Below are 65,830 nucleotides of genomic sequence, written 5' to 3' on the forward strand. Positions count from 1 at the left end.
AGCTTTTCAATGACTTTGTACTCAACTTCTGTGAACCTCAGTTTTTTATAATATGAAAATGGACAAAATATGGACAGCATTAATTGCTCTCTTTAGCTCTCATGATTGTTGCAAGAATTGTATGAAGTAATGTATGCAAGACCTTGGTAAACTGCCTCATACTGTAAAGTAGAAGGATTCTGATCCCTAAAATATAGCCACTGACTCAGGAGTAGATGAGAAGGAGGTAAGACAAAGCTTTCAAGATATTTAACCTTATGAAACTTTGTTGTTGTGGTTAGTATTTCTTTAATGTATCATTTAAAACCATTCCCCAGCCCATTAGCATCGCGCTAATTATACACAAAGGTTACCCCTACATTCAGAACTCACCGGCAGGGCTGGACTTCGAGAATATAGGGATACATGGGGCCTGCTCTCAGAAAGTTTATGGTCTTGTAAGGGAGCAACTAGTAAAGAGTGTAGCTTCACAGAAGTCAGCCCAAGGTGCAGTGGGAGCACAGCTAAAGAGGAGGGACAGAGGGCTCCTGATTTTCCAGAAGTAACGCAGTCGCCTGTTTACAAAAGCACTTGAGGCAATAATAGGAAAAGCCGTCTAATGGTGAAAAACACACACTCTAGTCATAGACTTCTTGACTTTGAGTTCTGGCTTTTCTGTTTGCTTCCTGTGTGACCTTGGAGATCTCCTTAGCCTCTCTGGGCCTTGGTTTCTTCATCTACAAAATGAGCATAACAGTAGAACCTGTTTCATAGTTGTGAGAGCTGTACACTGGAAATAGGTTATGTTTTGATTTGACTTTTTATATTCTCCATTGTAGAGTCTAAACTAGCGTTTATAATTAAAATTCTTGGATATCTAGAGGTGGAATCCGGACACAGCATTGTTTTGTACTTGTAATTAAAACACTCGGTGTTTATGTTGTATGATAACCTGTTTACAGAAAATTACTTAGGTTATATACGTTGTTAAATATACTTATTTGTCATTTTACCTTTTAACGATAGAGCTAGGATTGCAGAAATAAACATTAGATAACCACCAAACCAGAACTGATTAATACTACAGTACTTGTGAAGTTAACAGGAAGTAGTTGAAGACAGTGCGTCATGCTCTGCAGTTTTTATATACTTTCGTACAAGTACTCTCTTAGTCCTTTGATGATTCTGTGGATAAGGCAAACAGTTGACAGGTATTAAAAAAAACTCCTCTAAGCTTCCATTTTCTCTTCAGTGAAATTGACATCTGTCACTGGAGTAGGGTCACAGGACTAATGTTTAAGACAGCTGGTACCAGGACTCCCTTTCCCTGATTGCTAATCCCATGCTCTTCTGTAGATCGTAACCCAGCTCTCATTATGGTCAAAGCTGTCATCCCCAGTCACCAGAGAAAACACCATTGTGGAGAATAATTTTCCAAATAAACCTTTTTTTTTTTTGAGATGGAGTTTCACTCTTGTCATCCAGGCTGGAGTACAGTGGCATGATCTCGGCTCACTGCAACCTCCGCCTCTGGGCTTCAAGCGATTCTCCTGCCTCAGCCTCCCAAGTAGCTGGAACTACAGGCGCCTGCCACCACGCTTGGCTAATTTTTCGTATTTTTATTTTTAGTAGAGATGGGGTTTCGCCATTTTGGACAAGCTGGTCTCAAATTCCTGACCTCAGGTGATCCTCCCACCTCAGCCTCCCAGAGTGCTGGGATTACAGGCGTGAGCCACTGTGCCCGGCCCCAAATAAACCTTTTTATTTAATTTGCTTTTTAAAATTGTAAATGATTGTACAGTAATGTGTTTCTGTATCTCTTTAACGCAGATGGCATTCTTGGGGGCTGCCTAATTTTTTTCCTTGCCCTTAGTGTGGGCAATGGGAATCTCTTCATTCCCAAACCCAGAGCACTCACTGACTGTGACTGCATCATGGTACCCTGTTCCCTCAGGGGGGTTGAGGTTCAGGTACCCGTTGGGTTACCTTTACAGTCTGTTAGCTACACAGACAGAGTAGAGGCTCCTGTATCCTCAGCAGCTGCTACATTGAATGAAGCTTTTCACTCCTTCCCTGCTGACTCCCCGAGTCTCCGAACAATTCTGTCACAATTGCAAGTTCTTTTCTCAAGTATCAGGTATGCTTTTCTTTTGCCACTTCTGATTTTTGTTTTATATTGGTACATTGTTATTTATTAAGCAATTCCATTACTAGTGAACATTTTGATGAATTCCACTTTTGTATTCATATAGATCATCTTTCAATAGAGCAATTCAGCAGTAAAGAAAAATGGGAAAATGCCAGAAATTATCATATCAGAAGGGACAGATCACCCACATGAAAGTTTAGCTCAGTTTGCTGTTCACATTACTCCCTCAATTCTGTGTCAATTCTGTTCTTTGCTGCCTGCCTCCTAAAGAGACTAATTTGGCCACTCCATTTTGTGTCTGTAATTCTTTCTTTTCTTAGTCACTTCCCTTTCCATTTTGTTTTTAGCTTTTCACTGTCTGATCCTGTTTTTGTTCTCTGTGATTTTTCTTCTTCTCCTCTGACCCATATATTGTTTTAGCAAACATTTGTTGAGTACCTGTTATGTGCTAGGTCTCAGTGATGCAAAGGTGAATGAGAAAACCAGATAAGAAAATGAATGTAGCATGCTGCAGAAAATCATAGGCAGGCACAGGTACTGTGGAAGCCAAGTAGGGGAAAGGACAGACTCTGCCTGAGAAACTTAGGGAAGTCTGCACAGAGAAGGTACCGTCTGGGCATGTTCACTCCTGGAAAATTGGTAGGGAATTCTCAGACCAAGGAGCAGTGTGAACCCATTGACATGTTTGGGAGAAATGAAAAGTGGTATAAAAAGAAAATTGTGACCTAGAAATTCAGGGGAGGCAGGTGTGAAGTATGACTGAAGAGATGGCCTGTGGCCAGTGATAGAGGATCTGGGATGGCCCACACTGAGGAGGTAGGACTTTATTCTGGAGGTAATGAAGAATCACTGAAGGGTTTCAGCAGAACCATATCTGATCTGTGTGAGCTGCTGACTGGCTGCCAGGTGGAGTTAGCATTGAAGGGAGGAAAGATGGGAAGAATGGTACTCAATCAAGAAGCTTTTGCAATAACCTGGAGAGAGATGGGAAGGACTAAACTAGGGTGGAGTATAGGAAAAAGGGGGAAAAGTTAATGTTTTAAAGAAAGAATTGGTAGGCCTTGGTAAGAAGAGAGAGGGGATTGTCAAGATTGGCCCTGGGCTTCTAGTGCAGCAACTATGTCACGGGTAAAGCCAGTAACTAAAGTCAGGACTCCAGGAAAGGTGCAGAGTCAGTGGGCAAGATACTGGTTTCGTTTTGCAGGTGATTTCGGTATCTATGGGATATCCAGGTAGAGGAGGCTGTTGGAAATATGACAATAGCCAGAGCTGAAGATGTGATGACTTTAGGATTTTGATGATGGTTTTAATTTTAGTTAGGAATCTATAGGAAACAAAACATGTATAGGAAACAAAGTAGGTATAGGGAATAAATACAAGAAAGAATGATGAGGACATATTGGAGAATGCTAGCATTGAAGGACGGCTGACATTTTACTGTAGTGAATAGAGCACTGAACCAGCAAACACTTAAGGATCAGGTAGAGGAAGAAGGGCTACCAGAGAGACTTAGATGAAAAAATTTAGCCATTCAAGAGAGAAGAGCACCAATGAATCAGATTTAGGTGGCACGGAGAGACGGGGAAGCTGCAGGGTTGGCTGCTGTCCGTAGAGTGTGGTGAAGTGGCCTCTGGAGTTCAAAGTTCAGAGTTCACTAAGGTCAGTGAAAAATTATGTATGTGGAATCTCCTCTGCTTTCTGAAAGTCCTGTTGCTTCTCGATTTTTACATGAAAGAACTGGTGTTTGTAGATACTAATCAAAACATACTCTATTTCCTGATTGGAAAACTGACTGAACTGAGTATGATTTGTTTATCTTTCATTAGTCTTGGCTGTTTTTGTTTGCAACTCAAAAGGCTTTCTTTTTCTCACCTTAAAAGAGCAGATCTTGTTCTGGTTCTAGCCAGCTTAGAACATATTAGAAAGTTCCTAACCAGAAGTTCTACTCTACGTGGATTTGGTTAGACTAAGTCCTTTAAATCCAAACATCTGTTAATATATACAGTTCACATATTGCGTACACTTAACCAACATGACTTCAACTGTAAATGTACTCTTCATGGTAACACTGACTCCCCAAAAAGATTATGAATCTGATATTTAAAGAAGCGTGTGTGTGTGTGTGTGTGTGTATGTACACATATATATGGAATAAACCCTAACATAAGCAAGCCACTTGACATAATACTCAAAGAACTAGCGATCCGTTGTAATGCTGGACAAGGTAAGCTGTTGTAGACCTGTTGTTTAGAACCATAGTCAAGATGGCTTCTTAAGGCTTTACAAGGGCTTTTAAGGATGGAGATATATATACATATATATATATATATATATAATTTTTTTTTGAGACACAGTCCTGCTGTGTCACCGAGGCTGGAGTACAGTGGTGTGATATTGGCTTACTGCAACCTCCGCCTCCTGGGTTCAAGCAATTCTCCTGCCTCAGGCTCCCAAGTAGCTGGGACTACAGGCGCCCCGCCAGCACATCCAGCTAATTTTTTTTGTACTTTTAGTAGAGACAGGTTTCACTATGTTGGCCAGGCTGGTCCTGAACTCCTGACCTCATGATCCTCCCGCCTCGGCCTCCCAAAGTGTTGGGATTACAAGCATGAGCCACCACGCCCAGCCAAGGATTTTTTTTTACTATAAACTCTTCCCGCCTCACAGGTAGGCTTTAGATCATAGTACCCTAGAAGATGCAACTCCTTAAGTAGATCTGCATAAATGAAATCAACCTTCCTCCCTTGTCATTTTTTGGAGGGAATATTAAGACCACATTTGGTAAAAAGGACCACAAGGCCAGCTCAGAGCGAAGAAAACAGTGGACAGTTGGAAACCTTTTGGTAACCTGCGTTCTGGAAGAGAGTTTACCTCCTGCAGAGTAAAAGTAAAAGTAGGAAGGTGTAGATGAAGTAAGGGGTGCTGAGGGTCATTGAGGGGATGGGCTGTCAGGGAACTGTAATGCACTGAGAAGAGGTGGGGTCGAGCATCCAGAGCCTTCACTTCTCACCTCAAGCTTCCAGTTGTAATGAGTGGAAAGTATATAAATAATTTCTTTTGACCTTGTTTTCCTCATCTGAGATGAGATGACTATGGAGTAATTTGCTTTAGAGGAACAGAGGAAAAACATGGGTGAATGGAAAGATCCAAGGAAGGGGAAGTTTTTCTGATCTAGTTGAGGTTGCACTTTGCGTAACTATTGTGAGTGTCATGTTGGTAAGTCTTCATGTAGGAAAATGGCATTATTTAGACGTTTGTGCAGGATTTCTGAGGCTGAACTAAGAAGGTAGCTGGGGCACTGGTATCCATGTAGTTCACCCAGGATGGTTCTTGGACTAAAGTGGTGCCCGTTGTGTGACTTGGCTCCCTTTCGACTCTATATACTGCTCTGTTTTATATATTCTTGACAGCTACTGATTTTCCCTCCATCTCTGTCAGTCCAAGTACTGTATCACCTGTAAGAACCAAGACTGAGCTCTTGAAAAATACTTTCTTGACTATTCTAGCCCTTAGTAATGATTCCCTTAGATATTCCTGTGGCATTTTCAGTTTATACCACACAGAAGAATACTTTTCTCAGAAATATTTGCTGATCGTTGTGTGTAGTTGTTCAGTTCTAGACATAGAATTATAGATAACATTTATTTTGGTCTCTTTGTTTTATATGTGTATTACCTATGGCCCCAGCTAGCATGGACGTTCCTTGATAAATACTGTTCTTTTTGTTTTCTGTCATTTTCTTTTCTGTAGAGCTTTCATTGTTGAGGTTCCTCAGTGCTGAACTAACAAGAGGGTACTTCCTTGAACATAATGAGGCCAAGTATACAGAAAGAAGAGAAAGAGTATACACTTGTTTGCGAATACCAAGAGAATTGGAAAAGGTACTATTTTTTTTTCATTACCAGACATCGTGTTGAAAGTTATGTCAAAGTATTAATTATGAAAAAAAAATGGTGAACAGCTAGAGTTGGGTTTTTTAAATAATTGAAATAATGTTATTGGGGGAGTAGAAATTTCCTTATAGGAAGAAGCTTTAAAGTTACATTTTTCAGTGTAAGACCCAATGATGTTAATAGATCTGTCAAAATCTGAACTTTTCTGCCTATCATTGTCATTGTGTGCTACATCAAAATAACTTTTGTAAGGAATTAATCTCTACTTCTGTACCCTTTTAGTTCCCTTCAGTTCTGTTTTACTAGAAACAGGTTTTTTTCCCCCATTCAGCTTAACAAATTATTTAATTTCAGCCTTTTTAAAGGTTTCAGTTTCTCAGAAAGCCCACATGTTTATAAACATACAGGACAGTCTCTTCAAAGAAAAAGATGGTTTGTTTTATCTTTGTCACGGGAAGCATCACATTACAGGGTGAGTGTAGTAACAGCAGCACTACATCTTCATGTGTCTTATTCCTTGTCTGTGCCTTATCCTATCAAGACCAGTAAAATAGGATGGGAAAGCAGCCCCTTCTCCCCTAGCTGATGCTAGAGTTGGTGAGTCTAAGCAATTCCAAAATTGCTTACTAAAAGAAAAGAAGAAATAATTAAGCTTCAGCTGTATTGAAACATGTTTTCATACTTCTTTTTTTTTTTTTTTTTTTTTTGAGACGGAGTCTTGCTCTGTCGCCCAGGCTGGAGTGCTGTGGCCGGATCTCAGCTCACTGCAAGCTCTGCCTCCCGGGTTCATGCCATTCTCCTGCCTCAGCCTCCCGGGTAGCTGGGACTACAGGCGCCGCCACCTCGCCCGGCTAGTTTTTTGTAGTTTTTAGTAGAGACGGGGTTTCACCATGTTAGCCAGGATGGTCTCGATCTCCTGACCTCGTGATCCGCCCGTCTCGGCCTCCCAAAGTGCTGGGATTACAGGCTTGAGCCACCGCGCCCGGCCACATGTTTTCATACTTCTATGGTAACATAAATCTTGTAATGGTCCAGTCATCATCTTGGAATCATACTTTCTGTTGGAGTGGCTATCAGAAGAGTTTGGTTGGCTCAATTTATTGGTACATTGTAATAACAAGAGGTACTACAGGCAATGAGGAGTAAGGACCCAGCTGATTTGGCTGATGTTCTATTTCTGACAGTCTATCATTTAATAGAAGAAAAAGAGCCAAATGTAGAGTGACAGTTTCAGAAATGTTGCTTTATGTAGGTTCTTGGTGAAGCATCACTTGCTGAAGTTTTAGGGAGTTCTGTATTAGGGTGGGTTTTAGAGAGCTGGTGAGCAAGCATAGATTAGAGAACAAATATGGCAATGGTTTGATTGGCTTTAGCGAGGATCATTAAATATGCTTAACTATAACTGTAATTCCTACATTTCTAGAGGACTAGGATTCCGTGGAGGAGCCTGAGGGACTGACAGATAAGGAGGGAGGAGGAGTGGGCAGGGCTGTCCGCAGCACTCCTCTCCAGCGCAGCAACAGCTCTATCTTATATATTGGGATTTAACGAAGATTCTGTTTGGAGAAAGGAGTGGGGTAGGCGTATGTTTCTTTTACTTGGAAAAAAATACAAGATTAAACCAGTTCTTGTGTCTTAAAAGACTGTAAGCTTGCTTTTCGGATTTCTTCCAGCAATAAGCCATGAGATGGAAGTGTGAGGACACAGTGCAGGGGAAGTGGGACAGCCTGCCAAGGCCTGTATTTGGACAGGATGGTGCCAGCCACTGTCAGCTTTTGCCCACCTGGCCTCAGCCCTCTACGGGGGAATTTGTTTCCTGTCTGTCTGAGTAATTATGAACTCCCATTTTTCTCTGGGGAGTTATCTGAACTCCCATAAATCTCTGCAGAGGGATTTAAATCTGCAACTCCCACCAAACTTTATGAGCACAACCAGGGGACTGCTTCAAAGTAGGTTGGTGTCTGTCTGACCTCTTTTATTACCCCTCCTGTGGCAAAACTAATGAGTAGTGGCAGCATCCACTCCTGATTCTGTTACCTCAGCAGAGACAGGCTCGTTTCACGCTTCCTTCTTTCTTTCTCTTAAGGCAACTGAAATAACAAGCAATGTTTTGGGGTAGATTTCTCACAGAAACTTATAAGCATTTCATGTTTGTAATTATGAGTATAAATTGTCTTCTGGAGAAAATAGCCTTATACTTATGTCTTCATGAGACTAAAGTATAAACCAGTGATTTTAAATTCTGGTCCACTGTAGAACCACTAATGAATCAAGTAATCAGTATAAATTGCCATCAGAATTTTTTTTTTTTTTAAGAAAATAGAAGAATTATCAGAGAACATTGCCTATGCTAAGAGTAAGTATCATTTCATGAAACTTTGGTTCCATTTGTATGAATGTAAATGTATAATGTCAGAAAAGTTGCATTAACACTGCTAATACACAGTTGTAATAATTTCCTAATGATTTTTGTTTTCCCTGAAAGAAGCTTTAGGCCTGTTTGGGAAAATTTGATGTAGTCTCTTAGAACAATACTTAAGAAGCTTTGTAGCCTAAATGTACAAAAGAATGTCATGGTTTTCTGTTTGGAGCATTTTTTCTTAACTTCTAAAACCAAGCGGGATGTAAAGGAAGCAAATTTAGGTTTCAGTTTAATTCCAGGCTTAAATATCTCTCATAACCACATGAATTCACTCTGATACCTTTAAGGCCTTTATTTTTTATAAGTAGGATTTCACCTGAAGTTTTTATTATGAGTTGAGAGCCTATCTAGACATGCAAGATAACCTAAATTACTTTTTATTGGCTTTTTTTGTTTACATTGTCTATTCTAATATATAATACCTTACTCATTTTTTTTCTTGTTTTCGATAAATGCTATGATATTTTTCACCTAACCTTTTCAGGAAGAGAAACTTGAAAATTAAAGAGCACTTTGCTTCTACAAAGGTTGTAAACACCATAACACATGTAATTAATTTTTATATTTTAAGATAAAGAGAAAAGTCAACTTAATATCTCTTGTCAAACCTGTTTACTAATGTAAAAAAAAATCCTCCAATTTTTGTATTATATTGTCATTGGATAAACACCTTATACTTGACATTTAGTAAAAATGAATTGCTTATATATTTTAAATAGTATCTCCAATTGTTAGCACATGATTTTCACTCTTAAACTTCTTATTTTAATGTAGGGGTACGTAATTTTGGAGTGTTTTATTGGCTTTGGGAGACATCTCTTCCACCATAAATGTCCTCCCCTGACCCCACAACCCCTTGGGTTCTATATACCGGATCTTCTGCTATTTATGTAGTCCACTTTGGGAACTTTATTATTCTTTTTTATGTAACTAAGGAGATTAAACTATACTCTCTGTGCATTCTAAGTTGAGAGGCAAGATAGTGAAGTGTTTAAGGGGATCATCTCTAAAGCTGGACTGCCTAACTCTGAATCTTGGCTTCACAATTGATTAGCTGTGAGTCCTTGAGCAATTCACTTTATCATTCTGTGCCTAAGTTGTCTCATCTATATATTAATTATATGGTAAGCATGTAAAATTTTTCACAGCCTTCACATCAGCCACTCAGGGGAATGCACTACTCTGCTAGAGTGAGAGGAATTTAAAGGTTTCTTGTTCCCGATTACATTCTGGTGGGTGTAATATTTTTCTTTGCAGTAGGGATAGCTTTCATCTTTGGGATGTGCTCAGAAGGAGATGATTGGGAGAGGTGTGGTTTTTAGGATTTCCCTGGGTCCCAGTTTTATCTCACATTATACTTTTAATCTCCCTGCTTTGCTTGCCACTAAACTTGACTTTGCTAACCCTGCAAGGGGCATGATTTTCTGACTCTTGGCCCTCTTGGGTTGCTGACCATAGGCAGAAAAAAATATCTAGGGAAAGCTTCTTTTTTCCTCTTTCCTTTTACCCAGGCTGTCTGGGAATAAAGCTGATCTCTTTCATGAAGGACATAACCAATGGCCATGAGAGATGATAACACACCCTACCATTTTCTGCCAAGCCCTGTAGAGTCTGGCCTCGGTGGGCACATGCATGAAACCTACAACTATAACAGAAATAGGGTGCTTTAACCAGAGGCTTGGTGAAATCGGGGGCAGGGAGCATCAGTTTCCTAAAGAGGAAATTCATGGTGAGTGATTTCTCACGGTCCCACACCCCACCTTGACTTAGACACTTACATCCCACCACTTGTATCTGTTTCTGTGTGAATAATAAATAATGTTTGCTATGTAAGAATTAGGTGCTAGGTACTGTCCTAGGCACTTTACGTGTGTTTGCGTTCAGTCCCTTCAACAGCCTTACAAGATATATATATACTATTAAAGCTCCAATTCCTGTGCCCACCCCACTGTGGCAGTTCTACATTGACTTCCAGACAGATCTGTCCTTCCACCATTGTTTGGTAGAGGTATGTGCTAGTAGTGTATGCTCTCCATTTAGGTCCCCTTAGGAACAGTGTACCAAGCATCAGGTCAAACTTGTCTCTTGTCTAAGGACTAATTTTGTCATCTTTGTGAATCTAAAGCTACAGTAAATAGTAAAGAAATACACATTATAGGATCTTCTAAAATTCCCAGGTATGTTTAAATTCTAATTTAGAAAGGTAAAGATGACTTACACACTTAATTATTAATTTGCTGCATCTATGTTTTGAGTACTTTCTATGTTCCAAGAAGGTACTTTTGCGATGCAGAATACAGAGATAAACAAGACTCACACCTAGCTTAGGAGATATCAGATCCATAAGTTATTATGGTACAGGATACAAAGTGACAAGTGCTTTTAAATAGTATAAATGAAATGTGAAGAATTTAGAGAAGGGTAAGCATGCTTAAACAACAGGCCTGGGATGAGGATCCAGGAAGGAAAAAGAGGGAGATTTTGTTGTATAGGCTTTGTAGGATGGGATGGGTATGCTAGGAAGATCCAGAGGTGGAAAATTGTTAAGTGTGGACGGGAAACCACTGACACATGCTGGCCAACCTAGGCAATGTGGCAAAACGCTGTCTCTACAAAAAATAGCCAGGAGTGGTAGCACGCACCTGTAGTCCTAGCTACTTGAGAGACTGAGGCAGAAGGATCGCTTGAGCCCCAGAGGCAGAGGTTGCTCTGAGCTAAGATCATGCAACTGTACTCCAGCCTGGGCAACAGAGCGAGACCCTGTCTCGAAAAAAGAGATAGACTAGATCCAGTTATGTTGAATGGTCAGGCTTTAGAGTCGAGTCTGTGGAAGGAGACTGTTAAATATGTGTTTCATAGGAATGCTTTTAGCTGTATAGAACAGAAAAACTGGTTAACAGTGATTTAAACAAGTAGGAAACTATTTTTTTCAACAAGTCTAGAAAAAAAGAGGTCTCAGTTGTTGCAGGAGATTAATGACGCTGTCATGGACCCAAGTCCTTTTCATCTTTCTACTTTGCCATCCTTGGCAAATTGGCTTTGGGTCCTCTTGCTTGTTGTCTTCTAGTAGAAGGATGACAGCTGCAACCTCAGCATTACATCTGCATTATAAACAGAAAGAAATGGGGTGGGCATTGCCACCTTTTTGACTATGCCTTTTATAAAGAATTGAAAGATTTCCCACACGTGGCCTGGAATACTTCCACTTCTGTCTTATTGTGCAAACTGAGCTACATAGCCATCCCCAGCTGCAGAGGAGGCTAGGACAGTGATGATTATGCTTTTCCAACAAACAGAAAAGAACTGATAATGGTTATTGGGTTAGCCGTCCCTCAGAGCTTTCTTTCTGGAAAATTATTATAGTCATATTCAACATGCACTGGAAGTGAGACAAGCAGGGAGAGCTCAAGATCCTTCCATGAATATAGTTAATATATAATATAATTCTACAATTAAAATTCTAATTTAATCCTACAATTACATAATTTAATTATACAGATTAAAATCTTCATTTCATTTATTTATTCCCTTCTCATGGTATTTATTTCTTGTGTTAAATATGTCAGATGTATGTTGTGGATTATCATGAAACCTTTCAGCAATATTCTTTTCCGTGTTTATGTATGTTCATGTAAGTTTGCATATCTGGTTAAACTAAAATGAAAATATTCTGTTGACTTTTCTTTATCTTGTAATTCTGTGCTTTTTGGCAATTCGTTATTTCATTGTTACCATGCCTTGTACATTATAGCTATTTAACAAATTTTTCTAAAAATTAAATTCAACTGCTTAGACTTAAATAGAACCACTTAGTTTTCTTACCAATGTAGCAAATTTTTATAAGCTTTAAATTTGTCAGATTGAAGGTGTAAGTATTGATATATTGTTATTACTAGGCATAAACTATTATTGTTGAAAGGGAGAAGGGTTACTGTCATACAGGGAAATTATTTGTAATCAAGCATCAACAACTTTAGCTTCTTGAGTCTGTTTATAATAGCTGAGGCCTGATCAAGGCATCAAATCTCTCTTGGGTTTTACTTGATTAGAAGGTTGGGCTTAGGTCATGTCAAGGGGTCTGATAGTACATGATTCATTGAATGAGTTTGCCTATGAGGAATGGTGAGGGCAGATGGAAAGATTTAAATGTCTACTTGAGTAACTTAGTTTTGCCTTTTTGAAGGTCGTGGCAGGGTTAACATTTAGGAAAAAAATAATCCAAAAGTTCATTTCAAATGAATGGACTTAAAATGTCATATAAAGCCTTTTTGTTTTATGTCAGTGTGAGGTATATGTTAAGAAAACATAATGACTGTTGTTTGCCCTTTATTTCAGTAAAACAGTCCTGGGATTTCACTGTGAAACTAATAGAGAGTACTTACTCAGACCCATATTTGTGGCAGTGTTTTCTTGGGCATCCTAGTCAGTTTCTAATTTCATGAAAACATGTTTAGAGAATCATCCCTCTAAATTCTTCTCATGATGCAGCTCTTGCTGATGACACACCCTTGCGCAGATGTACCCCCTCTGTGGCTGCTAAGAAGCAGGAAAGCCAGTAGGGATCCACATGTCTCAAATCTCAGCAGCCTTGGCTGGTGCTTCTCCCCTTCTCTCCAAGGCTTGTCACATCCTGCTTGTGGTGGTGGTGACCATAGCTTCCCCGTTCTTTCTGCAACTGTCTTACCATTCTTAATTTTTTCAGGGGAGGTTCAGCATGTGAGACCCATCAGATAGTTCTAAGACAAACCAGCAAATCCTTTAGGCCTCTACCGCATTTATTGATGTATTTAAAAGATAATTTTTGAACTTGGCACCATGGGGCCATGTTTATCTTTGTGAATCAGTCACTTATTTCTCTAATTTCAACTTTGGAAACAGTTTTAAATTTCTCTTCTCTGTCTTTCATTGTCCTATATCAGGCTGCTGTGATCATTCACACTGATGGCTCTTCTCCTTCCATACTGTCCTCTCTGCTCGCTGCACCTGCTGTGGTGCTGCGTGCTGACCACTCCCTTGATCTGATCCTAGATAGAAGGTATAGGATCAGAGTCTAGAGCAGCAGCTAAGACCTCTGTTCCTTAGGTGACACTCAGTCTTGCCTTGAACCCTGAGGGCACTCCTACCTTGCTGCATCATTCCAGCCTCTCAGCAGGAGCACCACAGCCCTGTCCAAGCCCTGTCTGTAGCAAGCAGAATACCAAGTAATAGTTCCTGCCTGGTGGGTTGTTGTGAGGATTAAGTTAATGTGGGTCACATGCTTAAAATATAACACTATTCAACATGGATTGGAAATAAGAGAAACAAGAAAGTCTCAGGATCATTCTATGCGCATAGTCCTACAAATTAAAATCTTCAATTGATTTGTTTTCCATGGCTACATATGCTTACATAGCTTGCCTATCATAAGAGAACCTGGCTCATGATAATCCCTTTTTTGGCCATCTCCTAGAGTATAGACTTTCTGGGGCATGAATTTTTTTTTTTTTTTTTTTTTTTTTGAGATGGAGTCTTGCTTTGTTGCCCAGGCTGGAGTGCAGTGGCCGGATCTCAGCTCACTGCAACCTCCACCTCCTGGGTTCACGCCATTCTCCCGCCTCAGCCTCCTGAGTAGCTGGGACCACAGGTGCCCGCCACCTCGCCCGGCTAATTTTTTGTATTTCTAGTAGAGATGGGGTTTCCCCGTGTTAGCCAGGATGGTCTCGATCTCCTGACCTCGTGATCTGCCCGTCTCGGCCTCCCAAAGTGCTGGGATTACAGGCTTGAGCCACTGCGCCCGGCCTGGGGCATGAATTTTTTAATTCAGATGATTAAAATGATTTTATTGTAGAGATAACCTTGAATCTGCAGTAATTGCTTTCAAAGTCAGTCATTTATAGTTTTCTTATTGATATCCTGTTCCCCTTGACATTCTGCTGATAATCGATCCCTACATGTGGGTTTATTGAGAGCGTATTCATTCTCAGCAGAGATTTATCAAAATGTACATGTTTCAAAATAATCTAATCATCTTCAGGTACCTCTTTAAAATAAAAGAGCTATAAGTGAAAACAATCAAAAGACAAGGATGCCTTGGAACCTAAGAATAAAAATTTGAGCTCCTTAGCAATGAGCTAAACGTGATTTTCATGCCTCTTGCATAATGATTATAGCCTAACCTCACCGCTAGGAGGCTACTCACATTGTACCTGTGCATGCTCTTCCGCTGGTTTGGAATTCTGTCCTCTTTACTTCCTGGCAAAATCTAGTGTCCATCTTCTCTCCTCTGTGGGACATCTCTGCTATCTCTTGCACCTCCTTCCCTGTGGTGTACATGCCACTCTCCCCTACCCCCAAATACACACACTTTACAGACCTAAGCTCTTCACCTGTGTTTCCAGAGCACATCATTCATCCAGCACTTACTGTGCGGTTTGTGTCAAGCTCACTGGGTCGTGAATTCCCTGGAGAAGATGTCTTTCCTCCCAGTGCAGCATTAAGCAAGATATGGGCTCTGCTTTTACAGAAGTAGACCCAAAGCTTTAGCACAAGCTTTATAAAAGTGAGACAGCCTCTTTACTCCTACTTTGTAACACTCTAGACCAGCGATCCTTGACTAGCAGGTGGTATTTGGTGGTTGTGGTGGAGGAGATGGTATTCAGAATTTCCAGAAGATGGTTAGTGTAATTCAAGGAGGCATATTGCAAAATCATTATGCTTCTTTCATTTTAGCCATAACATATTATTTATTTTGAAATTTCAAATGGTGCTAAAAGAAGGGCAGGAGATTTTTGTCATAAAGGGAAGCATAGATTTTTTAAAAGGTAAAGAAACCCTGCTTCATTCCCTACAGAAAGAGGCTGGTGTTTTTATTGATTTATTTCTCTTGAGGCAGGTATTTTTCAGATGCTAAGTTGCAGTTCTATTAGGTTCAAAATAAATATGATAAGAGCAGGTGGCAGAAATTTTTGCAAGTGAATATTTTGTTTACTTACAATGTCACAGGATAATTTTCATTTTGTAATTTCCTTAGCATTAAAGTTCAGATGTTAAAAACTTAGGTTAAACTTTATTTTGAAATATGTATAATGGTAAATCCAGTGGTGAGTGAGGCCAGAAGGATGAATGAAAGTGTCATTAATAGAAATAGTGCTTCAGTTTTCTGCGGACTGAGGGAGGTTCTGGCTCTGCCTCCACCACTCAAGAACCTCAGCCAACTCCTTGTCTCACTGCAGAGTGTGGGTGGTACTGGACTGCGGCCATGCACAGGCGGGGCCAGCACCTGGCCAGTGCCTGGTTGTATTGCCCAGAACCTGTAGGCTTCTGAAGTCCTTCCAGACAAGAGCTCTCAGAGACAGAGAGCCTGGTGAACGTTTCTGTCCTTTGATGTTTTCACTTATAACTCTTTTTATTTTGAAGAGGTACCTGAAGATTATTAAGCATAAGATTATTTTGAAACATGTACATTTTGATAAATCGCTGCTGAGAATGAATTTTAGAAAATATTTTAAAATTGTATGCCTGCAGTTTGTAACTCAGTACTTTTAATTCAGTTTTGCACAAAGAACTTTCTAGTGTGTTCCCACTCGTATACTCTACTGCAAATCTTTCTGTAGTCAGTTTGAGCTGAACTGTCTTCAGTGCCTTGGAAGCTGCCTAGGAGGGAACTAAATTTCAACCTGGCTGCCTCTCCGGGACCTGATTTTCAGACTGAGTTGCAACTTTTTAGTGGATCACAAACTCTCCTTCTGGGGACATTGGGTCTTCTGCCCTCAGTACTGAACCAGCAGTCCACTCCCAAGGAGGAAAAGGCTTCTCAGTGACAGGAGAGTAATAGAAAAGGACCACAAATTCTATGTACATGGACCTTGCTCAACTTCCTACTGCACTGCTTTGTGTGTAAGACAAGAAAACATGCAACACTGGGACTCTATGTTAATCTATCAGCACGTGACTTAGGGGTTTAACATCATATTTTCATTGCTGTTCATAATGAGTCTAAATTGTGGAAAACAAAAAAAGGGCCTATATATTCAGATTAAGAAATCTGGCAAAAATATGTGTAGCATATTTTTGAGACATTTTTATCCAAAATTAAAAAAATATATTCTTCGATTTAAAGACATGTGAATTCATTTGCTAGGGCTGCCATAACAAAGTACCATAGACTAGGTGGTTTAAACAACAGACGTTTATTATCTTGCAGTTCTGGAAGCTGGAAGTCTGCAATCGAGTGTCAGTGGGGTAATTTCTTCTGAGGCCTCTTCTTGGCTTGCAGATGGCTGCCTTCCCCCTCGGTCTTGATATCTCTCCTCTGTCTGTGCCTGTGTCCAAATTTCCTCTTTTATAAGGAATCCAGTCATATTGGATTAGGGCCCACCCTAAAGACCTAAACTTAAATTACCTCTTTAAAGACCCCATGTCCAAGCACGGTTACATTCTAAGGTACCAACTTGGGAACTTGATAGGGGACACAGTTCAGTCTGTAACTGTGAATTTCAATCTGTGGAGGTAGGGCAATTTATTGACTAAAGATACATGGAGTGCTGTGGCTCAGGCATATGTATCATACCATAATTGTGTGCCAGGCATACAGAAAGTCACCACTCTTAAAATGGGTAGCTGAGTTTGTTAGCCTAGGGGTGGCTACTTGGCCAAGTCCTCAAAAGACTTCACCCTCTCTCTGTGTAGTATAGTCCTAAACTTAACAAGTAAGAGTGTCTAATGTTACCACAAAAAGAAAGGGTATGACAAGTACTCAAGAAAGAAGGAGAAATATAAACGCTAAGAGGTTGGTCCTGGAATTAAGAATAAGGCCTTCAGAGTGCAGCAAGTTTCAGTGCACATGAAATTGTGTTAAACTTAGTGATCAGTTTGCATGTTTTTAACATAAACAATGTAACTCAATATATATTCCAGTCTTTCCCATCAACGAAGCACCCTATTAAATAGGAATAGCAAAATTATGAGGAATAAAGATTTTCCATAATATCTTTAGAGCTTGAGGAAGTACTCAGAAAGACATCCAGATTATGTGCCATTAACTATGGTCAAGGGCAACTTGGCAACTTGTTTTTGAGTAATTTCTTCTGTGTGTCGTAAACCAAAGGCTCTGCAGGAAGCACAGACTCATTCTTTGAAGAGTAGAACTATTAATTTGTTATTCCCAGGGCTAAGTTTTAAGAAATTAATTTTTTATAATGTTTAGAAATTCTGATTGTTTGAAATTTTCATTTACAAGTATTTTTAAAATATTTTTTTTTCTTCTCTCCTTAAAATTCAGCTGATGGTTTTTGGAATCTTTCTGTGCCTGGATGCGTTTTTGTATGTGTTCACCCTGCTTCCTTTAAGAGTTTTCCTGGCACTGTTCAGGCTCCTCACTTTGCCTTGCTATGGCTTAAGGTAAGTTTAAGATCATTAACTATTGTAAATGTATAATATTTCTTTATTTTTAATACTTGTAGTGGTTGCAAAGTAAGAATAATTCATACAGTTTCATCCACACTTTGGCCCTTTTTTACCTTTTTAATGGATATTATATAATATGTTTATATAATACTATATTTTTTATATGCTTATTTTTTTCCAGAATTGTTTTGAACCGAAACTTTGCTTTAGCCAGTAAAATAATGTTAATGCTGGAGGCTTTGTAGCAGTGTAGAAAGGACCTGGAAATGAAAGTCAAAGACCTACTTACCACGTTCCTAAGTCACCAGGGCCTTTATTTCCCTGAAGTCCTTGGGCCTCGTAGGCATCATCTGTAGAAAGAACAGAGTTCTAGGCTGGAGCAGGAAAGGAATCTCCTCAGGAGCTCTTACTACAAGGGTTCCTCCATTTCGTTTGAGAATCATTGTTGTAATGGTCCGTGGAGCCTTAGTTACTGGTTATAGATGAGACTGATTTGTGAGAGTGGAAGAACTCTGGAAGACCGTTGTCCCATGGGGAGGATCAGATAGCCCGACCCGACATTGACTGTTTTGTGAGCTGTGCACAACTGCCTGACTCCTCTAAGTGTGCTTCCCCATCAGCAAAAAGGAGCTATTGAGAGCTCAGCATCTTTTACCACAAAGATCGGAAGATGTAAAAAAAATACCCAGCACAGTACCTGGCTCATAGTAGACCAGAACAAATAATCAGTTTTCTTCTTTTTCTTCTCTACCAAAACTAAGAATAGTAAGGTGAAGGTGTTAAGCTTACATGAAGCTTAATGCTTTATTGGTCTTGAGGTTAAAAGCAAGTTTGGCTTTTACGGTTTTCTTTCTTTGTATAGTTATGCCAGTGTGTCTCCATTCTGTATATAGTCCCTCTTTACAGCATTTTTATATAATTCTTATCATAAATGTCAAAGTTACATTTCTGACATGCATCACTTTTCTAAATACATTTCATTCTGTGAAAGTTCTAAAATGCTAAAATGGACAATAATTTGTGAGGCTTCATTGAACTATGGTGACTGTTCCATGGTATATAAAATATATAATTAATAAAATATTTTAACCATAGCAATTGAGTTAAAAATTAGTGGTTGATATACACAATTATATGGTTTTTTAAAAAAGACTAAAACCATGAAAGATTCTTTTTTAAAGTAGTAAATGAGCGTATACTTGATATTTAGTAACACATACGGTCTTTTTAAAAATAAGACTTAATCAGTTTTGATAGAAATTCCTCCCGCTATAAATTGGAATAATTATTATGATGACCACATTATAAAAGGATTAAAAGTTCTTGTTTTGCAAGATTACATGGAGTAAAACAATTACAAAACTTCAGCTCCTGTTATTGTTACATGCTGTATTCTGTAACTTACTTGCCTTCCAGGATAACAGTGAATTAGTGTTACATATTTTATTAGTCACAAGTTAATAAAATGGGAAGGTAGTTTTAGAAATTTAGTCATTTAAGTTATTTCTAGTACATCCTTTTTTCTTTTAGGAGAAATTTTAAGAAGGCCTTATTATTAACAAACTTTTTTAAAGGCATTTGTAGCGTGGTACATTAATACTAACAAAACCTAACCACAATAAACTATTTTCTTTTATCACTATTGGGAAGTTCATAATATCATGGCATTTTAGTTCATTTTCAGAAGACCAAAATACAATCTAATAAAACATTACTAAATATACATCTTTATTTGGAACTGCATAAAGCGAATAGACACGTGGAAATTTAGATAAAGTCAGGTGAAACACATGATACAAAATTACTAATACTGCTGGATGTAGTGGCTCATGCCTGTAATCTCAGCACTTTGGGAGACCAAGGTAGGGGGATCGCTAGAGGCCAGGAGTTCAAGACCAGCCTGGGCAACATAGTAAGACCTTGTCTCTACAAAAAAATTAAGAAATTAACCAGACATGGTGGCACATGTCTGTGGTCCCACCCACTACAGAGGCTGAGAGGTTGGAGAATCACTTAACCCTGAGAAGTCAAGGCTGCAGTGTGCCATGATTATGCCACTGCACTCCAGCCTGGGTGATGGAGTGAGACCCTGTCTCAAGTAAAGAAAGAAAATAAACTAATACTATGTAGGACTTTTCACATCTACATTATGAGCTACATTACTTTTTAGTTATTCTTTGATCAACAATGTGCATCAAGTTCATGTTCTAGCCATCTTTATGTGGATGGCTTTTAAAGACATGTCATGTTCTCAGTGGCTGTTGGCACAATGTGATAAAACATTAAAATGATAGATAAGCTAATGACTATATTCCTTCTGGAGTGTTCCCTTCCTTGGGCATTGGTTAGCACACATATGAGGTATACTAAGTAACAGTGGTGATTTGCCAATGATCCCAAGGGTCTCTCTTTGGGGACAGTTGTTTGAAGTTCTACCTTGTTATATTGTACAGGCATCTAAAACTGTGCTGCACTCAAGTTCATTTCTGCATAGCCCCTGTTACATGGAAGAACAAGGCACATAAAATAGTGTTAGAAGAGTCTTCTAGACCAGCACGGTGGTACACACCTGTCATCCCAGAACTTTGGGAGGCCGAGGTGGGAGGGAAGCTTGAGGCTGGGAGTTAAGACTAGCCTGGGCAACATAACGAGACCCTGTCTCTACAAAAAAATAAAAAATTAGCCAGGTGTGATGGCACATACGTGTTGTCCCAGCTACTTGGGAGGCTGAGGTGGGAGGATTCCTCGAGCCCAGGAATTCGAGGCTGCAGTAAGCTGTGACTGCACCACTGCATTCCATCCTGGGTAACACAGCAAGATTCTGTCTCTTTAAAAAAAAAAAAAAAGTCTTAAAGTGTTTGTTCTGAAAATTAAAAGGTGTTGCAGGGAACTGGGAAATCTTAAATCCTCTTCCAGTATTCACTTTACTAGTGGTTGGTTATCCCTACCTCTAACCTGTTTTAGATATTTTAAGATTTTTTTTTTTGTAGCACATAAGATGATTGCTTTCTTACGTTAGTTTGAAATACTTTGAATCTAAATTTGTTTGAGTAGTATTTGAAAATAAGATGTTTTCTACTTTCAAAGTTAAGCTAAAATGACACTAGAGGGCAGCCAGTTACACACTACATTTAAGACTCCATTGAGGATTTCCCTTGCAAACACTTCTTGCTATTTCTGCTTTGGAGTAACTGAAAAATTAATTTCATGCTATCAGTAATAAATACTTACATGTATGAAAAACGTGAAATGCAGTTAAAATTATGTAACAGTTTCAACAGTTTTAAATGATAGGAGTTTAAATGAAACTTACATTTTCATTTAAATTTTAAAGGAAACGGAGTTCAGACAATTTTAGATGCTTTGAGGATAGCCAAGTTACACAGAATAGGAAAATCCTACCTAATGTCTTAGTGCCTTAAGTATGGTTTGTTAAAATTGAGTAATTTGTGCTTACAGTAATATAGTTTGCAGTTTTTGTTTCTTTGAGTAATTTAGAAAATATCTCTTTGAGCGTTATTTTTAAAGTCACAAAACTTGAACTATTTGGTAAGGTGAAAGTTACATTAAACAAAGCTATTGTTAATGTTAAGTCTAAGACCTTTCAAATATTTTAGGAATATAAAAATACTTTTTAGGTTTACCAAATGATTATTTAGAAATAGCCAGATTTTGCCTTCTGATAGTTTTTATTCCAGTGTTTTCTACTTCGATTAAAGATTATTCGATTTGTCTTGCCTATAGTGATGTCATGTTCCATCCTTTTCAGCAAGCAAAAAGTGCTCTTTCCTTCAGTCTGACTTTGTTTCAAACAAATAAGAAGAAGTGAAATAGACCAGCAAAGAAGTTGATTGCAGTTTTTTAAGTAGTGGTTTCTTTTTTCACTCTCCTGTATTTCAGTCTTCTTTCCATAAAAACTTACTGTCTTCCTAGTCTCTTTGTTCTTTGAAATTGTTTTCACAAAAGGGAGGAAACAGTCCATTTGTCAAATTAATCATGATGCTGACATGGAAACAGTTAACTCTTTGCAGTCTCTAGAACTGTTTGGTTCAGTATCACTTCAGTAATGTAAATTATGCCTTCTTTTTATATTGGAGATCAGTGTTCTCACCTCATCTGTTTGCAGATTTACATCTTATACAGCATTTGTGAGAAGCTTTTTAAAGCACATATACCCCCGTGTTCTCTGCTTCATAACTTAATATTTGAACCTATTTGTAGATCTTCTGCAAACTTGTCATGGTTTTTGACTTAAGTAAAATAAAGACCCTGTCCCTTCACTAAGGCCGAGGACAAGGGTGGTTCTACAGTGCCTTAAGTAAACCCAGCCTTCATCATGATGGCTCATCCAGCAGGGTGTTTTGCTGGCCTCGACCCTGTTATTTAAGTACTGTTCATTTTGAGGTGTTGGCAGGGTAATTATCTGGAGTCCTATTTGTATGTGGTGTTTGCCAAGGATGCACTCCCCCCCTAAAAGTTTATGTCTGTCCTCGGTGATCTGAAGAATACTTCACTGAAATTGTTTCTGATGAATTAACAACCTTGAAAAATCTTTGCCCCCAAATGTTTTGTTGTAGACTTAAAAAAAATTAGCAAATGCATCTAAATTATTTAAAAGCATATTCACTTATGTATATCTTCCCTCTTTCCCAGATAAGAGTAGTTGTCATTTTAGAAATCATTTGAGAAACTTCTTGAACTAGGATAATCTTTTTAATGATTCATGGCATATAAAACAGAGCAAAGTTTTGATTTATTCTATGAAGTATCTATTCCTTGAAAGAATAATATAATTTTTGTTTTTCAGAAAAGCAGACTGCTTTATGTTAGAGGTACCAAACATCCTTTTTCCAAATTTACTTGTAGAATTAAATGAAAAATAGCTAATTATGTACATTTGATTTACCTGGCATTTTTGTCAGCCCTCTAGTCTCCTAAAATTTGTGAGTTCGTTTTGTGCTTTAGAATTCTCAGTCACGTGAGTTAAAAGTTAAAGAAGATTATAGAGAAAATTGATATAGTCTGGTACTAAGAACTGAGTTATTGTTGAGAAAACTTTACTGAAACATTTTAGAAAGTGATAACGTGAGTTGAACAGGCTTAAGTAATAAATGCCGGAGTGTTTTTTGGTTTTTGTTTTTTTACCATTAGAGCAGCTAAAATATGTGTGAGCAAATGTTCTGACCCCTGGCCCGGCTTTAGGCATAACTCTCACATGAGGCTTCACAGGCTTTTATTTTTCTTGGTTGAAGAGGCAATAGTATCATTTTCTTTTGAGAATTTATCCCATGGGAGAGCTCTTGTCTCCCAGAATTATGAATTTCAATTGCTTGAGAGTTTCCTAACCTTTTGAGTTTCCTTCGTATGCCTTACCTCTTTAGAAATAGTTCTACCCAAGATTAACTTCACCTGTATGTTATACTAGATTTTTCTCTTTTTAGACAAAATTAAGCCTTGATTTTGGCCTAAGTGATTGATGCCACCACTGTAGCCACTGTAGCACAAGTAGGGAGAGCTCTTGGTAACTTTCTCTAGGGAAACAAATATGCCTTTTACTTCCTTTTACCAGGGCTGATCTATGTGGCTTATTTGTTGAGAGCAATATATTTGTTGTTATTAAAAAGTCTTCGTAACGCCAGGTTTTATTGTCCCGTTTCCTCGCCATGGAGCTCTAAGTAGCGTAGCAACATTACAACCTTCTCTCTTTCTTTCTCTCTCGTAAATCAGACCGAAGGGAGGAGCACTTTCACTTCCTTTATAGAATGGAATGTGGTGGCACAGGGACTCCTTGTGGTGAGTAAACCCTGATTTTTCCTTCTATACTCTTGGCCAAATTGACATTCATTAAACACAAAAGTAAACAGAATAGGCAGATATAGCCATTAGCGGATAGAAACATACTGAAGAAAATGTGGATCCCTGTCCTTTTCAAAATAGCATCTTTACTTGGTCTTAAAGCTTTGTCCACATTTCTTTGTGAAGGATTTGACTGTGATTTCACCTAACATGAAAATCCACTCAGAAGTGATCTTTACACATATTAGCTTAGACTTAGCAAATACCTCATCCCCAAAGCCACAGAAATTGGCTGAGCTTAATTCCTTCCATATAAGCAGTTTTTATTTTGCATTACTAAAATTGTGAACATAGCTTTATAAAAACAGTTTTTTTTTCTGGTATAGTTTGAAATTAAAGTTTAAGAAATGGTTTGAATCATTCCATTTATGTTAAGTATTTATTTTTCTGTTACATGTCAGTCAAACTTAAGATTTAAGATACTTAATTTTCTAATTGAGGAAAACATCTTGATTTCACTACTTTATTCCAGTTTACTTTAAAATTATAAAAGGACTTCACTTTCAAAAATAAAACCATATTAAGTATTTTGCATTTTTATTTCAGTAGTGCTTGTGTTTCTTCACTCTTTCAATTATACCACAAATGGCTGAAAATACTGAGAGAGCGAGAGATCTAGTCTATGTATTTTGTAATGAAATAACTCATGCTAATATTCTGGCATGTTTCAACACTGATTTGCAATAACTATGCAGGGATTCTCCCATTTTTCTCGCTCATTTTTGGTGCCATGTCTTCCTTCTTGATCTTTCTGTCCACTACCAGATTTTACTTTAATCACAGTTAGCGTATTATCTTCCACTAAAGAGGAGAAGGAGAAAGCTTACCCTTGATCGTCTTTCTCTACTGTATAATTCGGTTTCTCTAGATCTATGAGCCCTTCGAAACAACTGGAGATGCTCTAATTGGTAAATTGTACAATGTAAAATTGTACAGTTGCTAAAAACACAATGGAAATGGAAATGTTTGTAAGGATAAAAAATAAAATTTAGGAATGTAGCAAATTTGGTTTCTCTAAGGTTGGTTTTACTAGAAATTTTTATAAGAATTCTGTTTAAATGTCTTGTTTTGAAAAATGTTTAAGTTCTATTAAATATCTGATGTAATACTACTTGTGTGATGACGTACACCCAAAGCTGCAAATTAGATTAGCGGGTTTTTCACTTTGCCCAACAATATATTTCACTTGTTTATGCTTTCGTATGGGATTTTCATCATTTGCAAGGTGAATTGCCAGTAACCACCACTTAGCCATTTATAAGAACTTTAGCATGAAAGTATTTTTCAAAAGCCAATTCAGGGTTGAATGGCAGGGCCTTGGATAAGCTTCTTAGGGAGTTTGAAGTGCTTATCAGATAGTCATCTAAAAATATCCTGGCAGAGAAGGAACAAATAAGCTGATTGGCTCAAGTTGTTTTAACCAGGTAAACTTATTTGTGAGGTTAGGTCTTTTCTTAGAAAGAGGCTGTGGTACATACAGCTGTCTTTTAAGATGCCACCTTAGAAACAATTTTTTATTTTGGCAGCCTTTCCTTTTTGTTAACAAGGACATTTATATGAAAACAAGACCCTTTCCAGGTGCAGTGGCTCAAGCCTGTAATCCCAGCATTTTGGGAGGCTGAGACAGGTGGATCACCTGAGGTCAGGAGTTCAAGACCAGCCTGGCCAACATGGTGAAACCCCGTCTCTACTAAAAATACAAAAAAAAAAAAAGAAAACAAGACCCTTGTTTTTAAAGATTCTGCTTCTTTTATTCTTTATTTGAATAATATTCCTTAGTTCTGAAAACCACAGTCATCCCTGCAGCAACCAATTATGATGTTAGCAATGGATGGAACACTTTCACCAGAGCAGGGGGTGCACAGAAAGCAGTGAATTCAATATGTGTATATCATATACATATCATATAGTCCAGGTTTTTTTGCAGTCATTTTTAGAAATAAAGACCAAGTGATAAATAGGTTTGTTTTTTTGTACAGCAATTTATTCAGATGAGATTGCAGTACAGTGATAAAGTATGCAGTGTTAAATTTTACGGAAAGGTAATAGGTTCTGAGTTGTTGATCCCTGCAAGTTTAGAAGTTCTGTTTTAAAAAGTCCAGAATGCAGATGGTTCTGAAGAGCACGCCTTCTGGAGCCAGATTGACAAGTTTCCATCCCTGCTGCACCATGTGGGAACTTAGTCACTGTGCAACCACAGGCATGTTCTTGACTGTCCCTCGGCTCATTTGTAAAACTGAGATGATTAAATAAATAGGATTATTGTGAACACTAAAAGGAATATATGTGGATTGTCTAGAATAGTGCCTGCCACATAGTAACTGAATTGTAGCATTAGGTGTTTCTACAAATTTTCTTTGTTAATTTGTCAGCTTGGTTCAAAAAGTGTGGTATTATATCATTTTGGGATATGTATTTCCAATGTTTGGTAGATCTAATTTCTAACTATGGCTTGTATTAAATATACTGTTCCTTCGTTGATATACTAACATATTGTTCTTTGATTCCAAATATGTATATAAAGAAACACAATTGGATATATACTTAAAAGCCCTTTGTCTCTTAAATAAAATTGCTTTGACTGAGATCACTCAACTAAGTAGATGCCATCTAATACCAAAAGCTCTAAGTATAGTTTTCTACTTTAATTAGTTATCAAAATTATTTTTGTAATTAATACAAAATAATACTACCCAACTTTTAGTTCGTATCATTTAATTTATAAACATGATTTGCAGTCTTTGAACACAAAAGCCCATGACTGTTGGTGATGTGTGACTTTCAATATATGCTGAGCTGTGCCACGCTTCTGAGTGGGGGCTGGTGGCTCACCATTTGTTCCCTGCCGCCCAAGTGGAGACAGTCACATCAAGGCCAGGAGCTCACAAGTGTTCAAAATGTGTCCTCTTCTCAGTGTTTGGATGAGAAATAAGTTTAAGGGATCAAGATCCAATTCTTGGCAGGTATAATAGGTCTTCCATTTTCAGTCTTGTAGGGATGGAGGCAGGAAATTACCTTGATATTCAGATAGTCCTTGGCAGAGATCTGTGCTCTGGGCTGGTTGGCTGGGAGTTAGGAGATGAAGGGCATTCTTTGTTCCCTGAGGAGAAAAAGGTCTCTCTTTTTCTCTGTGGGAGAAAGAGGAACAGCATTGGATAAAAGAAAGTCATAGTGAAAGAGAAATAATGATAGAGATTGATCAACTTTGTCCTTGATGCAATTTTTCCCAAAGCCTTAACTTCAACTGCTCAGAATAATTTTACTTGGCTTTTCATACCCATCTTAAGTGATGTGATCTTAGACAAATGCTGACCTCTCTCTCGTTTAGGCTCATTGGTCCAGCCCAGTGTATGTCCAGCCACCTTTAGCCCTTGGTGAACAGTCTTCACAGAATTTGCCCGCTTTCAGAACTTCTGCAGTATCTTACATTCTGTCTGTAAATAGATCAGCCAAATCCATATCTAACTGAAAACATCATACAGTGCACATTGTAGAAAACAAGAATGAGTTTCTATAACAACTGCTCACAGGATTGGTAGAGCATCATTGTGACCTCATAAAGCAATGTTGCAAGTAGCAGTTTGGAAGATTTGCAAGTTCCGTGTTAAACTCTACAAAGATCTTTGGAGGAAAAGCATTAGGAAAGAGGTCTTGAGAATATGTAGCCAAGGAACATCAAATACATTGGCGACTCAGACGGCCAGTGGCCAGTTAGAAAATGAGCCCACCCCTGTATTGTTGCTTAGAACATTGTCACAATTGGTGGAAATGAAGAGATTCTGTAGCTCCTAAAAAAAAAATACTCGGGCTGTTTTATTGATTGCACTATGCATAAAAACTGCCAAAACAAGAGACAGCATTTTCCGTCCTGAGGAGTCAACCTACGACAGGCAAAGAGAACGTATCTTTCCCGTTCTTGTCGCAAGAATTTTAAATCCAGTGGAAGAAATCTTAATTTCTTGTTTTCTAATGTATTTTTTGCTCTGTCTTATTATGATGGTTCCTTTCACAATTTAGGTTTAGCTCCTTATACTCTAACCTCAGAAGTAAGGAGTGATTATTCTGCTCATATTAATTATGAAAAAAAATTTCGACTGAAGTCACATAGGACTAACATCTGTATACAAAAGCTGTCCTATAAACCAGTACAGAAAAGATAGGGAGTGTTCGCATGAAATATAAGTAACTGTTAAATATATGGAAAGATGTTTAGTTTCCTAATGATAGAAATTAACGTTAAAACTACACTGTGTACAATTTTCCACTAATGAGACTGGCAAAGATCCAAAAGTTAATCAAACACTGTATCAGTGCCCTGGGCTACAGGCTTTCTCCTGACATTGCTAGTTAAGGTATAAACTGTACCCTGTACAGCACAGCGGGCAGTTCAGCTGTTTCTGTCAAAATTTCAAGTGAATATAACCTTGGAATTCCAATTTCAGCAATTTATCCCACAGATACACTTTCATATATGAGACATGGCATGTACATTGCATCATGGCTTATAATTGCAAAAGACTAGAAATCTGTCAGTGGTACGTTAAATAAATTACAGTTCATCCACACAGTGGAACACTATGCTGCCATAAAAATAGGAACTCCTGGTGAACTTATATGGAACGTTATGCCATTAAGTACAAGATGCAGAGCAGTATGCATAGAATGTAGCATTGTGTGAAAAGGGCTGATTCAGCAGGCTACATGCAGAGATTTATGATTAGTTAAAGGTTTATGCCATAATGGTGGAAATCTGTTACTCAAAAGCACCCTATCAGTAGATACCTGCCCTCTGTGTTCATTTGTTAAGATTGCCAACATCTAATAGTAATTCTCACTTAAAATCTTTATATTCTCTACTTGGACAGAAAATTTTACACTGTCGAGTAGTCATGTAGTTTAACTTCCCTTGTTTGAAGTTTTTAAAAGATCAACATAATTCTTATTTTTACCTTTGTATGCCAGTGTATATCAAGTAAAGATTATTGTTTTTGTGAGAACATACAGAGTAAAACTTATATTTTTATTACTTCTTGTATGTTTCAGGGACAGACGTTTGCTTCAGCCTGCCCAGGTGTGTGACATTTTGAAGGGTGTCATTTTGGTCATCTGCTATTTTATGATGCACTATGTTGACTACTCTATGATGTACCACCTGATAAGGGGGCAGTCCGTCATCAAGCTCTACATCATATACAACATGCTGGAGGTAAGGACCTCGCTTACGCTGCACAGGCCTGGCCAGGGCACTCAGCTTCAAGTCTTCCAATTCTGAAGGTACCTGAGAATCAAGAATGCTCTACCGACTCTAGTTGTGATGCTTCTGGCCTTTACTGTGCTATCATCACTTGGGGGCTCTTGTTAAACATGGATTCTTATTTAGGAGATCTGGGCTGGGTCTGGAGAATCTGCATTTCTTAAGTGGTGGGGCTCATGCTGCTGGTCTGGGGCATACCTCTGGTGGCAAGCCCGCAGGTGTGGTGTGTCCTCACGTAGGCTGGGAAGAGTCTTGCTGCCCAGACATTTTAGAACCAGTATCCCCTTGAGTATCCAAATTGTCAAGTGCTAGGAAAATTAGTTTCACAACTTCATTGGAAACCCATGCTAGAACTTTAAATTATGAGTTAAATGTTATGATTATGTGTATGTTTGTTATAAGAAATACACATTTTAAATTGCACATTTAAATTCAAATCTTTACATAGGGCAAATAAATATAAGTTCCCAATTTTTGTAAGTACTGAATGTTTTTAGTACAATATGTCTCACTTTAAAGCATTCAGCATATGAAAATCTGCATTTATGTAAAAAATAAGTTGAGCTGACATATATTCACTTTGCAAAAAACTGCTTTGCTTTATAAGCCAAATATTCATAAGTTTTTAAAATAGTAAGCTACCTAAGTTATATAATAAACCTTGAAATTCAAATTGCAGGCTGGCACAGTGGCTCACACCTGTAATTCCAGCACTTGGAGAGGCTGAGGCGGGCAGATCACCTGAGGTTAGGAGTCCAAGACCAGACTGACCAACATGGTGAAACCCCGTCTCTACTAAAAATACAAAAATTAGCCGTTCCTGGTGGTGCGTGCCTGTAATCCCAGCTACTCAGGAGGCTGAGGCAGGAGGATCACATGAACCCTGGAGGTGGAGGTTGTGTAGTGAGCCGAAGACATCCCACTGCACCCCAGCCTGGGTAACAGAGCGAGACTCTATCTCGGGAAAAAAAAAAGAAAGAAAGAAATTCAAATTGCATTTTTATATTTTATTTTTGGGGTGATACAAATAAGGTCCATTTATCTTTTTAATTAGCCATGAAGAGATTTTTCCTAGTGAGAGGACAGATGGGGTGGGGGCTGCTGGCCTTTTTCCTCTGAAGCTGCATTGCTGTGGTAGACAAGGACTCTCCATCTCTTCAAAGAAGCCATGGAGCTCTAGCCTTCTGGTACCTCCTAAATTCAAGACCCAGATGTTTTAAAACCATACTCCAGCTTCCTCATTCTAGGCTTGCTGCATGTACACTTTGCCCCACCAAGTAGGTTGCCTAGGGGTGGATGGGAACAAAGTTCCTGAAACAGAATAGCTCATCTTGTTCTTCCTTCCTTCTCATAGAAAGAGCCTAGACCTCATTCGCTATTCCCCTGTGCTCTCTGCCTTGCTCTTATCACCGCTGCCCTTGTAGTCTCTCCTTCGTAGGCTTTCCATCTTAGGAGATTGGAAAGTGCGAGGGTTTCTCCCTGTTCCCTGACTTACAAAGTCCTCTCAAGGTAGTAGAAGTATTGTTACCAGAAAATAGGCCAAGAAAAAGGATCCATGAATTGCTGATTAAAATGATTTATATACATATTCATATTGTAGACCGTAATTGATGAGGTGGCTTAAACACAGTGGATGAGAGTCCATGCTCTGGTCTAGAGGCAAACCACCTCTGACCAAATCCTAGTCCTTCCTTTATTACCTGGTTATCCTGGACATAGTTACTGTTGCTGAATATCTCTAATCCTCAGTTTCTCATCTATAAAGTGGAGACACTAGGGAGATTATGAGGATTAAATAGACCCCACATAGAAAGGGTTTAGCACAATATCAGGCCCATGGTAGGAGCTCCCTAAATGGTAGCTGTTATTCATTCAGCAGGTCTTTAGTTGGCACTTGCTGCATGCCAAGCATCTTAGACCCTGAATACTCACAGGTGAACCAGCCTATTCTCATGGAGCTTATATTCTACAGGTGAGAGACAGACAATAAACAAGGAGATATTAGGAAATGATATATTGTATGATGAAAAAGAACAGACTAATGCAGTAGAGACCATAGGAGCCACAAGAGATTGGATAGTCCAGGAAAAGGCCTCTGTTAGGATGTGGCATTCAAACTGAATCCTGACTATCACGCCCTCCTTTTCTCCGTTTTATGTATCACTTTTTACTTGTTATACTGTATTCAAGGAGATTGATACCGGAAAATATGGTTAGGAAGTAAATCTGCATATTTTATTCCGTATAATAAACCTTAAAAAAATAGTTACCATTGTTTGCAAATATTAGATATGAGTAGGTCAAATGATATATTTGTCCTAAATTTGAATCCTGAGTTTGAATTTAAAGTGGTAAAACCAGAGGAACCATGATTTTGATGTGCTCACCCCCCCCTTTTTTTTAATTTGTTGTTGTTGTTGTTGAGACAGAGCCTCACTTTGTCGCCCAGGCTGGAGTGCAGTGGCGCAATCTCGGCTCACTGAAGCTCCGCCTCCCGGGTTCATGCCATTCTCCTGCCTCAGCCTCCCGAGTAGCTGGGACTACAGGCGCCCGCCACCACGCCCACCTAATTTTTTGTATTTTTAGTAGAGATGACTTTTCACTGTGTTAGCCAGGGTGGTCTCAATTTCCTGACCTCATGATCTGCCTGCCTCGGCCTCCCAAAGTGCTGGGATTACAGGCGTGAGCCACCACGCCTGGCCAGATGTGCCCACCCCTTTTATTTTTGCCACTATTTAAGACTTTCTTTGTTACAAACATAGCTAATTAGACAGTCTGATTGAAATTCTATACATATTTTAGCACTTACTATTTGTTAAAGAATAAAGAAATGTGAGTGAATAACTAAACAAATATCTTCACTCTTCTTTAGCTTGCCTTCTACTAGGATTTTAAATCCTAGTAGATCTCCAGGATTTGAGCTATATCTCAATTTTAATGACATATTTAAATGGAATATTAAGAAACATCTTACAAGTCATTTTTCTTTTTTAGGTAGCTGATCGTCTGTTTTCGTCTTTTGGACAAGATATATTAGATGCTCTCTATTGGACAGCAACAGAACCTAAAGAAAGAAAAAGAGCCCACATTGGGGTGATTCCTCACTTTTTCATGGCTGTTCTCTATGTCTGTATCCTTATAGACTTACTGGAAATTTCCAACAGTTAATGCATAGTCTACCTTATTTTATTTGGTTAGCCATTTCATAGATTTAAAGACATATAGATAATGTATGTATCCTGAAGATTAATGTGAAATATCTGGGTTCTGTTGAGAAATTGGTTGTCATAATTGTAATTAATTTAAGGAGCCTCAGGTATGCATTATTCTTTGAGCTGCTGGAAAACAGTTCTATTTGCAGTGTAACTGATTATAAGGAAGAATTTTATAATAAAAAGGCAGCATATTTTTATACATACATTTACATCTATGTAATTTTTCATACTTATATCAGAATTTTTCTTGAAGTTATCTTAAATCCAGGAATTATTTTTTAGAACATTGGGCTTAAAATGCATAGAATTTATCTAAAAGCAAAATGTGAAATTGGTTGGGAGGAGTTTTGGTGGTTTTGTGTGTTTGTGTATTCATCCCTGGCTTAAAGCTTTTCTATTGGAGAGTAAATGCTTTATTATATAAGCAGTGTACATGTTTGTGTGTACCCCCACATATTTATAACACACGTTCCTGCTTTTAAGTTCCATGTGAAGTCAGGACTCATTCACAAGAATGTGTCACTTTTTTTTTTTTCTATCTCTGTAAGAGTGACACTTGAAAGAAATTGGGTTAATACTTGGAAAGTTAAAGAACCAAGTGGGAAGATACCTGTGAGGGTAGAAGCTTGTTCCAGTTTTAATGGAGTAAAGCAGTTACCACTCTTAGATATAAATTAACTATTCTGTATGTAATACAAATGTAATTCTGCAGTTTATGGATATCTTCAAAATGACATATGAAGAAGAATCTTAATTATCAGATATTTCTTACTGCCTTACTTTCCACATTTCCTGAAGAATCAGGGAAGAAAATCACTTCCAGACTTATAGTTTGTGCTTTCTTTTTTACATTGCAAATTATCTTACTTCAGAATGTGTATTTCTTAGTCTCTTTTTTCAGTATTTACCATAATTTATTCCATTTACTTAACAAACTTTTTTGAGGGCCTATTTCCTGAGCACTGGGCCAAGTGCCAGAGATACGGAAAGAACAAAACAACCCTGTTCCAAAGGATTCATGGTCTAAATAAATGAATGTGTAGAGGTACATTTCTACTTTTGTTCATTTCATGTGGATATCCTGTCAAATTTATATCAACTATAGCTAATAGGGAAATTATGAAGATAATACAATACTTACGTAAGACGATTTAGAAAAGAAAGTCATCTTCTTTATTATTCACTTTCAAAATTTTGTAGTATTATCAGTAATAATATGAAAGCAAATTTAAGTTTTTTCCTTGACCTTCTATTAGTTTTGCATGCAATTCTTATAATGGTTCAAGCAACAACTCTCAATGTAGCTTTTAACTCACACAACAAGTCTTTGCTTACTATCATGATGTCTAATAATGTAAGTATGAGATTTATCTTACATTTTTGAAGTTATACGGGCATTTCAGCTGCAATACTCTAGGTGGGATAAAGTTCTTTGTTCTATATGTTGTTCTCCCGGAAGTTTTATAGGAAGCAAGTCTAGTTTTTAAACTGTTATAATCATAAAGATGATATTTCTGTTTACTGTTTCAGTTTGTTGAAATTAAAGGAAGTGTTTTCAAGAAGTTTGAAAAGAACAATCTCTTTCAAATGTCAAATAGTGGTATGTACGATTAGCTTCTACTTGAAGTTCTGTGCGGTATTTTGCAGTTCATTCTGAAATCCTAATGGCACATTTTCTCTGGGCCACTGTTTCTTCAACTTAAACTGTACCTTCTCTTATGCTATCAAGATCTTTACTAGGTTTTCTTATCTTTGGTTACTGTAATCACAAGATGTTTGAGATAAAAAATTAGAAACATTTGTGTAGCACCATACGATACTTTGAGAAGCTTCTTAATAATCTAGAAATTTCTCTGAAGTGGGTGGTATTATTCCATTTTATAGATGTGAAAACTGAAACACAGAGAAAATAATTTGACTTCTCCACAGCCACATAGCTTCTAGGAGAATTATGACTGTGAATCTCAGAATGTGTCTAAGTCCTTAGCTTTTTTAGTTATTATTTACTGCCTTCATTCTAATCCTAAAACGTGTGAAGGGGCAAAATTTTTTGCCTGGAGTCGGTGTCTTACATAGTTTTTGAAAGCCAGAGCAGAATAGTGTAGTGGATCATGGAGCCCTCAAGAACAGTCCCAGAGGCTCTACCAGGGAGTGTGCTCAGAGTCAAAAGTGTTTTCACAAGAATATGAAGACACTATTCATCTCTTCTGCCATGGTGACATTTGCACAAGTCATGAAAAAACGGTGGTGTTTTAACTTGAATCCAGACAGATGTACAATAGAGAGGATCCCTAAAGGAACCTGGCTTGATGTCCTTGAGGAAGGTGAGGCGTATCACGGGGGAGGCGCGTGGGCTGGTTGTAGATAAGAGCACACATGGCTCATCCAAAGCAGTGCTTGTCAGAGTTTTTGCTTCTGGGACCCTTTTACATGCTTCAGAAAGTATGATGATCAGCTGGGCGCAGTGGCTCACGCCTGTAATCCCAGCACGTTGGGAGACTGAGGCTGGTGGATCACCTGAGGTCAGGAGTTCAAGACCAGCCTGGCCAACATGGTAAAACCCCGTCTCTACTAAAAATACCAAAATTAGCTGGGCGTGGTGGCAGGTGACTGTCACTCTGTAGCTGTAATCCTAGCTATGGACTCTACTCTGTAGCTGTAATCTAGCTACAGAGGGGAGACTGAGGCAGGAGAATTGCTTGAACCTGGGAGGCAGAGGTTGCAGTGAGCCGAGATCGCACCAGAGCACTCCAGCCTAGGTGACTAGAGTGAAACTCCATCTCAAAAAAAAAAAAAGTATGATGATCCTAAAGGACTTTTATTTATATGGATTATGTCTCTCGCTATTTACCATATTTGAAATGAAAACTGGGAAGTTTTAATAAAAATATTACATGCTTACAAAAATAACATTTCAATAAAAAAGATATTTTTAAATATCTTTTGATATTTAATTTGAAAACAAATTAAAATTTAGTGAGAAGAGTTTCTCAACAAGTAATGCTGGAATAGTTGGATAAAGGTTAAAAAAAAGAACTTTGGCCCCTCCCCTGCCCAAGAAAATTAATTCATTGTGGTTCATAACCCTAAACATAAATGCTAAAATTATAAAACTTCTAGAACAAAATATAGGAGAATACATTCACAACCTTGGTCTAGGCCAACATTTTTAGAGACCACACAAAAAGTACTAACTATAAAACAAAAGAGAGAAACTGGACTTCTTCAAAATTAAAATGTAGGATCATAAAATTTAAAAAGTGAAAAGATCAGTCACAGTACTAAGAGAAAAGATTTGAGATGCATTTATCTGACGATAGATTTTTTTTATTTGTTTTCTGAATATATAACAAACTACCAATCAATAATGAAAGGACCATCCAGTTTTAAAATGGGGAAACGGCTTGAATAGACATTTCACAAAAGAAAATCTATAAATGTCCAATAAGGTCATGAAAAGCTGCTCAGCATTATTAGGGAAAATGTCACTGGAGAAAGGCAAAGTAAAGCCATAATGAGATAGCACTGCACACCCTCCAGAGTGGCTGCTCTTGTAGCCTGACAGTACCACAAGTTAGTGAGGGTATGGATTAACTGGCACTCATGCATCGATGGCGTGAGTGTAAAGTATTACAACTGCTGTTTTTGGCCATTTCTTACACAGTTAAATGTTCACTTGCCCTGTAATTCAGTGCTGTTCTTAATAGGACTTCTTGCAAGAATTATTATGGCAACTTTGTTCATACTAGCCAAAAACTGGAAACAAGCCAAATACCTATCAATAGGAAAATAAATTGTATATCCATGCTATAGAATACTACTCAGCAATTAAAGGTAAAAGAATGAACTCTTAATAGTGTCGACTATGTATGTCTCAGAAGCATTATGTTGAGCAGAAAAGCCAGACACAAAAGTATACATAATGTATTTTGTTTATGTGAAGCTTATGATCAGAAAGAATTCATTTATGATGATAGGAATCAGAGAGGTTGCTTATTGGGCATTTGGATTGACTAAGGGGACTCAAAGGAGCTTTCTGGATGATGGAACTTCTTTCTATATTAAGGGCTTGGTGTCACAAGTCATGCATTGATCAGAACTCATCACATTATATACTTAAGATCTGTGCAGGCCGGGCGCGGTGGCTCACGCCTGTAATCCCAGCACTTTGGGAGGCTGAGGCGGGCGGATCACGAGGTCAGGAGATTCAGACCATCCTGGCTAACATGGTGAAACCCCGCCTCTACTAAAAATGCAAAAGATTAGTAGCTGAGCATGGTGGCGGGCGCCTGTAGTCCCAGCTACTGAGGCAGGAGAATGGGGTGAACCCGGGAGGCAGAGCTTGCAGTGAGCCGAGATCGCACCACTACACTCCAGCCTGGGAAACTGAGCAAGACTCCGTCTCAAAAAAAAAAAAAAAAAAAAAATCTGTGCATTTCACTGTATGTAAATTTTACCTGTATATTAGACAAGGAAAATAATGGCATATGAATATGTTAAACAAGTTACAGGAGATTTGAAAACTAAGCAAGGAACGAAAAGAACAAATGGAAAACTTGAACATAAAGCCTAGATGATTCTATGAGGCCATGCTGGACCTGACTCTCAAAGCTCTGAGGGGCAGATCGTGTTCTTACTGCTTATTAATGTTCCTCACCTTTCAAGTGCAGACTGCCAAGCGTCGTGAATTAGAAATGAAAGAGGAAGGAGGGAAGGTACTAAATTATAGAATACTTTGCTTCAGTAGTTAACCATGAGTACATTGATTCAGCTGTAAGCATTTCATTTGTTGTAGAAACCATGGTTTTTTAAAATTAATTCATATTGGTAGCCTCCTTTGGGTAAGCACTGTTTATAGAGACTTAAACTAGACACGCAAATCTTAAGTTTTAAGGGTTTTCAGTCCTTATGTATAAAAGCCTCAAAATTATGAGGAGGAAATTGTGAATGTTTTTAACCTTATGGCCGGCATGTTGATGTAATTAATACCCCTTTTCATTTTTATAAATGGGTTCCCCAGAATTCCAGCCTCTTAGCTTAGATTAGGGATTCGATATTTGAGTTTCAAGAAAACACTGGAAAAAAAATGATATAATGATCAGGTTTGCATATCAGTTTACAGGAAATTTGGACTTTATTTTGGCTTAAAATGATTACTACTTAGCACCAAAAAAAATTACCTTTTGCTGTAAGCAAAGTAGCTCGTGTTACAATGCAAGGTGGTCTGCATTGTACCCTTTAGGAGTTTTATAAGAAATTAACTTTACCTGGGCCAGGCACGGTGGCTCACGCCTGTAATCCCAGCACTTTGGAAGGCCAAGGCAGGCAGATCATGAGGTCAGGAGATCGAGACCATCCTGCCTAACATGGTGAAACTCCATCTCTACTAAAAATACAAAAAAAAAAAATTAGCCGGGCGTGGTGGCGGGTGCCTGGAGTCCCAGCTGCTCGGGAGGCTGAGGCAGGAGAATGGCCTGAACCTGGGAGGCAGAGCTTGCAGTAAGCCGAGATTGCGCCAGCGCACTCCAGCCTGGGTGACAGAGCGAGACTCTGTCTCAAAAAAAAAGAACTTAAGAAAAAAAATTCTAGGCAATCTTGCTAACATTACATGTAACATTCAGCTATTAAAATGGAAAGATCAGGAGTCACCAAGAGGTGCTTTATACTCTTAATATGAATATGTTGCCTCTTTCATATGCTTCAGTAGTAGTTACTTAATGAGAGCCAGTCAGCAGGGATACTCATATTGGCTGTTTTTTTCTTATGAATTTTCCTATGAATTTTTTCTCCATCAGAAGTTGAGTTGCCAGATACATAGTGTAAGTTTTAGTCCTTCATGCTGATTTAATATAGAAGACTTCATGGAGAAATCTGAGAGTAACTTTACCCCTTTCAGTGGTAGCTCACTGTATATTTTCTTTGGAGGAATTGCCTGAGGACATGTGAAAAGTAGTTTAGTTAATAAAACCAGATTTTTAACAACTTAGTCTTTTCTTCACTTCATTTTAACATAAGCATCAGCTGAATGTGGAACCCCAGTCTTTCTGGTTTGCATTCTTGAGATGAAGAATTTTAGGTAGATTTTTACCCATTGGTAATGTGAACTGTGCATTTGGAAAGGTCCTTCAGAAGTTAGGTTGTCTAGAGTAAGCTTATAGCTCACTTAACACTCTTAGAAGCCTGCAAAGCTGCAATAAATATGGATGTTTATTGGAAATAGTCACTCATTTTATATTTAAAATGTGACTGCAAATATGTTAAAGTATATCCCTGTTAGTGGTAATATAGCAAGGAAAAATCTGAATATCAGACATATTTAAAAGCATTAATACCAGTGTTTTTAAGCTTCTTGATAAAGGTGAGGAGAAAACGTTCTTAGAAATTTTAATTTTTAATCAATGTAAGAGTTCAGTTCTAATCCAAACCCTGACTATTCTGAAGATGAGATATGGTATAAATATGTTGCTGATTGCATTATTTATCTAATATATGTTAGATTATCAGTATCAGACTCTGTTATTCTCATAGAAATTTTATTTCTTTTTATATCTTCTTTGGAGACACTTAAACTTTGGGTGTTTTTTAACTCAAATTTTAAAAGTCAAATCTTGATTTTATGTCTATGTAAAACATTTAAATGTAAAAGTTGTGAAAGTGTAAGAATGAAACTTTCAAAAAAATCTTCACATAACAGCCTCATCTTTATAGTTAGATATAGTTTTATATCTTTATCTTATCAAATAAAGATATAGTTAATTTTTATGGTGTCACTTTTTAATATTTAAGCTTGCCATCCTTCACGTACTTCATCTTATAAAATTGCATTTATTTACCAAATTTATCCATTTTTATTAATCTCTTTTTTTGGAATAGTCTGCCTTTTTTATGAATAGTCTGCTTTTCTAAAATTTATTTTGGGGCTGGGCACAGTGGCTCACACCTGTAATCCCAGTACTTTGGGAGGCCAAAGTGGGCGGATCACCTAAGATCAGGAACTGGAGACCAGCCTGGGCAACATGGTGGAACCCTGTCTACTAAAAATACAAAAATTAGCCGGGCATGGTGGCGCATGCCTGTAATCCCAGCTACTCCGGAGGCTGAGTTAGAAGAATCGCTTGAACCCGGGAAGTAGAGGCTGCAGTGAGCCGAGATCGTGCCACTGCACTCCAGCCTGGGAGACAAAGCAAGAGTCTTGTCTCAAAAAATAAGAAATCATAAAAAATAAAACAATCTGTTTTGCCTTAAATATACCTTTAATGAGATAGGTTTTTCCCCTTTCATCAGTATCCTTAGGAATGAAATTATTGCAGATTTTCTCTATACTTGCAGCTGCCATGTGCCCAAAAATCAAATACAGTTAGATTAATTCTACAGTAGTTTCGCTTTGTTATATTAGAGTTTAGAAAACTTACTTTGGCTCATTTCAAATAGTGTTTTAAATTTCTCAAGGCCATTTATTTTCAGATAATTCTGTAATGAAACAAGTCTATATTACATATTCATATTTGGGAAGTATCAAAAATAAATACGTTTCATTGTTAAATTCATTTATGGAAATTAGAAAGGACTTAGCACACATATAGGTACAGCTTTGTGAATAATTCTACAGAATTCCAATTAAAGATACATTGGCAAATTTAACCCCATGAATTAAGATCCACAGTTAGCTATAGTAACAAAGAATATATTTTGTGTCAGACTTTGATGGAACTTATTCTAGGGCAGACTTTTCTTAGTTTCCTTTAACCTGTATCCTCTTATGACGTCACAGAATAAATTAAACATGTGATCTAGAACGAATCAAAACAGGTGCACCTGAAAACTCCGCGTGGACTTGCTCCGGAGGTGCCCTGCCTCCTAAGGAGGCACCTCAGTGCTTGGTACCTTGAGACTTACTGTGCCCTGAGCTCACACTCCAAAATGCAGTACTGCATAATGAATGGTGCTTCAGCTTTGGAAGTAGCAAGCAGGTAGTGCCCACTGGGCTTTGAGGGAGCGAAGGCATAGCTCAGGCCCATCACTAATAAGGAGCTGAGCTACCCTGGAAAAGATGGTACCAGAAACTGACTGGAAGAGCTTAAGGATGTAGGGAAGGTACAGAGAGTAAAGGCCAACTTGCTTATAGAGAAGGAGGTTTTGCTGTGGAGTAAAAGTTTTTAATCACATTGCTAGAGAATAATGAGGAAAGGTGGAAGTAAAAAAAGAGAAGCAAAGACAGTCCCATGAATTACATCAGGATGAAATTGAAATTCAGAGCACTTATAGGAGGCGCGCCATGGCTGAATGATATAGGTGAGGCTTGCGATTACTGAGGCATTGGGAAAGTAGGGAAATGACAACAGACTGTAAAAAAACTTTTGAGTTGGGTTGTTATATGAGTGATTGTTTCTGGTCACAGTCCCCAGTGTTACACAGACACACATACATGGGTGTGCCATTCTTAACTGCAGACAAATTTATGTCATCCCATTTCTTGATTACATAGTATCTTAGACTATGAGAAAGTTAACAGCTTAAAAAGTGAAATGTGTACACTGGCCTTTAGCAATAAATCAGTGATTTGATTTTATTAAATTCATTCCACCTAATCTCAGCACATAGTTATTAGTTTATGGTAAATATTATGAAGCCCAATTTGGGGTTATTTTCCCTCAAGTTCTACCTACACCCCAAGAAATGCTATTGTAATAGCAGGATTCTCTCAGCTAAAGGACTCATCAGTTCAGTAATTGTGTACTATTTACCAGATTGGAAATAGTCTGGGATTTTATACAGGGATTTTATTACCCAAAGTCTTTCATTTTACTCTTTGCTTCTATATTTTCTTCTGTAAAATGGAAACAGTTGTCATATGTCCCCAAAGACCATTGGAGGAATCTAATGACCCAGTCTGAGCAGTTTGATGGTTTGAATACTTTTTGAAGTTTATAGAAAACTGGAATTTCCATACTAGAATTATGTTGGCAAAAGAAGTCAGTGGCTTACCAAGATAGCACCAACCTATATATAGACACACACATATATACACACATATATATATATAAAGTTGTGTATTTATGGACATTTATACATTGTCTAATAATTTCATCATGTTCTGGCTAAAAGAATTGTTTTCTATATGTACTTTATTGTGTTTATATACACTACAGTACTTATATGTTGATTTTTTTTCTTTTAGATATTAAGGAACGATTCACAAATTATGTGCTTTTACTAATAGTGTGTCTAAGAAACATGGAACAGTTTTCTTGGAATCCAGGTAACTCACTCTTAACAAAACAGTGTCTTATAATTTTCCTTCTAAGCCAAAATCATTCTTTTACATGGAGTAAAATGAATATTGCAGAAAGCTTCAAAAGACTTTGGCTGTTTCACTGTTTGGGTGTTGGAGAAACAATCATCTGTCACATAGTGACATTTCAGTCAACAATACATATACGACGGTGGTCCCATAGTTTCTAATGGACGTGAAAAATTCCTGTCACCTAGTCTCCTAGTGTGCTTTTCTGTGTTTAGACATGTTTGGATACACTTACCATTGTGTCACGGTTGCCTGCAATATTCAGAATGGTAATGTGCTGTACAGGTTTGTAGCCTAGGAGCGGTAGGTTATACCATATCGTCTGGGTGTGTGATTATACCATCTAGGTTTGTGTAAGAACCCTCTATGATGTTCGCACAATGACAAAATTGACTAAAGACACATTTCTTAGAATGCGTCCCTGTTGCTGAGCGACACATGACAGTACCTGTTTCAGTAGAAGGGATTGGATATGTTTTCTGTGGTGTGGTGGGATGCTGTCATTTTCTATAAACCCCTCCGTGTCTCTGGAACTGTATACTCAGTAGGTGAGTGCACCCTGTTATACCTGGCAGCTCTGAGCCTCTCTATTTTTAACTGTAGTGTGCTTTAGTTACCTAAATCCAGAAAGATCATTTTCATCTTAGGGGTTGACCAGAAGAACCTTTGTTCTTCCCTAACATTTATATTTTACCCATTGATTAGCATTTTAAATACGGGTAAATTAAATATAAAGTAAGGTGGAAATTTTGCTACTTAGGTGCATCTCTAAATTCAGGCTGACAGGAAATTGTCAAGATTCCATGAATTTTCATTATCCATTCAGTTAGCAGACATTCACTGAGCATATGCTAGTTTCTAGGCACAAGGGCAGGCACTATGGCAAATGTAAAAAATACTAAGACATTTGTTAGACTTACAGGCTAATTAAGGGGAAATGGGTAATTATAATGCTGAAGTGAGCTAAGTGGGAAATGATCAATTTCTCAGGTATCTCAAGTAATTTAGAGTTTTTGTTTGAATATCTGACGTTTTTGTTGGAATCTCATTCTTAAAGGATGAGACCATGTTTTAGATTTCATTTATTACTCCCAATATTATATATGTTATAGGCATTTATTAACTTACTAATTTATTTTAATTCACTGGTAATTTTCAAGTAACGGAAAAATCAAAAACATATAAAATGAGAGAGATGCTCTTGGAGATACATTTTCAGAAGTTTTTTTCGTAGAGAAACCATAAGATTAAATGATATCTGACAGAAGCTGGAGTAGGCTACCTGGCTTGTGGTGGAAAAGCCTCTTCCTCCACACACACAGCTAGATTCATTGAGTACCCAGATATTTTTCAGTGAATGGTGGTATATTTCTTTATAACTAAGTCACTTAATAGGGTGTCCATGAAGGGCAGAGTGGGTATGTGTCACTGGTTCCAGTAGAGTACATGTAACAGGATCAGCAATTCCCAAAGCTGAGTGGTTAAAACAGAAGACAAATAGTCTTTATGCCTCCTAGACAGCTGGATATTTGAAGTCAGTCTCATTTATACTGTGACTTTAAAATTTATCTTGCCTCCTTTATTAGTGCTATGGCAGATAATATGATAAAAGGAACACTTTTATTGATGAATTCACAATTTTCACTCTTTTTTTAGGTTTATTAAAATTTCTTTAAAAAAAAACCAACATAGTGCCATTTATGGAAGTTTGCTCTAAGTTCTCAGGGTCATGAGGAATATAAAAACAGCATAGCCATTTTGTATGCCAGGAACATTGCTGTGCACCATTATCTCATTTAGTTCTCATAATAATTAATTGTAGACACTTTTATCCTTACCTTGTGGGTGAGGAAGCTGGAATTTAGCTAATTAAGAAACTTGCCCTTTGCCAGTGATGTGGATTCAGAAAAAAACTTACCCAAGGTCATATAGCACTTAGTAGCAGAGCTTATCGGCGAAAGAGGTCCCTTGATTTCCAAAACTTGACTTGATGCCAGACTCACAGAAGCTGCCTACACTGTCAGCCGGGATAGCACAGCTGTGTGGTCTCCATCCCATCCTCCTCCGGCTAGCTGGGTCTTGAGTTGCTGTGGGTCCTTGTCAGTGTTTCTCCCTATCTTTTTCTTGCTGTGTCCAACTCTTACATTCTTTTCCAAGTTCTTAGCAGGTTGTCTGTGGGTGTGTTTTATCAGGTACCTGATACTGAATTGGCATTAAAATTTTTTTTAATTGATGCGTAATTTTCATAGTTTGGGTGTGCAAGTGATAATTTAATGTATTCGTATACTTTGTGAAGATCAAATCAGTGTACTTGGGATATCCATTACCTTAAATATTTGCCTTTTTGTTAGAACCAGTCAAATTCTTTTCTTCTACCTATTTTGAAATACACAGTAGATTATTGCAAACTACGGTTACCCTATTTATCTATCTAACACTAGGTCTTACTTGAATAGACATTTAAATGTGATAATGGTGAGCAAATTTATCAGGTTAACATCTGTATGACAGGGAAACAAAGGATTGATCAATATCTTTAAGTTGTAGTGATCAAAGAAGGAGAAGATTGCTCATCTGAAAAGACTACAGCACATCTCTTCTAGCTATTTACTGTCACATTGAGGCAGCTCTGGAATTAAAGGATTTTCTAAGGAACCAGCTTAATCTAGTCATCCCATCAGCATGTCAGCACGTAGGCTTCGAAAAGGCAGAGGCTCTCTGCTAAACCCCCGGAGTCCGCATGTAAAGCAGTTCTTGGCACTTAGAAAGTAATGAATAAATATTTGGGTTTTTGTTGTTGTTATTGTTGTTTGAGACAGAGTCTTGCTCTGTTGCCCAGGCTGGAGCACAGTAGCACCATCTCAGCTCTCTGCAACCTCCACCTCCCGGTTCCAAGGAATTCTCCTACCTCAGCCTCCCAAGTAGGCGGGACTACAGGTGCACACCACTACTCCTGGCTAATGTTTGTATTTTTAGTAGAGACGGGGTTTTGCCATTTTGGCCAGGCTGGTCTCAAACTCCTGACCTCAGGTAATCCAACATGCTGGGATTACAGGCGTGAGCCACTGTGCCAGGCCTGAACAAATATTTGTTGAATGAAGTATCCTTTAACTTGATACAGTATAGCTCTTTTGGTAAAGGTTATAATTGAATGCTAGTTCATCATTTACTGAAAATACAGTTTTGTTCTAGAGATTTCATATTTCGGCCGGGCGCGGTGGCTCAAGCCTGTAATCCCAGCACTTTGGGAGGCCGAGACGGGCGGATCACGAGGTCAGGAGTTCGAGACCATCCTGGCTAACACGGTGAAACCCCGTCTCTACTAAAAAATACAAAAAACCAGCCAGGCGAGGTGGCGGGCGCCTGTAGTCCCAGCTACTCGGGAGGCTGAGGCAGGAGAATGGCGTGAACCCGGGAGGCTGAGCTTGCAGTGAGCTGAGATCCGGCCACTGCACTCCAGCCCAGGCGACAGAGTAAGACTCCGTCAAAAAAAAAAAAAAAAAGATTTCATATTTCTCTGGTCAAGCCTATGATATGGATTCTGTTCATTTTAAGATATTTCATTGTTTTTCTCTTTTCTATTTATAGATCATCTCTGGGTGTTGTTTCCAGATGTCTGTATGGTAATTGCATCAGAAATTGCCGTGGATATTGTAAAACATGCCTTTATCACCAAATTCAATGACATTACTGCAGATGTATGTATTTTGACATGCACTTTAATGTTTAAAGTTTACTTCTATTGCTTAATTTTTAAAAGTTGTAGAATAATAGGAGTTTATTCATACTTTAAAGTCAGAATTATAATTTTAAGTTTCTAAAAATTATTACACTATTGAAAGTATTCTGTTTTAATATTAGGCAGTGCTAATTCCATATCCTGGGGTAGAAGTATAGACCAGCCTGTAGTCAAAGTCACAGTGTCACTAACTCAAAATCATTCTGATCAGTTAACACTGTCATAATCTGTTTAAAGACTTTAAAATCACATTGTTTCTATTTTAAAACTTAGACCATCAAAACTTTTCTCTCTGGCTAGGTTTTTAAAATATTTTGTATTTAAAAATTGATTTTTTTCCACAATTATGAATAGGTTCCTGGTAAGTTTTAGAAGACGAGAGCCTTACATTTTTCTGGTGAAAGTGTTTAAACTTTGGGAAATTTGTTTTATGTTTTAACCAGATGTTCTGGATAATTTCTAGAAATAGATATGTGGCTATAGATTTATTGCATATGAAACATAAGAAAGTTCCCTAATGTATTTCTCATTCCTGCCTCAGTCCCAAAATAAATAATAGTTCCACAGTTTTCTAGATTTTACTGGGTGGTGCTTTTAATAACAGTCTCACAGTAATATTTGTTTTATTTCAAAAGGCAATTATTTAAAATAAAATGCAGTTGCAACAGCTATGATTCGGTTATGAGTTTCTGAATGTTTTAATATACTTAAATAGTTTTGTACTTTTTTGTAAAGCACTGATAAAGTAATCTCACCATTTACTTTCTCAGCTTTCTCAATGCAGAGTGATTCCCTTTTCATAAGATCATTTATTTAGCATCTGAAGTCAAAATTAATAGGCTTGATTGAGACACTTGTGCAATTTTTAGTGGAAATAATCATTCACAAGTGCCTTCATATTTACTTATGTTCCCTAACTTAGTTTTATGTCTTTTTCAGCATTCATTTTTCTCAGAAGGCGTTATTATGGTTAGATAAACAGTAATTTTTTAAAACTATTCATTTAATTTAAAATTTCAAAATTATTTTATATACATTACACTACTTAAAATAGTCACTCTTCCCCAAATTCCAAACTCTCAGGATCATAGTCATTGGATATTTATTCCCCTTTAAAGAAAAACCTTTAAAAGATCTATGAATGTTAAGAGTTCACGGGAATTAAAGTTACTTTTTACCTTTACTGTAGGAAAACAAATAGGGAAATTATGCCCAGATGTCTGCTTGGTTATTAGCACTTGTTCCTGGTTAATTATTAAACGTTTTTATTAATAAAATCTAAGTCTTTCTGCATGGTATATTTTTACTATATTACTTAATATTTCATTCTTATTTGTCTTTAGGTCTACAGTGAATATAGAGCCAGTCTTGCTTTTGACCTTGTTAGCAGCCGACAGAAAAATGTGAGCATTTATCAAGGGCATAATCCGAAATTAACAAAGGCATAGTCTGAAATTAACTGAATAATGCTTAATTTAGCATGAAATATTAACTAAAGGAAAGCTACATAAACTGCCTATTTATCTCTGTTCTCAACACTAAATAAACATTTACAGATTAAGAATAATAGTAATACTTAACATTAAGTAGTGTATGCTCTTTGCAGCATTTTAAGTTATTCAACTTTGTATTTAAGACTTGTGAACATTTGGATTTCCACATCATTTTATAAGTGCCAGGTTCTGTTCTTGCTCCATAGCCTCACCTGTTTAGAACATTTGCTGGTAATGAGTGAATAGTACTTTTAAAATGCTGTTTAAATCCCATAAATCTGAATCTTTTGCTCCTCTCTGTTCAGGCATACACTGATTACAGCGACTCTGTAGCACGGAGGATGGGCTTTATTCCTCTCCCACTAGCTGTTTTAGTAAGTACATACTTTTTAATGTTTTTTGTAACAAAGCCATCATCATAGAATATTAATAAATGGATTATTGATATGATTGTTTCAAAAGGACTTGATATAAAAATTAAGGGTAAATAACTTGGAAGAAAATTTAGCAGTACCTTATATATCCAAATATCTATTGGTTGAGCCATCCAATAGATAAGTGACATTAAGCTGTTTTATGTAAATGGCTTTCCTAACAATGAGAACACTCTGTTTTGCTTATTCATTTAGTAAAAATGTTTTTTAATGGAAATACCTGAGCATGGGCGTTAACATGGCCACTGTAACACATGTTGATGGGAGTATAAATTAATCCAGATTTCTACAAGGCAGTGTGACAGTATCATGCTTTAATTCAGTCATTTCATTTCTAGAAATTATCCTAAGAAAATAGTTATAAAAGACACACAATGATTTGTGGGCACAGCTTTGCATTTCAATGACATTTGTAATAATAAAACTTTAGAAGCAAGCGAATTAGATTAAATAAATTATGGTATGCCCAAATGAAGACGTATTCTCTATCAGTGGTAATTAATACTTTTTAAAAATTGTCCAGACTTTCTGCAATGAAAATTCCTGCTTTTATACTCAAGAAATAAGTATTTTTTTCAAAAATACTACTGAAACTTACTAAATCAACCCTCAACAAGTCATCAACTTGGAATATTTTAATGAATTGCCCAGAACAGACTTGCAAATAGTTTCTAGCAACATTAGGCTATAATAATGTTAATTAAGAGGATTTGTTTAGCCTGGCTTAGTGGCGTGCACCTGTAGTCCTAGCTACTCAGTAGGCTGAGGCAAAAAAAAAAAAAGAAAAATATTTGCTGGCTGCACTTGTATTTGATTATGTTCTTTCTTGACTATCTATTCTAACATCAAAACAGATGCAACCAGCCAGGCACGGTGGCTCATGCCTGTAATCCCAGAACTTTGGGAAGGTAAGGCAGGGAGATCACTTGAGGTCAGGAGTTTGAGACCAGCCTGGCTAACTTGGTGAAACCCCATCTCTGCTAAAAATACAAATATTAGCTGGGCGTGGTGGTGGGTGCCTGTAGTGGGCGCCTGTAATCTCAGCTACTGAGGAGGCTGAGGCAGGAGATTCACTTGAACCTGGGAGGAAAGGTTGCAGTAAGCCAAGATCGCGTCACTGCTCTCCAGCCCAGACGACAAGAGCAACTCTCTGTCTCAAAAAAAAAAAAACAACGCAATTGTCTTTTTTGCCAAAGGATATCTAGACTTCTATAGCTGCAGTCTCATGTAAATCAACTAAGAAGTGTGTAAAGAAAGGGAAGGTCATACCAGCTATATTTTAGACCAGCTTCCTTGACTTTTTTTAGATGACAGATGATTAATAGGCTTAATGCTATTTAAATTTCAGTGTGACTTTACAGATAACCACATTAATTTTTAATATAATTAAAAACATTATATTTTTGCTTATTACATAATAATATAGCTTTCTTTTGCTTGGGAAAAGGAACTAGAATTTCAGAAAAATGGAGGCTTCCAAATAATAAAATTGTTTGTTAAAGGCTTAAGAGATTGATAAAATAGAATATTAAATATTTCTGCATTTGTTTACTACAACTAGAAATATGAAACGTACAAGTATAGGGATAAACCTACATGGCCTGATTTTTTTTTTTTTTGTAAGGATTGGTCAAATGATTGGATTTAAATATGATCCTGCTTTGCCAACTAATAATTGACTTATTTGTCTAGTAACTTGTCAGAAAATTCATAATTAGTATGAACTTTTTTGATTTAGTATTTAAAAATTTTTCTTCAGTCTTTGTTTTATTCTTTAAATGAGTTTCTATGGCTGTTATAGCGAAATATTTATGAATAATTAATAATTGACAAAACACTTTTGGAACACCTCCAGTGTGCTGAAAGGGGGTTGTATAGTTAGGCAGAGATCTAGTGGGCTTCTTTCCACAGCACTTTGCTCACAGAGCTTCGTTGTGTGCCACAGCTTTGGCAAGCATCCAGGAGACTTGAGAAATATACCAAGGCCTCTGTGACAAGTTAATTCTTTAATTAAGGCACAGGGATGGCAATTTTTTCTTCTAAGCGTTACATTAGGTCCTAAGATGATGTTATATCTGAAAAAAGAAAAGTTGTGTATTAAAGTCTCATGGAAATTAGACTGAGTAAAAGTTAACTGACAATATGCTAGATAAGGGTGTAGTTATTTAAGCCTTAAATGTGATCATTGGTTTGTCTTTCATATTAATGAATAAAATCCTAGAGTTATGTTAACTTCAGTCACAAATGCCTATATAGTAGACATTACCCTGTTAGAGACTGTGACACGGTTGAGGGCTTCCATTGTCACTTTTCTCATAGTTAGAGTTTATTGAACATATGACAATCCATTGCCACACCTCTTCCCAATTGTTCTTTTATTAAAAGCATTTGTAAATGTCTTTTTAAATGTGTACTGTGATGTTTATTTAAGATACCCTAATAGACATTTGATAACTTGACATTACTAGATAAGACCACTTCTCCCTAAGTCTCTATTTCTCTTTTAACATATGGGCACAGCTGCACTTATAATGTGTGGACATTTTCCTTTAACTGATTTCACCAGATTTATTCAGCAGATTTCCAAGGATAACGCTGTTATTCCTTTATTTCTGTGAAAGAAGTAAGAAAATGGATATTTAACTATAACTATCCAAAAGAGAGAAATGTTTCAATGTTTAATTAATTTTTTAATAGTGTTTAGTTTTTCCAAATACAAAATTTTTAAGGTTCCATTTTTCCTGTGTTCCCTGTGAGTTACTGGTGGTTCTTAAAAGAGTCAAAGAAGAAAGGACGGTGGGGAGGGGGGGAAAAAACAGGAATAAGGAAACGCCCACCAAATGATTCTAGTTCTGGTGTGGACACATATAGCAAGATGAAATCATTTGTACTTTGCAGAATAATATTTTATAAAAATCAGCTGCTTTGCATCTCTATGAGGTATAAGTACATGTGTCATTCATGGCCTAGGTATAGGGCGGACCTCAGAGAGTCCACAAGAGTGAAACTGTTGCACTAGCCACAGGCATCCCAGATTTGCTTGAACCAATCCAAATGTACCACAGGTTTCACAAGTAGGCAGATTTTGATACAAATCGACAAATTTGCCTTCTTGGATTTTTAGACAAAGGCCATAGATTTATGCCTAAAATGTTAAAGTCAGCATGGAGAAATCTTTTTAAGTATTAACTAATAACTCTGTGGTTGTGTGTTTTGTTTGTGTGTTTTTGTTGGTTTGTTTCTGGCTAGCTCATCAGAGTTGTAACAAGCTCAATTAAAGTGCAAGGAATCCTGTCTTATGCCTGTGTCATACTCTTCTATTTTGGGTAAGATTATTCTTGAATATGTTTTTGGCTATATAGTAAAGCATAAATGCAAGATGTAATGGAAGTTAATAGCATCCCAATCATACTACTCCCAATCTATGCCGGGGGCTTCCTTTTAATAGCTATACCTCCAAGTGTATTTGTTTGTGACTCGGTTAGATTAACTACACTGCTATTTGGTAGTAGTATTAATAGTACTTTAGATTTTATTTTAATTTTTAGCAAAATCTTAAAGCCCTTTTTGCTTAAGACTTAGGTTTCACTCACATTTTTTTGATGAATAAAAGCCTGCCATTGCAGACATGTTTTCGTATTTAAAAACATCTTTGACCCTCCAATATATTTGCCACATTGAATTGTTCAGCACACTGTAGGCGGGCATCACATAAAACCAAATGTCATGCACAAGCGTAGGTTTTCTGTGACCAGTGGAATCCATCTGCAGGTTTGTTGGTCTCATGATCTTACATTTTAGTTGGGGGAGACATACAGTAAATTAACAGCTAATTAAGATAGAAATAAATGGTATGAAGAAAATAACAATATAAAATGATGATTTTGCCATTGTTACTTTTCTCAAGAAGTGAACAATGATAAAGTAACCAGACCTGGCATTCAATTAACTTACTGAAAAATGAAATGGGAAACCTGTTCCACCCTCGCTTAGGTGGTGTGTATCAGGAGCTTCACTCAGGGAGGGGTGGGTGATCTGAGAGTGGTCGAACTTGAATCCCTCCAGAGGAGAAATGTTGGAGGGTAAGCATCGCAGTCACGGTTTGAGCGGTGGATTTGCTTAGTGTTCCAGTTTCATGGTTTTTTTAGTGTGTTTTTCACATTGTTTCCTGCCCAGGGCTTAACACACTACCTGGCACGTGCTCAGGAAGCTTCTGTTGAAGTAGCATGGGAATAGTCACTTACTGTCTGCACTTTCCACCTCTCCACCAAGTATCCTGAGTTATGGGTCTGCTTCCCAGCTCCTGCAGTGCCTGGCTCAGGCCAGTGTCCTGAGTGTAGGTCATGAGCTGCGTGTAGGTCATACAGCGAATTTCAGTGTTTCACACAGGAGGGTGAGGTTCTGATTACACTGTACAGCATTGCCTATTTTGTTTGAATGAGTATGTAAATAGTTTACTATATTAAGGTAACTCTTTTCGTTTTTTGACATTAAATAACATTAAGACCTTCCTTTTCTAATGTAGAGTCTCACACCGCCCCTCAACGTTTTTAACATTGTGCTGTGTTTATCAGCTGGTATTGCTGTAATCTCAGTCGGAATAATTGTTTCACAATCTAATATTCTAGTATTTTTTACGTAATAATCACGAAATGAAGCATGTATATGCGACATCTGAAAACCTTTGTTTAGTTACAGTTGCCTGTGCATAGTTCACCAAGGGGGATGTACTTTAATCTTGAGTTACTTAGAATTCAGGGTACCTGTGCCCCCAGCCTCCAGTGTCGCCTCCCTCCCCATGTTGCTTCACTTCTCCACCTGGATAGCACAGACAGACAGATCTGCTCACTTTTCTACTTTATTCATCTACTCTAATCCTCATCTCAGGGTGATTCCTAAATTATCCTCTTCTCCTTCAGAAACTTTCTCAAAACTACCTTGTCCATGCCTTCTTTATCAATTAATTGCACCAAACCCAAGAATCTGTCTTCAGTTAAAAAAATAAAGTCAGAATTCAGTTGGGCCTCCTGACATAAAATGCCGAAGTTTTTCCCCACTACACCCAGTTTATCGTCTTTCCCTCTAGACTCACTCTTGCCAGCTAAGGTGGGAGGACTTGCCAGCCTCTGCCGTTACTGCTCTGCTCAGCGCTCCTCAGGGAGCAGCTGCTCAGCAGCAGGGCCTGGGCCTGGGCTGGTCTAGGGCTTGGCCAAAAAGAAGCCAGACAAGTGCCCTGCCTTTATGTCACAGAAATTCCAGACAACAAATAGACAACAACTAGAAAAGCAAGTCACTCTGTTGACAGTTGGTAGGAATTGTTAGGAAGAAAAGCACAGTAGTGTGAGGAGATGAATGGGAGAGGCAGACGCAGCCGCCTTAGAGAGGATGGCCAGGACAGGCCTCTCTGGTGAGCTGGTGTTTCAGTAAGGAAGGGAGCTGTGCAGCCACCTGGGAAAAGCGTAGGCTTAGCAGAAGGGCACAGGGACACAGGCCTGGTGGAGGAACAGCAGGCGCCAGGCAGCTGCAGTAGTCCATGGGCAGCCATGGGGGCAGAGGGCCCAGGAAGGGGAGACCACGAAAGGAGCTGAGCAGAAAATGGCATGGTGGCTCATGCCTGTAGCCCCAGCACTTTGGGAGGCTGGGGTGGGAGGATTGCTTGAGCCCAAGAGTTTGAGACCAGCCTGGGCAACATAGCAAGACCCCAGATCTACAAAAAAGAAAAATAGCTGGGCGTGGTGGCATATGCCTGTGGTCCCAGCTGTGCAGGAGGCTGAGGTGGGAGATTGCTTAAGCCCAGGAGTTCAAGGCTGCAGTGAGCCATGATCATGCCACTGCACCACAGCCTGGGTGACAATGCAAGACTGTCTCTTAAAAAAAAAAAAAAAGAAAACCAGCTTCTTCACTAGCTATAAAACTGGCATTGAAGTTAATGTGAGACTGTTTTCTTCCCATAATTTTTTCCAGATTTATATTGAATGCCTTAAAATATTCATATTCTTTGACCCAGAAATTTTATTTCTATAGTCATAGGTATCTAGGTATCCTAAGGAAATACAGATTTAACATGTTTTCTTAATCAGAAACTTTTTAGTAGAAGCAAAATATTGAAAATAATCTAAATATCCAGAAATAAGAGTTGTTTGGGGCTTTGTTATTTGCTAACCCATACAGTGATGTTATAAGGCCATTTAAAAGAATGTCACTGAGGAACATTAACTGATATGGAAAAATATTCATGATACATTGTTATATAAATAACAACAATAATAACAGAATTGCTTGCCATTTCTGTGTGCCAGGCACTGCTCTAAGCACCTTACCTGACTGCTCTCCTTTCCAGATTAGCTGGTTGAGTAGCTTGCCCAGGTGCACACAGGTTCTAAGCAGTGGACTCAGGACTCCACACCAACACACTTCCCCCCAGAGTCCATGCTCTGTCTCCTGACTCCCCTCGCCTACTGCCTTGTAAAATAGACCCTGTTTCTATACAGCAAGAATGTACAAATAGAGGCGTACTCAGAGAAAGCAACTGAAAGATAACATACTAAATGTCACAGTGATTATCATAAGGGTGTGGAATCGTGTAATTTTATTATTTTTTTTTGTTCATTTACATGTGCTAAATGTATTTGTTGTATAATAAAAGAATAAATGTTAAAATGTTTAATACCAGGACAAATTTCTAAGTCATATAATTTCTTATAAGAGAACTAAGGAGGCCAGGCGTGGTGCTCACACCTGTAATCCCAGCACTTTGGGAGGCTGAGGCAGGTGGATCACGAGGTCAGGAGTTCGAGACCACCCTGGCCAACATGGTGAAACCCTGTGTCTACTAAAAATACAAAAATAGCTGGGTGTGGTGGCGGATGCCTGTAATCCCAGCTACTTGGGAGGCTGAGGCCAAGAATTGCTTGAACCCGGGAGGCAGAGGTTGCAGTGAGCCGAGATCGCACCACTGCACTCCAGCCTGGGTGACAGAGTGAGACTCTTGTCTCAAAAAATAAAAAAGAAGAAAACTAAGGAATTCCGAAGTTTTTCTTTGTGGCAAAGAAGCCTCAGAAAACTCAAGGTTTGTGTAAATTCCTGGAAATGCCTGACCTGTCCCCATGCCCCCTGCCTTCTCCTTAGCCATGAGCATTCACAGGGATTTAGATGAATTCCAACGGATATGGTTTGTTTTGTTTCTGTTTTTAGGTTGATATCCCTGAAAGTACTTAATAGCATTGTGCTGTTGGGGAAATCGTGCCAGTATGTGAAAGAAGCCAAAATGGAAGAGAAGCTATCGAATCCTCCACCAACCTGCACTCCAGGCAAGCCATCCAGTAAATCACAGAACAAATGTAAACCCTCTCAAGGTAGGTTTGGTCCCTTTCTTCACTTCCCTGGATCATTTTCAAGTAGTTAAATCACAGTTCGATCAATGTTAAGCAACGCTTTAAAGATTGGTTTCACTTTGCCTAGGTTTTTTGGTCTTTTAATGGTTGTGTTTTAGATTCCCATCGCATATATACCTGGCCCAGTGTTCTGAGTTTTTCCATTTACTCATTCGCTGTTCAATATTGAGCACCTGTGACACGTCAGCTCCAGTGGATGCAGCAGTGGGGTGGAAAGGCAATTCTCTGTTCCCGTGGAGCTTGTTCTATATTGTCGGGAAGAGGGGTAGAGAGAAATAAATATGCACTATGTCAAATGACGGGGAACTGCAGAGAAAACAAAAGCAGGATGGGGAAAGGGAAGTACAACTGGGAGTTGGACGCTCCCCCAAGTGTGAGGAGATGGCACTGCACAGAGTCCTGGAACCTGAGGACGGCGCATCCAGCCTTCCAGGAGCAGCTCCCAGTCAGAGGCCCAGCAGGCCCGGCAGAGGCAACAAGGCAGGAAGATGCTTGGTGCATCAAAGGACATTAAAAGCAAGGTGGCTGCAGTGGCCCATTCCCAGGGAAAAGGACTGGAGAGGGGGTTTTGGGGGCCATGGAGGGCTGCAGGCTGTTATGAGGACCTTGGCTTTGACTCCAGGTGGAAGGGGGCTGTTGTGAGGCTTTGAGCAGAGCAGTGGCATGGTGCAGCTGACATTTTAAAAGGATCATTCTCAAGCTTTGTGGAAAATAAACTCCAGAGGGGTGGAACCAGAGAGGCAGCTACCTGGCCAGGAGCAGGGTAGGCAGTGTGAGCAAGGAGACCTGGCCAGGTTCTGGATAGACCTGGGAGGTTTGCGTGAAGTATTTGCTGATGAGGAAGTTACGCAGTGTGAGAATTTGAATAAGAGAGTTCAGGATGATTTCAAGGTTTCTGGGCTGGAAGATTTGGAGGAAGAACTGGGACACTGACTTAATTTTTGTTGTTAGGTGGCAGTTCCCTGTTCACAAAGGTGTTTGTTCGTATGACTTTTAGGTTGAATGATGTATTTTTAAATGTGTGGAACAACTGTGTGCCAGGTATTAGAGATGTTGAAGATAGAAAGATAAATAAAGGATGTCCTTCAAGGCTTCATATAATTACGGGGGTCCAAATAGGTGAGCAGAGGGTTTGGAGGGACAGGAGAGGGTTCTTCTAAACTAAAAGCTTGAAGGATGAAAGGGCAGGCTGGTGGAAAGGGCACTCCAGAAGGGCCAGCACGAGTTAGATCGTGGAAGCCTGGAAAAGCATCTGGAGAACTAGCAGCTCAATATGGCAAGTGTGGAGTGTGCTTCAGAAAGAGGGAGGAGAGGAGAGTTGGGCTGGACTGGAGTCCTCCCTGAAAGTGGGGCTGTGCTCATCGTGTGTACTTAACAGGAAGCAAAAATAAAGTAAAATAACAATGTGTATAATCACTGGGAAATAATTGTTTTCATTATAAGAACACTGTTAGTAATAAGGATTGTATTTTTTTCTTTTTTTTTTTTGAGATGGAGTCTCGCTCTGTCGCCCAGGCTGGAGTGCAGTGGCGTGATCTCGGCTCACTGCAAGCTCTGCCTCCCGGGTTCACACCATTCTCCTGCCTCAGCCTCTGGAGTAGCTGGGACTACAGGCGCCCGCCACCTCACCCAGCTAGTTTTGTTTGTTTTTTTGTGTATTTTTTTTAATAGAGACAGGGTTTCACCATGTTAGCCAGGATGGTCTAGATCTCCTGACCTCGTGATCCGCCCGTCTCGGCCTCCCAAAGTGCTGGGATTACAGGCTTGAGGAACCGCGCCCGGCCAGGATTGTAATTTTTTCAACCAACTAGGTAATTCGTAGTGAGGCCTGTATGTGTTCTCTTGTTATGCATATTAGTTAAGAAGTTAGGCCAGGCATGGTGGCACACACCTTTAATAATCCCAGCACTTTGGGAGGCTAAGGCAGAAGCAGCACTTGAGCCCAGAAGTTCGAGACCAGCCTGGGCAACCTCTAGTGAGTCACATCTCCACAAAAAATATAAAAAGAAGTTACTAAGCATCAGTCTTGCTTTCAAGGAGGATCTATTTCAAGTCTAATGGGGATAAAAGCCTTAAGGACGTACCACAGGACAGGGCCATTGACTCAGGGGTCATGTTATGAGAAGTACATTCAGGACGAGGGTCTGAGTGTTTGCACAGAATGTCTTGGAGGTCAAGAGAACACAGACTAGAGACCATTCAGGAGGGTGTTGAAGTCAAGCTGAAGAGCAGGAGGGGGCCGTCTCTCAAGGCTGCATCAGATTCATCACGTTGTAAGGAGATAAAAAACAGCAGTCCTGGGGGTGAGGGCAGGAGAGAGGAATTAGTGCAAGAGAGCTGGATGTGTCATTACCTCCATCATGGCAGTGGTGTGACCAGGTGTATGCACATGTCAGAACTCATCAGATTATACATTTTAAATGTGTACAGCTGATGGTATGTCTTTTTTGCCTCAAAGAAGCTGTTCTTACGTGGATTGAATGTATGATTCAGATGAGTCGCTCCAGGCCCCAGCCCAGCTGTCCCCAAAGCCAGGCTCCAGAATCTCTGTGGCCTAAAATAAACACTGGGGGTTTTGTTTGTTTGTTTGTTTTTACCTCTGGTTTGTACCTCCCAGAGATGATGATGCTAAACCAACTGTAGCTGAAGTGACTACAGATGACAGGTAGAATGTAGTGAAGTCTTCTTGGCCCACTCCCTGATGTTCCGTATTGGAGCAAATGTTAATTTTTCAGGACTGGCAACAGTCAGGTTAGGTCTTGATTATATAGAGAGGAGCCGTATTGTAGGAGTTGTGATCTTTCTACAGTTGGGTGATGGCATTGTTTGTGTGATACGAGCAGCGTAATATACCCTTCCGTAAAATTGAACAAACAGATGATTAGCCTCTAGGTTTTATTATAAATGATGGCTGCTTATACAACATGCTATTTGGTTATCATTTGCTTTATCTAAAAGCATGGATGATGGGCACTTTTTTCAGCACCACTATGTTGGTAAGCTTTTATTTATTGCGCATTGGGGAAAATCTTTCTCTCATTTAATGGACCTATTTTATCACAGGCCTTTCCACAGAAGAAAACCTGTCTGCCTCCGTCACCAACCAGCCTATTCATCAAAAGGAAAATATCATACCATTACTTGTGACAAGCAACTCTGATCAGTTTTTGACAACTCCAGATGGTGACGAGAAGGACATAACGCAGGACAATTCTGAATTAAAACACAGATCCTCAAAGAAAGATTTGTTAGAGATAGACAGGTTCACAATTTGTGGAAACCGAATTGACTGAATCTGTGGCTCCATGTGCTGACGAAGCTGGGTCCTGGGGCAGCAAGTGCTGTGTTGCCAGGACAGACAGATGCTAAACATGGCACTTAAATATTTATTTAAAAACTTAAATTATTATTGGCAAGCAGATCTTAGTATCTTTCTTCCAGTAATGTGGCCTGGCTGAGGGTCAGATCACAAGACAGGAGCGACCTCGGCCTTGACTCTCTGGGAAGCTTGATGGATTATAAAACTTCCTCCTGCCTGGCCAAGCAGCGGCGTCACTTCCAGGACCCAACCAAGGCAACATCAAAATCTGTTTTTCTTTGTCAATCTGGGCTTCCAGAATGTTGAATTTGCCTCAAGGCCTCTTCAGTATAAGGAAATACCTGGAAAACTGTGAAGCTTTTACCATGACGTTACCTTACCAGTCTCATACTATTTTCACAAACAGTTTTCAAATGTTACTTCATCTGCCAAAGCATTAAAAAAAATTAAACATAAGTCAACATAAATGTTCTTACCACCAGAATAACCCTTAAAGATGTATCTTGATTAATCAGAATAAAAGGCTACCTTAAATAAGACATGATGAATAGTAGCATTTTGTAGGGTAAACAAAAACAAAAAACGCTAAACCAGTTTATTTATTTAAAAAATTAATGAAGGCTATGCATTACTGGGAAAAATCCTTCATAATTTTTCAGTTTACTCTTTAAAGCAAAATGTGAGCTGTATGTCATTTAATTGCGGTGGATAAAATATAAATGTCCTTATAAAAGGGCACTTTTTACACCAAGGAAGCAGAGCAGTGTTAACTTTAAGGTATACTTCACTGGTTTTGCTTTAAAACTAATTGCTTCATAAATTATTACAGCTAAAAGGATTTGGTGTTGAACAGGCTGAAAAATTGTCAGTGTACAAAATTCGAAACTGTCAACTTTAACTGTAAGTAAATGCTCCAAGTGTGTTAGGCAGCAGCATCTTGCTTGGGCTTATCAAATGCATCAGTCCTTCTGTTTAGGTGGACAGCGGGTGTGCCTGTGCTGGGGCAGGGTGTGTGTTCTGTGGGTGTGTGTCTGTGGGGATGTGACTGTCAGGGTGGGCCTGTGCTGGGGGTGGGGCAGGCCCCGGTCTGGAGAGGATTTTGTGTGAAAGTAAATGGGTGTTTGAGGCGTATGGGTGGCTGTCAGTGTGGGGAGGCATCTGTGTATGGCTGTTGGGAACAGCAACCAAAAGGTGCTTTTGGTTTTGTTTGAGATAAGATTCTATTTCCATTTAATTACTAGTTTGTGGCCTACATCATAGGTCAAGTTATTTCCCACCCGTAAAACTCCTACAACTTCTGGTTTCAGAACTGTCCAGAAGGTGGTACTGTTAACTGTTATTTCCTTTGATGTTTTGATTTTGAAGTTTAGTTCTCATGCAAATGTTTCAGGCATATATATATGCAGAAGGCAATTTTTAGGTGATTTGTTTCTTGGATGAAATATAAAGCAAGCTTTAATGTTTCGACTTGTTCATTTGAAATACAAAAAAAGTAAGTGAATTTTAATGTTTTGTATTAACTAAAGAAATCTGAAGATTAATGTTGAAGAAATTGTATGGACATGCCTTTGTGAAACCAGGAAGTATTTTAAGTTAAAAATGAAAAAGCTTTTAATTGCTTTGTGTGTGTTTTAGTGGAGCCCCAGTTTAGAATTATTATTTTTTTTCCATCTCCCTTTACCAACAAAAGGAACAATGCCACGGTGAGTGGAATAGTTTGGAGAAAGCTTTGCCAAACACAACCCTGATTTCAGAGCAGGAACATGGTTTGGATAGATCTTCAGTTCCGCTTGAATTATTCTGTTACTGTGCTGTCATTTTCAGAAGATTTCCATTCCTTTGCAGATGCTGTTGGGAGTTCGGGATTATGTTCATTTCTTCTGTCATAATGGCATTCAATACTAATTTTATAAGTGCATCTTGTGTGAAACTCAATAAATTCAATTTTGTAATCTTTTTTAAAAAGGTCACTGAATTTCTTTTAATATTTACTATTGTATTTGGAAGAGTGAATTTCCCACTGTATAATAAGAATTTATTTGTAATTCACAAGTGGTAGAGCTATCTTAATTTAAATTATTGTTTTGGTCTTAATAGTGGCAAAATGTTTAATTTTGTCTTTGGAAAAAATAGGCTGGGCCTTGATTATAGACCGTTTAATATTTCTCAGCAAATGAAGATATTTACATTTTACAAGTGGTTTGAATGTCACACAAAATATTTTTCACATCTGGGAGTCAAGTTCAAGACAGTGCTTTGGCTTTAAAAAAATCTAATGAAGGCACAGCCTAGGCCAGACCCTTACTAGGTTTTCCTTTAGAATAAGTGTAAAGAACAAGTGTCATTGATACACTTGTCCAGATTTTCTTGTGGACTTTGGCCAGTATTTAGACTTTATATTCATTTTAAATAAAGTGAAAGAAACTTCCTGTAATTGGGCCATCAAAATGTATCCTACCACTCCTGGTAACTCAGCAAAGGAGGAGATAAATTTACAAAATAATATCTCTACATTGCTATATATTTTCATTTCACCTATTTTTTATCAACAAAGATTTGTTAATCACTTCCTATGTGTCGGAAACTGTTCTAAGTGGTGGGATCAGCAATGAACAAGGTAAGTCCCTGTTCTTCTGTGGAAGACTGATAGGAACAAGTCAATGAAATAATGTCTGCTGGTCACAGGGTGTCCACTGACCAAATGATTTCTCAGGCTTATTTCAGCTCTAAAATATAGTTCTTTAAAATGTTTATGTAAGTCTGATTTTTTTCTTATGGGATTGGCTTGAAATAAGATTATAGCAGTTTTACAGTGCTTCTAAAAAATAGAAATAAGAAAATACTTTCTTCCTGAAGACTGCTAGTTATCCAGCAGAATCCGTTCTCCTGTTCCATTGTGTAGAGTTGTAGCTGGGCACGTGCTACTTGCTGAGGACTGCATTTTTCAGCCCCTCTTGCTGTTACCTGTTGGCCAGCTGACTCATTCTCCCCAGGGGATGTAAATTGAAGGGTGTATGCCGTTAATGGGCCAGGACCCTTAAGACCATGGGTGAGTCCCCCTCACCTCCTCTGTCCCCTTCCCACAGGTGGAACCCAGAGAAGGTAGTGACCTTGCCCCAGGGGATGTAAATTGAAGGGTGTATGCCGTTAATGGGCCAGGACCCTTAAGACCATGGGAGAGTCCCCCTCACCTCCTCTGTCCCCTTCCCACAGGTGGAACCCAGAGAAGGTAGTGACCTTGTCCCAGTAGGTGCCCATCATGGCAGAGCCTTGAGAGAGAAGGAACCTGGATCCCTGAATGCTGCTGTGGAGTAGAGTTGCTGGTCAGCCTGGAAAATTCCGCTTGACTATACATAAGAGAGAAACTTTTGAAATGCCATTGTTTCTAAGCCACTGAATCTGGAGGTTCTGTTCATGAAGTTTAGCCCACGTTAGTACATTAGGAAATCTGAGAGGGACTATTTAGAGATCTTTACATAAAAGGAGCAAGGAGTTAGACCTATCTTGCTAAAACACATTCTTCTGAAAATTCTCTCTCTGAATACCCATTATTTATTATTTATATGGAAAAAGATAAAGATTACTCCACCTATGGCCGGGCGCGGTGGCTCAAGTGATCCACCCACCTCGGCCTCTCAAAATGGTGGGCTTACAAGTGTGAGCCACTGCACCCAGCCAGGACAATCTGTTTCAACAGGCCCCGGGGCAAGTCTCCCCACTAAAGTGTGAGAACCCTGGAAAGTCATCATCCTCTGGATTTCAGGGCGATGGGTCCAAAAACTCACCTCTACTTTTTCCAAAGTAAAGATTGGAGAGACTAAAACAGGATCTGGGGGCCAGAAGTTCTCTAGCATATGACCATATTCTGTTTAAAATCCACTCACTCAAGGCCAGGCAGCTAGACAGAGGCAGAGCAGGCTAGGACCAGGGGCTTCTAGATCTTCCTGAAACCCCCGCGCTCCTTCTCCTGCACCTTCAGGGCTCCACCCCATCACCTGGCAATAGTACCTTTCAGACGAGTCCTGCAGAAATCATAGAGCACTCAAGATACCAAAGCTTTAATCACCAAGAGTTGGGGAAGGGAGAAAGGATATACAATCCACTAAGTGGTGTGATTCAGCACCAAAGCACTTTGTAGGGGTTTCAGTCTGTTTTCACTGAGCATCTCCACTGATCTAGGAGTTGCTGGTGCAGCCAGCAAGGCAGGCACGGCCCTTCTCTTTAGAAGCTTATATTCCAGTAGAGAAAACAGATCATACAAATGTGAACAGGGCATTTCAGAAGGTGACCTGTGCTATAGAGGTAACAAAGTAAGGTGATAGGGACATGATGCTATCTTGAAACCACGTGGTCAGGGAAAGCCTCTAAAGGTGACATGCAAGCGGAGACCTGAACTAAGGGAAGGAACGTCATGCGGCAGAGGCCCTCAAGGTCAAAGCTACTGAAGTGAGAGGGAACGGAGAGTATCCTAGGAGCAGAAAGAAGTTCATCAGCGTTGGGGGAATGAGGACATGGGGGTGGGAATGGGTTTGGAGTGGGCTTGAAGTGGGATGGGAGTGGAAGTCCAGGTCATCCAAGCCCCAGGACCGGAGGAGTTAGGATACTACTGGTCCAAGGACGAGGTAAGGAGTTAGGATATTACTATCTTCTGCTGTCCGAAGAATGGGTTGCAGGGCAACTAACATAAAATCAGAGGCTAGCGAAGGGCTGTTTCTGTGATATAAACCAGGCTCAGGCAGGCCTGGAGTCATGCCAGGGCAGGGCCAGGAGCCCCCAGCCTGGTCTGGCTCTGTCTCCACCTCAGAAGGGCGAAGCAGCAGCAGCCTCTTGCAGGAACCTTAACGCCTCCTTTGGCGACACAGACGCAGGACAGAGGATTCTGAACCTAGCTTTACCCATTTGTTTCTTCAATGCTGACACCACCTAGTAGGCAAAGTCAACTTTTATCTAATTGTGTTTCTCACTGGATGATCATGGTGATGAATGGCCTCCAGTTCTGCTACTCTCTGAAATGATGCCCAGGGGAAACAGCTAGAAGCATCTGCGAGCCCCTGCCAAGCCGCAGGAAACAGTCCCACTATCCCAGTGAGGGGGCTGCACTGGAAACTAACAATGTTTCCAGTTTCCAGTTCTTAAAAAATGATGACTTTTTTTTGAAGTTCAGATTCTATCCATCTTTATTTGAAAACACAGTAGAGAATAAGGTGACTTTCCCTTGTAATTATTGTGGATATAAATGCACTGTTCATTTCTCTTTCAAAGATTAGTTCAAAAATGACTTAGGTCCTAGGATGATGGGATCTCAGCATTAAAGCAGCTTTAACAAAGCATCTGACCCCTATTCCAGGGCTTCTGTTGTCCTGTACTCCCAAGAAGTTGTCAAATAATTTTGTCTTGAAATAAGTGCTGTAGTATTAATAAGAATTTTAAAACCAATACTTTTTTTTTTTTTTGAGAAGAAGTCTCACTCTGTCGCCCAGGCTGGAGTACAGTGGCGCAATCTTGGCTTGCTGCAACCTCCGCTTCCTGGGTTCAAGCAATTCTTCTTCTGCAGCCTATCAAGTAGCTGGGACTACAGGCACGTGTCACCACGCCTGGCTAATTTTTGTATTTTTCGTAGAGATGGGGTTTCACCGGGTTGGCCAGACTGGTCTTGAACGCCTGACCTCAAGTGATCCACCTGCCTCAGCCTCCCAAAGTGCTGGGATTAGGCAAGAGCCACTGTGCCCAGCCTAAAACCAGCACTTATTAAACATCTACTACAAACCATCACACAAGGCCCTTTTAATTCATTACCTTATTTAATTTGCACAATGTCCCCGAAAAGTCCTCATTTTACACATGTGGAAACTGAGGCCCAGGAGGCTCTTTTCTCAACAAAGTCACCCAGCTAGGGAGTAACAGGGCCAGGATTTCAACCCTGGTCCTTCTGATCCCAGAGTGCTGGCTCGTAACCAACATGCAGCCTATAGGCCTCAGGACAGCCTTCCACAAGAGCTCTTACAAAATACTTTTTCTTAAATCATTTTCTAACAAAAGCATGCATACTTAACAGAATTTCCATTCCTTCTGCCCTCCTTTCGGTTCACATTTTCCATACTCTCATGTGATTCTAATTCTCCATAGATTGGCTTTGCTGAGTGTTATTTTTAGCATTTGGATTATGAATAGATTGTTCTGGTTATCCTGTTTATATTTTATATTGTTGAATCATCTTTTTTCTCACTAAGGAATCATGACAGCGTGAGGTGTATTTATGTGATGCCTGGCACTTTTTCTTTTTTTTTTTTTTCAGATGTGGTCTCACTGTCACCCAGGCTGGAGTGCAGTGGCTCAACCGTAGCTCCACTGCAGCCTTGAACTCCTGGTCTCAAGGGATCCTCCCACCTCAACCTCCCAAGTATCAGGGACTACAGGCATGTGCCATCATGTACAGATAATTCTTTTCTCTCCTTGACTTCTGATTCCACCCTGCAAGGTGGGCACAGTATGAATGGGGGTATCCATGTGCCAACCAGGAAACCAAGGCCCTGGTTTTCCGAGAGTCCAGATGCAGTGCCTGGGCTGGGAAATGGGACTTCCCACCGTAGGCCAGCATAGGGCTTCCAGCACTGCTGTTCTGCGCTGAGGAGGGGACACTGGGGAGAGTAGCCCGCTTCCTGGCTCAAGCAGTGGCAATTATCACACATTTTTAGAGCTTTTAGTGTTTCATTCTGTAAATAATAAGTGGCCACTATCCTCAGCAAACTAATGCAGGAACGAAAAACCAAATACCCTGTGTTCTCACTTCTAAATGGGAGCTAAATGATGAGAACTCACGAACACAAAGAGGGGAACAACAGACACTGGGGCCTACTTAAGAGTGGAGGGTGGGAGGAGGGAGAGGAGCAGAACAAATAACTACTGGGCACTAGGCTTAATACCTGGGTGATGGAATAATCTGTACAAAAAAACCCCATGACACGAGTTTACCTGTATAACAAACCCACACATGTACCCCAGAATACCTATAATTTCACCATCTAATTTCATGCATACTTCTTCAACTCTTTCTGATAATATATAATAGATATAGGTTTCCACATGTAAATAGACGTCAGTGAGACTCTACCGTACATGTTGGCTTGTAACATGCTTCATTCGCTTTACATGTAGTGGGCATTTTCCTCTTGTCAATAATTTAAAATGTTTTCAATTTGGCCATGTAGAATTCCCATGTATGGCCATATCCTCATTTGTTTAATCCCTTCCTCTGTGCTGGACAAGTCTCTGATTATTTCCTTAGGATACATTCTGAGAGTGGAACTAGTTGGACAAAGTCTTGATGTCTGTTGCCAGATTGCTTTCCAGAGGCACCGAGTGTAGAAGCATGCCTCAAGTCTCCACACTTTCACCAGCCCTGGGTTCAATGAGTGGTCTCCTAGGTCTTGCCAAGCTTACCGATGTTTTTAAAAAGGTACCCGGTTTTAAGAATGTAATTAAATCTTTAAACATATTTGTTAGATATTTTCAGTGCATTTTTAGTGACATGTTTGTATCTTTTTCTTTTTGATGTCAATGTTTTTCTTAATGATTTAAATAAGTTAATGAATTAAAGGTCATGCACTTTTTTAGGGGGTCCAAATGCATCCACTAAAAGGTGGAAATTCCTTGCCCCACCCAAGAGATTAGGCCAGGTCCTCAGTGAGACTTGGAAATCAATTCTTACTCTTGAAATATGCCACCTACAAATAAGGAAGAAAGAAAGGACACATTAATATCTTAATGCTTACAAGGCCTTTGGTAAGAAGCCAAAAGGGGGATGCATGAAGCATCTCTCATATGATGTGTCTATGAGAAAAAACTGCCATGGGGCCAGGCACCGTGGCTCATGCCTGTAATACCAGTGCTTTGGGAGGCTGAGGTGGGCGGATCACCTGAGGTCAGAAGTTCAAGACCAGTCTGGCCAACATGGTGAAACCCCATCTCTACTAAAAATACAAAAAAAAAATAGCGGGG

At 38.9% G+C, this 65,830-nt stretch overlaps 1 protein-coding gene across 1 annotated transcript; it reads left to right on the top strand.

The window, feature by feature from the left end:
* Positions 1 to 5,876: 5,876 nt before the first annotated feature.
* Positions 5,877 to 59,111, top strand: TAPT1 (transmembrane anterior posterior transformation 1). Its single transcript, XM_011948826.1, has 13 exons — positions 5,877 to 6,009; positions 17,703 to 17,821; positions 28,727 to 28,889; positions 31,932 to 32,067; positions 33,409 to 33,506; positions 33,683 to 33,752; positions 41,331 to 41,411; positions 45,042 to 45,151; positions 46,536 to 46,595; positions 46,991 to 47,059; positions 50,369 to 50,445; positions 54,314 to 54,474; positions 57,577 to 59,111. Exons 2-13 carry the CDS (start codon positions 17,706 to 17,708, stop codon positions 57,804 to 57,806), a joined length of 1,371 nt encoding a protein of 456 aa, XP_011804216.1. The 5' UTR covers positions 5,877 to 6,009; positions 17,703 to 17,705; the 3' UTR covers positions 57,807 to 59,111.
* Positions 59,112 to 65,830: the final 6,719 nt, after the last annotated feature.

Source organism: Colobus angolensis, unplaced genomic scaffold (genome assembly GCF_000951035.1).
Source record: "Colobus angolensis palliatus isolate OR3802 unplaced genomic scaffold, Cang.pa_1.0 Scaffold284, whole genome shotgun sequence".
NCBI classification, from domain to species: Eukaryota; Metazoa; Chordata; class Mammalia; order Primates; family Cercopithecidae; genus Colobus; species Colobus angolensis.

Coding starts and splice junctions, on each gene's coding strand:
- TAPT1 (XM_011948826.1), top strand. CDS start 17,706: ATGGTTTTTGGAATCTTTCTGTGCCTGGATGCGTTTTTGTATGTGTTC. Junction 17,822..28,726: donor TTGCCTTGCTATGGCTTAAG/GTAAGTTTAAGA, acceptor TGTATGTTTCAG/GGACAGACGTTTGCTTCAGC. Junction 33,753..41,330: donor CTTTCAAATGTCAAATAGTG/GTATGTACGATT, acceptor TTTTTCTTTTAG/ATATTAAGGAACGATTCACA.